Raw genomic sequence first — 71718 nt, forward strand, 5'->3', positions numbered from 1 at the left:
TAACCCATGACACACACGGAAACGTTGCTGCCATTGGGATGAAGTCCCCTCTGCTGGGGGAATCCCAAAGGGCTCTGTGACCCACTGACAAAGCTGCACCACCTCCTTTGTGGTGGCTTGTCTTCTGGAAGAAATGACACACTGATTTTAGCTCTAGCAGTGCAGAATTGTATCGAGGCCTGAGCAGCCTCAGCTTGCATCCTGCTGCAGAGGTGTGGGGCTACAGGGGGACTGTCATTGTGGCTCCTAAGAGTTGCAGCTGTCAGCTTGCCTTTCACAGGAATGGTTTACTTCATTGCCATAACAAGAAAGCATCTATTTGGCCCCAGGTGTCAGGTCCGGTGAGGTTCACACCTCTGCATACACAAAGGCAGCCAGCCTGCCTGCTAGTTGCTTAGAAGAGGGACTTTGCCTGGGGCCTGCACGGCTCCTCTTCTATCCCCTCTTCCGTTTAGGCTGGGTAAGCCTCCTGCCTGCTGAATTCCTCCAAGGCCCTATTATTTCTTTCGTCCCTGACAGCCCCCAGCTCACAGCTCCTCTCAGCCTCTCTTGTGCTCTGTACAATTCCCCATCTGCTCACAGTGCTCTGCCCGACCACACGCCTAAGGAACGGCATCCGTGCTCTTTAGGGAAGCTCAGCTTCATCCTAATTAAAAACACCGGTAGCTCGTAGCCATCTTAAGGGCAGCCTCACTTCCACCACAGAGACCATAGGGAAATGGTGGCCAGCCTGCCTGACTTCAGCCCTGTCAGCAGCTATTTTCAATAAAGGCAGGCAAGGGATTGAAAAATCATGTGAAAGTTAAAACAAGCCAACCAAGCATTTTGCAATGCTCACGATAAAATCAGAAGAGTTTTGGCAACACTAATGAAAAAAAAAAAACAGAACAAAAAACTCCTTATTAACTTATTGAGCCTTTGAATACAGGTGTGGAACCAGAGCCTCACTCCCTGCTCCATGCTTCTGTTCATCCCCTTTAGATCAGCCTCAGCAGCCAGTCTGCCTGCCTCCATTGGCCACTTGTCTGCCTCCCCTCGGACACAGAAAAGAGCTGATGGAGTTCCCCTACCACCCCCCTGAGCTTCACTTCATGGACGTTTGTCATGCAAAATCGTGACACCAGATCACATGCTGAGTTCAGCTCCCATTGGAACAGGGGATTGATTTGCTGTTGAATTTGATCAGAATTGGGCCCCAAGCTTGAAAATTGGTCTTTAAGATTGTCACCTCAAAGGTATCTGATCTCTCAGCTGCAAGTAATCTGTAATGAAAAAAATGCCTTCAGACCTTTTATAAAATCTTAAGCCAGTAGGCTTGTTTCCACATTTTTCTTTAAAGTCCAACAGAAACTTTTGTAAACTATACACGCACACGCACACCCACTGACACTGTTTACCATCAACACTACAATTCTGTAACAGGACACGGGTACAGGAAACCTGACAGCCAAACTGCCTGGCAGTGGGGATCCCTCAGGCCAAGGATGATCTCTGCCTCCGCTCACTGATGTGTCTTGAGGTGACTTAAAAGACTCCAGTCCTGGAGCCGCGGATCCCTCTGCAGAAGCTGCAGGTCTTTGCATAAGGGAGAGTAGGCTGCAGGCTGGAATAAAAACTGACTGGAAGCAAACTGATAGGAGAGAAATGCAAGCGACTAAGGCTAAAATTGAACTGGTTTAATCCAGGATTCATTGTCCCGGGTTTTCACTCCCATCAAAACAGATGGGGATAATGGTTTGCTTGGAAGCTTGAATGGCAGTTCCCTCCACTTGGCCTTGATTGTCCAGGGGGCACGGTCTTAATTCTGATACTTCACAGGTAAAGTGACACAATGAGCAGGTACCTCTATCTGACGAAAAACAGAAGACCGGTTTAACCTGGTTTTCCCATTCTGGCCTGAAAGCTCTCAGGAACGGCTCCAAGGTCACCTTAAAGGCAGACCTCAAGAAAGCAAATGCTGACATCAAGAGCGGGAAGGAGTTGGCTGCCAACCCACTCCATTGGTGCTGCAACCTTAACCAAAGTGGCTGCCCATTTCGAGGTCAAATGTCTTGCCCTTGAAGCAGACAAGAGACAGTGGAGGAAGAAAAGGAGAGAAATCCTGGCCTGCAGCCTACTGTCCCCTGTGGAAAGACCTGCAATTCATGCAGCTGGCTCTGTGGCTCAAGAACTGGCCTCTTCAGTCACCTCGAGCCCCACCAGCGTGCCGTGGTAGCGAGCATCCCCACACCAAGGGATTGCGGGCAACCGCTGTAGAGTTAAGAGACAGGTTTAATTTGGCGGTCCCATTTTAGTAACAGCCTGAGGTCTCTCAGTGGCCAGAAGAAATGCTCCAGACCTTGATGGCAAGGTGCTTTGGGTAGATGTAATAATCTCTTTTATTAAACCAACTGAGTAGATGGGGGAAAAAAAAATACTTTGCAAGCTTTTGGCTGCAATCACCCTTCTTTAGACATAGGAAGTCTCCGCTGTTCTCCCTCCCTGTGCCTCACAAAGGGTGATTGCACCCACAAGCTTGCAAAGAACTTTTTTCCAACTGCTCAGTTTGTCTAATAAAAGCTATCCCACCTTTGCACAGGGGAGAGTAGGCTTACCGCTCTATCAGAGGAGTGCATCAAGAGCTCGGGGAACAATTATTCACTAGGGCACCCCTGGGGAAGACCAGGAGCAATAGGTACAAACGCCTGGCAGGCCGCTTCAGGCTTAATGCCAGGAAAAACTCCTTCAGTCAGGGTGCCCCGACTGTGGAATAAACTGCCCCCAGAGGTGGTGCAGTCAGCTACCCTGGAGGCTTTCAAGGAGACTGGGCAGTCGCTGGACCCCAGTTGTCTGCGGGGGAGGTTGGGGGGGCCGGACCCAATGACCCACGAGGTCCCTTCCAATCTATGAATCTACCCCAAACCCTTGCCTGCCTATTTCCTTACACCAACCCAGCTACAACCAAAAGCCCAGCCCACAACACAAAGCGCGAGGGGGAGCGGGCTGCCAGCCGCCTCCAGTAGCCCCGCAGCCTCAACCCAAGGAGCCGCAGCGGCTGCCCCCTCGGAGGCCCAGCGTCTTGAAGCGGCAAAGAGGGAGGAAAAGGAGAGAAGTCGGTCACCTCCAACCCCTCATCTCCCTCCCGGCTGATCTCAAGGCAGCAAGGGATTAAGAAAGAGCAGGCTTGGGGAGGGGCGGTTCGGGCTCGAGACCGGGCTCCAGGGGTGCCCCCCCCGCGGCGCGGCGCGGTGCGGTGCGGCGCGGCGCGCACAGCTGGAGCGGGCGGGGCGGGGCGGGGCGGGGCGGGGGCGGCGCTAGGTGCGGCTTTATGAGCAGGCAGAGCCGGGCGGCGCGGCCAGAGCTGGCGGGAGCCGCAGGAGGAGGCATGAGGACCGCGGGGGCCGTGTGGCTGCTGGCCCTGCTGTGCCGGGCGGTGAGCGGAGCGGAGCGGGGCCGGGGCCGGGGGCGCGCTTCCCGCGGCTCCACGTGCGGCTGCAGCGCGGGCGGGCGGCCGCCAGGGGGCAGCGCTGCCGCGGGCTGGGGAGCGACGCGGGGGGCGCGCGGTAAGCGGAGCGGGTCTGGCTGCGGCGCGGCGCGGGGCGAGGCAGGGCCCCGAGCGGCTGGGACCGCGTGCCTGTGCTGGCGCCGGGCCCGGAAGGGGGTGGCTCCCCGAGCCTGCTCGCGGGCGAGCCCCCTCCGCGCAGCCGGGGCGCGGGTGGAGGAGCGGGGCGCTGGGCGCAGCCGCGGGGTTGGCACGCGGGGCGGCACAGCCCGGGTCCTGGGGCAGAGCTGTAGCGCGAGGCGCTTCTCGAGGGCCGGTGCCGGGTGGCTTGCCAGGCCGCCCGCGGTCTGGGTCCCTGCCTCGCCTGAGGGGGCAGCCGGCGCTCTGCAGCTCTGGCCGGAGCAGAAACCAAGCACGGTAAATCTTCGCGAGAGACGAAGGCGTCCCTGTAGGCCAGGAAGGAGCGAGGAAGAGGGCGCGGGTGCTGTGCGCGTCCGTGTCCGTGTCCGTGGTGTGGTCTTGCGCGCGTCCGGCCGGAGCTGAGCCCACGCGCTCCTCTGTGCTGCGGGTCTCTCGGGGGTCCTGAACACTGTCGACACTGTTTCCTAGAAGCAGGGCCTTGCCTGCTTTACCTGCGGCAGGCTGGGGTTAGGGCTGTGTTGTGTGGTAGTTTTATGTGGTTTGCTGACCGTTTGGATAGGGATGATCCTGCCTCCGGCAGAGGATTGGACCAAATGACCTCCGGAGGTCCCTTCCAGTCCTAATTTTCTGTGCTTGTGTGAAGACGCTCCCTTTTGTTCAGCACAGATGCAAGTTACAGATGATGCTGTTTTGAAATGTCTTCATCTGAACCCTCGTACAAGGAGGGTTATGATCTGTGCCCAGTCGGACGCCCGCGAAGCGGTCTGCCACCACGTGCCTGTTTGGTCACTGCTATAGACTGCTTTCTGTGGCCAGATTGGGCAAAAACTGTCACTTCTGTCTGCGTCCCTGTAGGATTTAAGTCTGCCTTGCTCAGAATTGTCCTACTTGGATGTGCCCAGACCAGGAAACTTAACAGAGCAAGGCAGCGTGCTTGGATCTGAACAGAACTTCGTCTCTTTGTCTTGAGCTGAGTTTCAAGCCTGCTCTTTCCCAAAAAGGGAAAAGTAAATTACAGTGATAAGTGTTGCAAAGCTTTTTTGGGGGGTGGGGAAGGAGAAACCTGTCCCAGGGCAGCAGCTCCCTTATTTGGAGATCAGTGCAGACGTCTAGCACTAAGCCGAGTGCAAAAACACACTAATCCCCAGAAGAGTCAGAGCTGCGTGGCAGTTTTGTCAATACTTGGGGCATCGGTGAGCAAACTGAGGAACAAAAGTCTCAAAGTAGGCAGCACCGTGGTGACTCAGTCCTTAAACAGCCTCCCTTGTACTTGATGCTCACGCATGCTTTTTCACGTTCAAGTGAACGCTGCTGGCAAATGAAGGGGAAAGCCCGCTTTGGTCTACACCTGTCCCTCAACCTGGAGCAAGAACTACCATAGATGATCTTAACTAAGGGGTTGGGAAGGAAGATGATGCTCTGTAGGCCTCTGTCTGCTACAGAGGGGAGCATGTCGGATGCGGTCACGCCCAGCATGCTTGTTCAGGGGGGTCCCAGTTGGGTTCCTTCACCAGCTCCTTGGAAAAGCAGTAGAAAATGTGCTCTGGCTTCAAAGTCAGTGCGACACCACTGTGCTGCCCTGGGCACTGCTGCATAATGCACTGCCTCATCCTTTTCAGCACAAAGCCACAGCAGTGGTTACTCCTGGCCTATCCCATCCCCCTGCTTGTTGTGGTACACTGGAGGCAGAGCTTGGGATGCTGACGGGGTGATCCAAGCGCTGTGTTGCCCTTGGGGGGCAGGTGGTCCATTGTTGATGGTCTGTGGCTGGGGGGAGGCTGCTGACCCCTTCTTCCCCATGTAGAAGTGGTGGGGTGGGCGCTAAAGGCTGAAGCACAGCGGGGATAAGGAGGCTGGTGCTTCCTGGGGCTCGTCAGTTGAACTCTGCTTCTGCAGAGCCCAGGGCTTTGCAGTGGGAGTGAGCGTCTCCCCGCAAAACTAGGAAGATCTGGATGGCCCTTGCCTCCCTTCCAGTCTCCCAAGACAGTGGTTCCTGTTTCTGCCTGTCCCATGCTCTGCCTTGCCCAGCTGCGTAGTCCAAAAGCTTCCCCCAAGGAGGAGCATGTAGTTTCATAGTTGTTAGGGGCTGGAAGGGACCGTACAGATCATCCAACCGGCCCAGCCCCCCTGCATGTGGGCAGGAAAGACTTGCTATGATGTTTCTGATCCCAGCAGTGTGCGTGTTTGGGGTTTTGGGGGGGGGGGAATGCAGGTTAAAGGCAGGACTAGTGCAATCCAACTAGATGGCTGTTGCATCTCTGTATAACTGAGCAGAGCATGTTTGACTGGGTGAGACGGTCCCTGAAGTTCATTATCCTACATAGGATCTCAGCAAGCTTACATTGGGCTTGGCTAGAGGAGAGCAGGAGATGATTACTGCACAACTTGGTGTGATGGGACAGAGGAGCTCATTACACTGATGTCCTTATCACCTAATACAAATGATGTCTTGGTTTCTAAACAGTTGGGTTTTGTCTAGTGTAAGCCGCATACTGAAAGCTAGTACCAGCCTAGTGTGGGCAGAGTCTGGCTTACCCTATATAGTGTGTAGTTGCAGGTAATTATGTTTAAACTAATCTGCATGGTAATTAACTGCCTGCAAGAGACTTGGCTAGACCAGTTTTCCTGTTTAAAACTCTCTGGCCTGTGGAAAATGAAGGAATCCATCCAGAAATGTTAACTTGAACAAGTGAAAAATAACTATTGTAATGGTGCTTGTTACACATGCAAAGCAGCCTAGATGGGACTTGGCTCGCTGCTGAGGGCTACCTTTTGTAAAATACTGAATCTAGTGTGGTTAGTCTCCGTCATAATTGTTGCCCAGCTTGCCAAGGAAAAACCCTGAATGGAGATACCAACCATAATACTCACATCAGCCAAAAATGGAAGCAACTTGACTAGTGCTAGCAAATGATTTAACATATTTTTTCTAATGGCAATGCTCTGAAACGTCTGGAAATGAAGCAATCCTTTCTGACGACCTGAGGCAGGTTACAGCAAGCACGGCAAACCTGTAAAACTTCTCTTTTTTTAAATATAGATGTGGAGAGGCTATCCCACCAACTGCACTAACTTGAATTGTTGCTGGGGCAGCAGTGAACATCAGTAATTTAATGTCCCACAGCTGACAGGACGTGTGGTTATTGTAGCAGGTGCTTTTCAGACCTTTAAGTGCAGTGTAGACCCCTCCATCCTGATCTTGCCTGATTAAACCAAAGTAATTGGACCCCTGGGAGTGTTTTACTGGAGTTTATAACACTAAAATTTTTCATTTGACAGTAGGGGTGGGGTGGTCTTCTCGGCTATCCTTTCCTACGAAAGGAGGCGGTCGTGGTTTGGCTGTGATGTGAAAGCACTGGAGCATCTTTGGGAACATAGGTCACATTTTTCACTTCATTAAGAGCCATTAATTTGTTACTGTTAAACTAGAATCTTCTAGAAAAATGCTGAAAATGTCATGAAGCAAAGGAGAAATCATTGCTAAGATCTATGTAGCAAAGGGTTATGTAAACTGTGTCAAACAGCAGTTTTCCAGGCAAAACTAAAATCGTGTCCTACCTTAGACTAGATAACGGGGACTAACCTTATTGTGCCATGAAGTAAGCCCTGCATCTTTTCCCAAGCGTCACGCTGATCCTCTGCTTTCTGCTCCCTGCCTAACGTGTTGCCCTGTTCGCTGCTCCTTGCGCTCTTTATCCCTGTGTTCCTTGCCTGTTCCCTGATCTGCCGAATGCCACGCACAAAGGTTGCCCCTTGCACGTTTGCCATTTGTGTGTGCTGTGGGTTGGCCACCCTTAACTAGAGCAGGTAGTCCAGTCTTGCTCTATTGGCATGGCTAGATCGGCTGGAAAGGTCACACCCCTATTGGCACTGCTGTGTTGGCAAAACCCTGCTGTGGATGTAGCTCTTCCACTGGAAGGCTTTTTACTAATTTAGCTTGTGGTGTTCAAAGAATAAGTGTAAGCTGGCAGGAACAATACCCTTCTGCCAGCATTTGTCACATTTGCCCCAAGTGACTGTGCTGGCATAACTGTAGCGACAGGGCTCTTGTAATATAATCAGACTTCAAAGGCATCTGTAAATAAACCATGCTGCATCCGTGCTTTGTTCAGGGCTGTAGTAGGACTTCGGGAACATGGCTGGTTCTGTAACTTCCCTGACATGGAGCTACATGCAGGCAAGACAAACGGTACGTATCCCACCCCTTTGTTCAGGTGCTGCACAAACCAGGGCCCAACACTTCTGCATTTTTGAACAAGCCTCTTGCAGATATCGGGGGGGGGGGGGGGGAAACCAAAAAACTAAAGAAGGCACAAACTAGACAGGCCTTTTCAGCCAAGACCTGGAAAGTAGAAAACGCAGAACTTTGTCAACACTTGGGATTTGATCATCCAGGGTTCTCTTCTGACGTTGTTGTTCTGGAAAACAAACAATGCCAGTTTGGGTGGAAAAATGAAATCTTGCCCTCTGAGTCCCTCCCCCAAAACAAGCAGCTGACTCTCCCAGGTTCCAGAGGTTGGGCAGTGAGCTTTGTGAGCTGCCTTCTCCCGGGCAGAGGCTGGAAGTCCCCAGGCGAGCTGGCTGGCAGCCACCCTTGTTCCATCAGAGATCTGCCAGTGTAATGGGAAATGCATGGGAGCAGCACTTCAGCCAAAATGATTTTGAACTGGTGCTTTCTGGTGGGTGGAGAAAACACCCAGCTCCGCTTCGCTGTAACATCAAACTGCTTCAGTAGTGCATACTAAACTAGGCTTTTTTAGTAAAGCTTTCTGTTGCACGTTCTTTCAAGTTAACGAATCTTGATGGGATTTGCGGAAAACTGCCTACTGTACAGTATGCCTGACCGGTTCACTCTTCATGCACTAGAGCAGTGATTTCCACCCCCCTCCTCACACTCCATTTGTGAATGCATGAGTCGCAAGCGAAACCCAGAGACTTCACATAGAAAGGTACGGACAGGTCAGAATGAATTCCTGAGTTCTTTGCACAGAAGAATTGTTTTTTCTGACTATGGAAAAATAATAGAACAAGTGAAAGCTAGCATTTTCCAGGGGGTGTCTTGAGTCTAACAAGGGGTACTTTTTGCCTAACAATATTGAGAACACTCCTCTAGACTTTCAAATGTAGGAGCATTAAGGTATCGCTCTCAGTGAACGACCTAATATTCAAAGGTGTTGCGCTGTCACCACCTCCTGAAGCGGGGTTGTGAATATTATGTGTGACACCTCTTGAATACTGGACCACCCGATTTAGCTATTTGGCATGATCCTTTTTTTTTTTTTTCCAGGTACGCACACTTGGCCAGTATGTATTATGCAAACCTGCTCGAAATAAATCTGCTAATCCTGAATAGCTTTCTGGTTTGGAAAGCTGGTCAGAGGTATAGGAAAGTTAACTTTGCAATGAGGAAGAGCTATAGTGGTGTAGCTGTGGAAGACGTAAGATCTTTTTAAGGTACCTCAGTCTTAAACAAGCTGAGGTGTGGCTTCCCCATGAAGTAGTAATATGGCCCCAGTTCTCTAGTTTGCGAGGACAGACTCTCGTTAAACCCTGATTGGAGTGAATACTGAAGTTGGATGTTCGGGTCTGCGAAGACTTATGCAAGCTGTCTGGGGAGTGACACATCTGCTTTGCTGGGTCATTGTCTAGTTGTTAACTTCCTGTTGAGTCACTGAAGCTGTAGTTTCAACCAAATCCTCCAACATGTGGCAATCTGACTTCTCATGCTGTAGCCATAGCAAGGAACCCCTCTGGGGCATTTTGTGATTAAATGAAGCAATCCATGTGGTTTGCCTGACTGTGCTGCTCCTTTGAGAAAATGCCATTGCCCTCTGCGCTTATCCTGACAAGTAGGTCACTGAAATCAAATGGGTGGGGGTGTACCCATGGCATTTTAATTTTTTTAGTGGGGTGCTCACTGGGTGCCACTGAGTGCTGAAAAATAGTAATGCTCATCTTGAGTATTTTCCTTATGGGGAGGGGGAAATGAATAACAGTCTGTCTGCCTTGCTCTGTCATAGGAACTTGTTAGTCCCCCTGTAATGTTTGAGCCAAGATCTTGGTGCCTGCATCTGGTATGGTGCACTGCTTTGATGGCTTTCTGCAAAATACCAAGCTAGCTACAGATCTGAGCAGTAGCTTCTTAGTGATAAGCTAGTCTGACAGTGGGGCACGTGCACAGCAGTTCGAACCGGGACTTCTTGCACACCTAGGAGCCTGTGTCCTACATTGGAGGGAGGGGCATGAATAGCACTTGTTCAAATCCAGATTTGTCTTACTCCAGGAAAGAGCAGGGGTTTTAGACAGTGGCAGAATCTCCTGAACTGTGTTTTGTGAGGCACTGGAGGACATCAAGTTTTGAGCTAAATTTGAGAGTGAATATAAGGCTTTTGGCACAGCCAGCAGCACATGTGCCAACTGGAGCCAGACAACAGCACTCGCCCAAGGAGCATCCAGGGATTACTAGAAGAACAAACTGCATAGCAAGCCCAGGGGTGGGTAGGGAAGAGGAATGGAGCCAGTCTGCCATCTGGAGAGCGAGCGACTGTTAACATAACCGTTTCCAGATGAGAGGTCTCTCGAAAGTCGGAGCTGCAAGGCCATTACTTTGAAACTGCAGGGGCTGGTAAGGGCCTGAATCGACTCCCTTGGGATCAGGCCTGGCTGCTGCAGCAGTACAGGAGCGAAAAGCTAGCTGATTGCTGCATCCCAAAGTAAAATCCTCATCTCTCCTCAAATGTCTTGTTCCTAACTGAAGTGGAGGCTCAGATTGTTTTATGATCTAAGGAGGGAGTTTGGAAGACAGCAGGGAAGCAGTAAAGCTAAGTTGCAAGCCCTGTTTTTACTTGAAATAAACATGCAGCTTTCTGAACCAATGCGGGAAGTGTTATTTGTCAGGGTTTTGTGGTTCCTTGAATTAAAGAAATCGCGTAGGCGCTGTGGCTCTTAAATCTAGGTGCTACATGCCAGAAGCAGGCATTTCTCAGTTTGCATTGCATTGTTCTGCTTTTCCATGCCAGTAGAAGAAAAAAATTTTTGCTCATACCTGGCTTCACACTGACCAGTTCTCAATGGCACTTGAAAGAGATGCTCCAATTGTGAAGCTCTGGTGAGGGAGTTGGACATGCTTGTTTCCTTCCCTAGATGAATAGACTCTGAATACCCTCCTCCTCCTGCTTTTATTTCTGCAGCTAGGGCGTGCTGTCTCGGTTATACCAGAAACAGGGTGCTGCAGTCTGGCTTGTGGTGCACAGTTGTCTGCAAGACTCTTCAGGGCAGAAGCAATTCTGTTCTCCGTTAGGGATTAACCTGCGTTACCAACCACTGTTGAATTAACATGCCAGTAAAATCTTATCTTGAATAGAACTAAACTATGCCCTTCAAAGCCTTTTATGGGGACTGTTGCTATACATGGATGATGTTGAGGAAATTGGCCAGCTACTGCGTAGCACCCATACACCAAAGGGTGTGCTCATACACCGAGGAGCATTGGCCATATCCCATCTCTGGGCTCGTTCCTAGCCGTGATCAATTGGGCAGAGAACGAGGGAATGTGTCGGCAAGATGATTTATTTCTGTGCAGAAGGGTTACTCGGGGCCTAGTAGACCAAGAGTTCCCTTGATCTGAGTTTGGTAGCACCTTTTATATTAACAGGTCATACATATGCAAATATAGGTATACATAGGCATGAGGCATATATGCATGTGCATTTTGGGGGGGAATTTCCACTAGCTTTGGGGTTTTGTTTTTTTGCTTGCTGTTACAGAGTTACAAAATACACAAAACAAGTTTGCTTACTGTCAGCAAAAGGCTATCTTTAAGTTCAGCATTAGATTGTCTGTTCAGCAAGGGGTTTTCGCGGGTTATATTTTTTCTGACAGTGAGCACTATTGCAGGAGTACTTCACCTGGGAAAAAAAACAGTAATGTTAGAGTGTCTGATGGAGATGTTTGGGAACTGTATGGTGGCTCTGAAAAAACACCACCCCTTTGAGTCCCAGTTTAGGTGTGAAAAATTGAGTACTAGCCAGACAATTGATGATCTAATGAAACTCTTCCGCCAAACTGGTTTTAACATGCCCATTTACCCAACTGGCACCTTAAGAAAATTGCTTCAGTGGCATGTGGAGATGCCCAGGATGTTAAGCTGCTGTTGGTAACATGAAGCAGGCAAGTGCAGGCCACGTGGGAACACAAAACTAGAACCCTTGGTTCCAAAGTGATACCTTTTTGTTCGACCAACACGGAAATCTCAAGAAAATTGTCCTTTTCTGCAAGCTTTCGGAACAAAGTCCCTTCGTCAGGCTCTGGAAAAAGTGTAGATTGTAAAAAGTTCCCACAGGTAGGGAATAAACTTAATTTTCGCACAGAGGGAGCTGAAGATGGAAGGCTGTCCCTCTGGGTCCATGAGAGTGTCTTTGTCTTTGAGCTGTGCTGAGCAGCTGTTTGAGGCTGCATGGAGGAAAACCTGTGCTCAAAGGTGCTAACAAAAAGAGGCTGACTCCCAGCATGTCTGGGCAGGAGCAAAGCGCTTCCACCTCTCCCTTGCATAGGCTGGCTTACAGCCCTAACAGAATAACTGTTGGCTTTGCAACTTAACCTCAGTTTTATTCTTCTTACTTAAAATCCAGCTGTGCCAGTCATGCCGTTTGGGGGACCTTTTACAGAAGCCCGGTGGCGTTTAGCACATGGCTCAGGTTCAGTCCCTGGCTGAATGCTGGCTCAGTCTCTTGGATCTGTAGCAAAGTGTATAACCTGGGCTTGTTTGGGTTGTGCACTTTATGGGGCTATTGCAATGACCCTCTGTGCTCTAAAGTTCTTGGGAGCAAAGACTCTTAATAGTAAATTTGCATTAAACTGTTAAATTACTGTACCATGAAACGCCCCCCTCCAACTTCTTGCTTCCTTTTCATGTGGCAGGACACTCGCACAGGAGTTGGGATAGTGAATTATGTACTTACACTTGGGCTGCAGAAGAAAGGATTGTAGAAACATAAGGGTCACACCACTTGGTAGGAATGTACTTCTGGTAAGGAGGTACCAGGATGCTCTTTGCTCCTTTACTTAAGGATGCACCATTGTAGTGATGGGCACACACTCCTTGTTAACAATGCTGATTTAGTTCAAAGCATGTTCTATGTCTCTTTGGGCACACCTCGCAGCACAGATTTGGCCTCTTAAATCATGGGCTCTGTCTGTGCGCTGCTTGTAGACCTTACTGAAATGCTGTTTTCTGTCTTGCACTGAACCATAACGCGTCTAATTGAGTAACTGAAATCTAGTGCACAGGGCTGCATTGGGATTTCTCAGAAAGATTAGCAAACGCTTGCCAAAAGCACGGAGGCTGACCTCAGAGCCACAGACAAAGCTGTGAACTGTTTTTTCTCCCTTGGTCTAAACTAATTTAGCTCTTGCTTATCAGCTGACCTATTTCAACTCTCTGCAAGGTGCAGCAGGTCCAGTCCTGTCCAGGAGCAGTGGAACTGGCTGCGGAGAACAGCCTCGCTGTAGCTGGCTGCAAATTGTTGCATGTTGTCACGGCCAAGGAGCTTGGCATGAGCCAGCCTTCCCGCACGTTGAAAGAAACTGGATGCCCGGGCATCTAGATGTCCATGAGAATAGATGTGGTCAGAGCTGGCCTTACTGTTGCAGGCTAGCAACTAATCGCACCTATGGGTTGCTGGCTACCAGCTGCCAAGTCGGTGTATCCCTACTTCCATGCTTGCAATATCGTGCCTGCAAGTGGAGGCCAGGTCAAAGTCTGTGGCCTGCGTGATCAAATATTAATGAAAAATCTGCTATTCAGAGGCCTGGGGAAGCAAGTGATGCCAGAACTCCTGTGTGGTGGGACTTGAATAGATGAATATGGATTTACAGCGAAACACAAAAAGGAAAGGCCTCTGACTTCTGGCTTGTATGTACAGAGGCAGTAGAGCAGTGGATGCCAAAACGCGTGTAACAAGCACTGAAGAGCAGTATCTTGGACTTCTTGTTAGTGCTGCTGAGGGGGGGGAACAGTTTAAAACAGCCTAAATATTTGAGTAATAAGAACTGGAAGGAATTCCTGGGTTGACAAGTTGGATCCCTTCTATCTTACCACTTCCTAGTCCCAATTATCATTTTTAATTACTTCATAAGAGTATGGGGATGGGGGCCAAAAAATCTGGCAGGCTGTTTCAGAACAACCGCCCTCATCTGATAGACTAGAAAATAAGTCTGCTAAATAAAATAAATTGGACATGCTGGTTGTAATTTTGTTTTTTTTCTTGTGCTAACACTATCCTTTATCTTAACCCCCTCCCTCCCTTCTTCCCACACCATGTTTATAAAATAGACAGTAATCCTTTTAAGCCTTCATGTTGGAGGCTAAATAACCCAATTTCTCTTTAGTCCTGTCTCATGACAGGCTCTCCATTCTCTAGATCATTTTGGTAGCCTTTCTTGCACTGGAAAATAATGCAGGTTCTTTTTTTTCCCCCCAGCAACATGAATGGTATGATTTGTATGTATATTCAACAGTGCTTTGTAATTGTAGTTGCCTAGTAATTATGAAGTTCAAGGGAAGAGGGTGGGTTTTTTTTTTTAAATGGTTTGTCCACTTTGCAACTCTTTCCCCCATGTAAAGTAGTACAGGTCGCTGTGTGGACATGCCTAGCGCATAATACAGTAACTTCCAAGTGGCTGTGGATCTGTTGCAGGCTGATTTCTGGCAGGCAACTCCACCACAAAAGTAGAGGCTTGTATTGAAACCACCAAAAGCAGAAGCTGCAGCTTGCTGCCTCCTGGTTCCCTCTCTGCAAGGCTTTGACAATTCCCCTTCTCCTCCCCTTCCATGTTTCCCAAGTCTATGCCAACTTAGCTAGGTTTCAAGTTAGCAGAAGAAAGGATTCCTCATTCTCCTGTAGCGGTAGCAGTTCTTTCCTGGGAGGTGGCTGGCTTCTACTGTGACCAGCAGACCAAGTCTGCAGGAACTTGATTCATCTCAATCTGATCTATTGAATCTCTTTTGCCTGTTCTAGAGGCGAACAGGACTGATCTTGTGGCTCATATAAATGGTATAATGGGCCAAGGCTGAACTTGACTTCTCCCTCAAGAAGAAAGGATAAATTCCTGTTCAGTGCCTTCAATTGTAATGTTGCTCTGCAAGTTTTTTGGGTTTTGTAGGTTTGTCTGAGGGGTATGGGTACCTTGGAGTCGCAAGGCACACTCTAAGCTATAGATTGCTATCAGTGCTGATCAGGGGGCGTCTGTGCCCAAACTACTGAAGGGACAAGTTGAATCTGGATTAACTTTTTTCCTTTGCGTTGTAAGCATCGTCCTGCCCCTTCAAGCACCAAGCCTTACTTGCTTGTGGCAATTTAGTCTCATACCAGATGACTGCTACTTCTCATCCAGAAGAGCCAGGTGCTCTGCTCCCATTGTAGACAGCAGGTGAGAAATTCACTCTGCTAAGATCTGAGCCCAGGTCCAGGGAGCACAGATACTTAAGCCATTTTCTCCTATTGTAGACCTATCCAATGTCAGACTGAAGGCGAGTAGTGGGGTACCACTTAGTAGGTGCATTGTAAATGTGACTATTGAAATAAGCATCCTTACATTTAAAGTAGTCAAGAATGGTTCTAAACGAGCAGAAAAACTAGCTTCCACTCTGAAAATGGTCAACCTTAGCTATTTTAATAACTAAAGGCAGTGGGGACCAGTCTTTCTGGCAGGCATGTCACATTAAGTCCCACACCCTCCTTGAGTGTTGCTCTGATCTCCTTCCCCTGCCTGATCTGCTGCTCTGATTTCTGTTCTCTGCCTTGTGCTGCCTGCTTCTTCCCTAATCGGCCCGTGGCCTCCTGCAGCATGTGCCCCATAGTTTTGTCACGCTCCCTGGCTAAAGGTATGGATTTAATTTACTACAACCAGACTGCATAAAACAAGAGTAACAATGGTTTGCTTCTCTTAATGGACTTCACCTGAGTTGTTCTAGGAGTGGCTTGTTTCACACTGACTCTGAAGGCTGTGAACATGCTGAATGGCATCTATTGAAACATACACTCAAGCCATATTGGCATGGGGCATGCATCCTATCGGAAGAGCTACTAATATTGGTCCTAGTTCCAAGCTGGCTTGGGTGCCTCTGTACAATACTATATTATGCCTATAGGCCTAAAGTGAGAGAGTATGTCCTTGATATAGAGTTAAGGAGCCAAGTTGTCCAAAACTTGATGCGCCCCTCACCGGAACACAGGGCTCTTCACGCAGGGTAGCTAGCACGGCTGGCCAAGCTGACCAGCTCCAGCGAAAGCCGCTTGTAATTTGCCCATTTTTGAGGGTTGGAGAATCTCAATCTGCAGATTTGTTCTCCCTCAGCCTGAAGTAGGGACTAAATTCTCAGTCTTCTGGGTAAAAAACCAGAGAAGCTGTGCTGGGAATGTCCTGCAGGCCCCCAGCATGGATGAATATGGTATCGGTGAGAAGCTGTAGCAACACCAATAAATACGGTATCGGTGATGACTCGGGGCCTCAAGGATTGCTCTGGAAAGCAAAGCGTATGCTGGCAGGGCTGACCTGACATGGGCATTGACCACTGCAGAGTTAACTAGGGTGTAGACCTTGTTGGAAAGGCCTCGGATGTACGGTCCTTTGTGCAACAGGGAAGAAAGATCAGAAGACTTCCTTGCTGACAATGACACAGCTGCATCCAGATTGAACCTGGCTGGCTGGAAAACTATTCAGGGCTCACAAGCAGTGCCTGGATTGCTTAATCCCCATGTTAGATTGAGGATTTGTCGTTCTTTTCTTTAAAAGCAGAAGTTTGGCCTACAAAATTGCTCTCTGTAAAAGTACAGTAGAACAGTCTACTACTGATCTGCATACAGCATCTTCAGACTACACCTTCTCAGGCTGCGAGCCTCTTGCCATGTCACAAGTTACTCAGTCTTGAGGGCCAGGCAGGAGGACACCCAGGGCAGCAGCGGTGCAGCTGCTTGCTGTCGTGATGGTTGCTTTTCTTGTATTCCCCTCCAGCAAAGGTGTGGCCCATCCTGGTGGTGTTTCGCTGGCATAAATGCAGACTATTGCATCCTAGGAAGACGATGGGCTGAGTTAGCTTGCTGGGATGCTTACAGCAGGCTAGATCCTGCAAACTTGCTCTGTTTCTTGATTACATGCTTGCTAGGTTTAAGCATTTGTCACTGACAGTAGTTGAGTACCGGGAGGTGACTGTCACGAATGCATGGTAACCAGCCTGGATATACAGCCAAATGTCTCTGCTCTAGTGGGGATGACACTGCCCCCTGAGGCTTTCTTCTCTTGCTAAAATGTCACTCGAGTAAAGGTGAGGACATGTCTAAACTACTGTCTCTTCCTAGAAGATGGAAAACTGGCCCCCTCTGCTGAGACCTGTTGTTCTCCGGTTTGCTTTAGGGATCAGCCGGCTCCAGTTTTTTGTTCTTGCATTACTGTACTACATATGGGCCAGTATGATCTCAAAGAGCAGGGCCTATTCTGAAAATATTCGAGGCAAACCTCTTGCTCCTAGCTTGCCTTCATCATTAATTCTCCCCTACTTTGCGGATTCTGCAGCCCAGCAAGCTTGTGTGCATAGGGCTAGGGCCCAAAGTGCAATTTCTGTGCTTCGCTTTCTCCTGCCAGCTATCCACCATGGCAGTTCTCTGGTGCTAGTGGTGCAGATGCTAATATAGAAAAAGCACTTCATCTGAATGCAGATGCAGTGCTGGACCACTTTGGGGTGGGATGGGAGAAGGGAGGGAACCTCCTTCAAACTCGGAGACCCCAGGAGCCCAGCTGGGAGCCAGTGCTGCTGTATCTTTTGGTGCATTTCCCTAGCACAGGTCTAGATCTGTGACCCTTTCTTCCCAGAAAGGTGGTCTCCACTCAAAGCCCCAAACCCGTCCAAAACAGTTTGGGATGACTGTATTGCTAACATAGCTTATGTTAGTCTCTGGCTGGCCTAGGTGTAAGTGGCTAGTTTGGGTATTTGGCTGCTCTTCTAGAAATCTAGCTAATGTGTTCATCTGTTTAATGCCCTTTTAAAAGGGGCTCAAGCAATGGTAGAGCACCAATTTGAGCAATCTGGCTGCTGCTCCTCTGTTTTGTGGTTACCATAAAACCATACAGCGGTCAAGACTGCATGATTCAGAAATACAACTGCTTCCTTCCTATAGGCCTTACTTAACCTTTCTCTCTCTTTTTTTTTTGGGTGAGAGGGGGAGGAAACTTTACTGGTTTTTAGGCATCCAAATACTAAATTGGCTCATGGCTTTAAGTGGATGGCAGGTGCTGTCAGTTTAATGCTTCCAGTTCTTTTTGTGCCCTTTTGGGAGGAGTCTGGATGGTGGACACTGCTGGGTAGTAACAAAAATAACTAATCTAAAGCCTCTGGCAATGCCACTTTTGGCCTCCTGCAGGTTGGAGCAGCTGGAACCGGAGTTAATCACATAAACACTAATTGAAGCCTCTCAAGGTTTAACAGAAGCTAAAATTTCTCTCTGTCGGAGACTCTCCTCCCACTCATGGGTATCAATGCCAAAGTAAAAAGCTCTTCAAGCTGTTACCCTGTCTTAAACCCAGGCCCTCCAACTGAGCTGTTGCCTGCAGCATGTTAGAGGGGATAAAGGACGCATTAAAACTCACTAAAGTAGTTGAAGTCCATAGAGTATCTAGAAAAAACAGGGTGGATAAAAATCAATTGGTTTTTTTTTTTTAATTTAATCGTTTTTATTTTTATTTTTTGTTAAGATGCTATAAAAAAAATAAAATCCATCTTTATATAAGTTTATTAAGATGTATTAAAACTCAAATATATCATAATGGGCTAGGGATTAGAAGTTATAATTGTATACAATTTGAGACTATATATTCATGTAACCTTTTTAGAAGTTTTATAAATAGGTCACAACAGGCCATGGATATATTAGGGGCCCAGTCTTTTGGGGTTCCTGGAGGCTCCTCTATAGATTCTTGAAAGATTAAAGAAAACTACTCTACCCAGTGGGACATAGTGCTCTGTCTAGAAGATCCCATGAAGCATCTCTGTGATGCTTAGTTTCAGTTCTCAGACTGTGGATTTGTGTCTCCCAGAGATCATAGGCAGACTAGGTAGGTTTTTTGGGCAGATGTGATTTATGTTTTATTACACCAGCTAAATAGTTGGAAAAATTGTTCTTTGCAAACTTTTGGGCACAAACACCCTTCTTCAGGACTAACCATCCTTGTTAACAGCAGTATATGGAGATGAGAGAGAACAGACGTGCTTACCCACCCATCAGCCCTACTGTCTCTGCAGGCTTGTGTACACGCCTTCAAGCCCTTGCCTTTCTCTAGAAGTGCAAAGTTTCAAGAAGTTAAATGAATAACAGATATTAAACAAAACTGCACTTTTACACAATGATAAAAATTGAGGCTCCCTGACAGTGAATCAAATTGTGATTTTTAAAACATGATTGAAATCTATTTGATTTCAGTCAAATCCTCCCTGGAGACTTAAAGCGTGGTGGGCAAACTGGGGAAGGTCAGTTGCACATTCTCTGCTACTTTGAGGACAAGGAGTATCGGGAGGAACAATATTGGCTCCCTTTGGTAACGAGAGAGGTTTTGTAGCACGTTGGGCGTAGGATCACGATGTGACGATCACACAAATAAAAAAAGGGAAGCTGCAGTTGGCAGGCTTATTACTTGGGACAAACGAACACGCAAGTGCATAGCAGCATTTGCAACAGATAATGGAGGATCTTGAGGTCTTGCTCTGAAGAGTGCAGCAATCTGTCAAAATTAATAGACTGATCACTAACCAGGGATTAATACAAATGGGATACAAATCATCCTTAATTTAGTTGAAGGAGATTTCTTTTCAAACTTTGGCTCTGCTCCATCTTTGCAATAGCTAATCAAACAAGCTGCTTCCATTTGTCTCTCCTGGCAGAAAATAAAGTCGCTTCCAAGCTTGGGTGGGGTTTGAACACAAGCAAGCATCAACTGGAGGCAATACTTTGTCGTGCTGAACACTAGCAGGGAGGGGCTAGAAATGTCTCTGGGTGAAAGGAACCAAAAAGTGCTATGCATGACATCGGTTCAGGCCAAACAGTACAACAAAAACTGAGTATGTATGGGTAGAGCAGCTTTTTACTTTTTTTAAGTACTTGGGTGTCCACACGCTTTTTACGCCCCTCCCCCAAAAGTCATATTTCTCTTCTCTTCCCCCTTCCCCCAGTCAAAACCAGTAGCAAATGGACCAAAGGGACTGGCTTATTAGGTTGTGTGGAGTCTGGCACCAGATGCTGCTGAATAGCAAGCAGTGCCTAGGAACTACTCCTTCAGAAAGAGACTTTCAGGTATATCTGGTATGTGACTACTCTTGCCATGGCTGCCAGGAAGCACTATGTTGCACTAGAAAGGTGGCCCTGTGTTGTTTTAGCTAATTATTAATCTTCAGCCTTCACATACAGCAGCACAGCTCAGTAACACTACCCATGTCCTGTAACTTTAATCCTTCTGACTAATCAAAAGCTTCCTGGTGGATATAAACTGTAACTCCAGTAAAAGGTCATGGAAAAGCCTTGACCACAAGGTGTGTTCACTGTCTGAACATCATAATCCATCTCATTGATCAAAATCTGGGTTAGTTTGATATTAGCAGACATTATCTTAATCCCATAAACAGTTCTACCTTGCTCGTTGAAAAGGGCAGGTAACTTCTCAAGGAGTGTGTCAATGCAGATATCCCATCTATTAGCACTCCTTGTCCTGTTGTTGAACAAAATGTCTCTTTCCCAGACCCAGATCCTATGGCAGGGGAAGGGGAGGGGGTGTAATAACTAAAATCTGACCTTCTGCTGTAGCTCATCAAACTTCTTCTGGACTAAAACACGAAAACTTTCATCTCGACTGTGGGATATTGTAGAAGTAGAGTACTAAAGTCTACTTACAGTTGCTTAATTGTGTGCATGCAGGTTATGCTTCTGTAGTTTTCCCTCCCACCTTATTGGGAAGGTGGGCCCTTGTCCTGAAACCCACTCTCATTTAATTAATCAAATTGCCAGCAAGGCACTAGTGTGCTGTCATCTGAGGGACCAAGAACAGTGGTACCTGCCTGCAAATAGGTACTTGGCTTGTGGGAGGGAGGGGACAGGGTTTACCAGGGGGATGGTTGTTTTTCTCAAGTGACTGTTCACGGCTAACCCAACCAGGATTCATAGCACGTACCATGTATTTGGGTTGTTGTGAAATAAGTCCACATCTCAGCATTTTGGCTGTCTTTACTGGGAAACCACTGTTTATGAGCGGGGCAACTTCTGTGCAGCAGATTCCCTTCACCTGTCTCTAGGCAGGGCAGGAAAACATCTTCTTTGGGATACTTGAGTGTTTATTCTAGTGCATCTCCATCACAAGGGCAACTAGAGTTGGGTAAAACACCGTGAAGAGGGAGGTTCATCATCCAGCTGCATGTAGTGAATGGATCCATTGGAAACAGGACCTCTGCTTCACTTGATAGGAGGAGGCAGAACTTGCATTATTGCAACAACCCTTCCTTTTCTCTATGGATATCTTTATGGCTTTGACCGAGGACCTGATCTTCAAAATTATGGGGTGGCAATAAGCTGAGAGCAGTGGTGAAAGGAGTGTATTTCAATCCTGGTAGTATAAAGGTTGCTGAAACGATGGCGAAGGCAGGCAGCCCATCATCCTCCCCCACTGAAAGCAGAGGGAGACTTCTCCCTTTCTGGTTCAGGGGATTCAAGCTGGCTTGTTCTGCTCTGATACTGCCATTCACGGGCAGCCTCTAGAAGGAGTTTTGTTTGAAGTGAGACAGTAGGGAGAGGGGAGGAAAACAGTAGTGGCTTTTCTTGGGGGATAACTAGAGATCAGGATAAGACAGATAGTAACAGCAGGGGAATTGGAATTTCTCTGTTAATGGATCTTGGGTAAATACTGTGAAATGGCAACCTTAAAATGTGGACAACTCCTCCTTCTGGAAGGCTGAGGAAGCAAGGGAGGGGGATAACTACCCTAAGTTTAGTTGGGCTGAATTTTGAAAGTCTGTGATATATATTTATTTTATCTGTTTAATGAGAAGATTCATGACCCTAAGGAGAAGTAGTCCTGAAAATAGTAAAAAAACCAACCAAACAAAAAAATTGGGTTCCCCCTCTTCTCTCACAGTCCATTCGGAATTGGGTTGCAGGGACAGAGGAATTCAGACTCCAAGAGCCCTGGAAAGACCTTGTACTGGACGGTCGAGTATTTCAATGCAGAAGAAAGATGAGAGGAATTGCATGAGAAGGATGTGGGTAAACAGGAGCTCTTTGGCTATCTGAAAATCAGGAGACAGCCTGCTGTCATTCCCTTTGTCACCCGGGGAAGTGTACAGGACAATAACACAAACATGTAGGCAAAGGTAGAAAAACAAGTTATACCTAGCAAGCTGTTTTTAACTGGAGGCTTGGAAAATGGTAGATGGAAAGAGACACTGAGGCCTAGTTTTCTCCCTTCAGTGGGGAAGGTGAGATGTAAAGAAGGTAGAGTTGCTTAATGCCCAATTTATTTTCTCCACTGCAAAACGTTGACCCAGATGACTAGCAGTACTGACAAACAAGGGGGAAGGCCACAGTTCAGGATAAGTGAAGACTGACCCAGAATGTTTGACAACTTTTCAAAACTAATTCAAGTCTTTGGGGAGAGGGGGGTGTTGATTGACTGCATCCCAACACACTGACGGTATTAGAAGAGCTATCTTGGAGTCATTGGCAGCGATCGGCAAAGTCATGGAGGAGGGGTGGTGTACTGGAAAAAAGTGAAGGTCATGCTCATGTTTAAAGTGAATACATAGAAGAACAGGCCTGGTGAATTGTAGACCAGTCTGGGCTTCTATGCCCAAGAACTTACTAGAGCAAATTGATTATAGTCGTTAGGTGGAGGATAAAGGGTCTGAGAAGTCACTAACAGCTAATAAGACATTTGGTCCTGAGAAGCGAACTGGCTTTGTGGATGAGGCGAATGTACTGGACATCAATGTAGGCTAGGACTGCAGTAAAGTATGTGGCCGGAGAAGCGTAGACTAATAACTATGTTTTCAGGTGGATGCATAATGGGATATCAAGAGACAAGAGGGAGCATATTGATGGATCAGTGCCTGGCTGAGACCTAGGGAAGAGAACTCGACCCAAATGCACAAATATTGGCACAATAAGGGATGTGGATGTGGGGCTTGGCGGGGGGTAGGTATCATGGATCATGGACTTGTTATCTCGTTGTTGGTGGAGTGCCCCAAAACTGCACTGACTCTGGGTTGCATTAACAGAAGTGTTTTGCTGCAGACACAGGATGCAACAGCACCACTCTACCTTAACGGTAATTAAGACTCTTGTAGAGTCCTGTGTCTAATTTCATCTAGTCCCTACACGCTGAAGAGAACGTAGAGAAACTGGAGGATCCGGGAGTAAGCTGCAGTGGGACTGCAAGCCATGTGAGGAAAGGTTGAAGGAATAAACTTTCTTCTGCAGATTGAGAGCATGTGATGGCAGTTTTTAATGTAGTTGGCAACTTCTCTGACAAGTTGATGGAGAAAGAACTCTCTCCCTTGCCACAGGAGGCAGGATAGGAGGGCAGTAGGTTTCAAAAGTATAGCAAAAGCAATTTAATCTGAAATCTGGGGGGGGACAACTCCGTGTGACAGCCGTGGGACTGTGGAACTGCTCTTGTTGGCGAGTGTGAGGGGAGGCTGGCGTGGATCTGGGATGGTTTCGAAATGGTGAATCTTGCACATCTGTCGACCACAGGTTCTTAAACTCGTTTTTTATTGCATACATCCTTTCAGATTTACTAGCTGCCCGCATACTCCTACCACTCCTACCAGCTTTAAATTTTAACCCCTTAAATACCAATTATTATAATTAAAATTAAATCTGCCACTACACAATTTCTTGTGTACCCCCCCCCCCCCGAGGTGTCTTGCATACCCCCAGGGGTACACGTACCACAGTTTGGGAGCCTCTGCTGTAGACCATTGGACTAGACCCTCATCCTTTCCTCTTCAGATAACAGTTGTTCAGCCTGTCACTTCTGGACATGGTTATGCTAGGTCTTGGTGTGTTTACAATACTTCTTGCAAAATGCTCTTTAAGGCCCTGGATTTTCATCTCTAATAGGCTTTTTAGTTCACCTCTCCTACATTTTCTTCTTGCACTTGAAGTACATGTAGACCATAGCAAAACCTGGGCTGCACACTGGTCTGTATCTGAGGTGTAAAAGGGATGGCCCGCAGGCTGGACCTGGCCTGATGAAGTATGTCATCTGACCCTTGGAGCTATTCATGGGCTGGGAGTCTGGTGGGATGAGTGGCAGCTACTGTGGCTCTGGGACCTGCAGCAATTAGGCAGCTGTCACTTGCCCCACCACCACATTTCTGGCCCTGCAAGCAACCCCACAAGGCAGATGACAGCCTCTTGCTCTGGATCCATGGGGTTGAATGAATTTAACCCCCAATCTAAAGAGATAAGAGTCTGAATACTCTGATACTTAGAAAGATCTACACTGAAAAGATATGGACTTTAACCAGGAGGTGCCAGTGGTGTGGGAAAACTCTTAAAAAGAAGGATATCCTCTTCACTAGCTGACATAATTACAAAATGACCTTTTATTTTACTACCTTGCTTTGCATGCTTGAACTGACTATCAGCCAATTTTCTCCTCCTGACTTGCTTAAGAGCTCCAACCGTTCCCAGACCTGTTGCCAAAAAATTGCCAAACTGATCTCCTACCATCCTTCAGATACTGTCCCAATAACTAAGCAGCATTAAGGAGAACAATCCAGGGCTGTTTCCTTGCGGCGGTGGTGGTGGTGGTGGTGGTGGTGGTGGTGGTGGTTTCCATGGCCGTTGGGCTACAAAACTCACTGCTTCATCACAGTAGAGACTGGCTGATTTGACTCCATTTTTTGTTTGTTTTCTATAACCGGAGACGATCAAGCTTTTGGGTCATGAACTAAACATCTGGTCTTGCCAGGTCAAATTCTGGTCAGCCAGGTGTGCTTCCAAAAAAAGGGGGAGGGAGCTAGACCAGCTCCTATCTAACATGCCTCTTGACCACTTCAGTTTGGGCCAACTGTCTTCATGCAGTAAACACACTTCCAGTCTTTTTTTCACTCTTCCTGATCTTGCGGGTGTTTTTTAAAGTAAAGTTGGATCCTAGGCTTTTTGGACCATGAATAGCTTGGTACGCAGCTAAATTTTATTGGAGCATCACTGGAACTTGATTACAAGTTATTTCCCAGCAGTAGTGGAAGCACAAACTTACAGGACTTTTGCAGATGTATAAACTTACTCGGTGTGTGTTGAGGCAGTCCTCGGATCCCGTGATTACTGGGGAAGAGCTGCTCTGAGCTCTGCCTGCCTGGCTCCCTTGCTTGAAGGAAGCTTTCCTTGTAAATAGGTAATACTATCTGGTAAACTCACTAATTCAGCTATTGCCAAAGCCAAGTTCCTGGGCCCCAACAGACTGCTCCCGTTCTGGGAGTGCAGCTATGTAAGGGGGAACACTTTGTTCTTTCCAAGAGCATGCCTTTTCCCTCGCAGTAGGCCCAGCAAGCTGTACAGCCCTGTAAAAACTTAACCTACGTTGCCTTTTCCTATTTGGGACAGTTTATTAAGGAAAGTTTTAAAGGTGATGAAAATGCTGCCGCATAGGCACTGGTAGTTCCCTATACACTGTTATAGGCTCTCTGCTGTCTTTTAGGCTGGGGCTGAGTGACACCCAGCTCGTAAACATCCTTTCTTTGTTAGCATGGGATAGCAGCCTATACAAGATGGTCTAATATGGTCCACAAGCTTTTTTTTTTTTAAACTGCTGTACTAGGTCTTGCAGCCTAACTGAACCTGAGGTTGGGTTTTCCACTCCTCCCGCCCCCCAAAAAAAATCACAACAAACAAACAAAAAAAACCCCCTTCCTTGAAATGTGCAGAGTTGCTGCCTGAGCGAACTTAATTCTTTTAATTTGGAGGATATGTTCCTCCTGAATAAGGAAGAGTCTGACTTATTGTATCTTGTGCTTCAAAGACCCACAGCAAAATGTGAGAGAACCATAAAATAAATACTAGACTTCTAGTGTTAACCATCTCCATCTGCCCCAAGCGGAGGAGACTTAAGACTCAAACCTAAACTGGCTTGTGATTCCAGAAGAAGATGTTCAGACTGCCATCAGGAAACGACTGCTATACCTCAAGACTTCTTCTGGGATAGGCTTCGGTCCTTAAAATGCATGAAATGGTCTTGCTAGAACAAGCTGCACATGCCCATCTTCTAAAGATACAGACCACCTAATGACATGGAGGCTTACCTTTTGATTTTGGAAGACTTTGTTTTAGGACTTCAAGAGGGTTTAATACAGGGGTGGGCAATTATTTCAGGTGGAGGGCCACTTACTGAGTTTGGGAAGCCATCGAGGGCTGCATGATAGGCAGCCAGCAGCAGATAAACTATTAATTTTCTGAATCTGGGGGGGGGCCCATGGGCTGGACTGAATGGCCTGGTGGGCCGCATCCAGCCTGTGGGCTGCATTTTTTTGCCTACCCCTGGTTTAATAGGACAAAGCCAGAAGTTTCCTGCTGTTTGGTCACCTGTCTATTTCAACTGTGTTTTAAATGACCAATTTTTTTCCCTAGCAGCATTAAAGCTTCAGATAGCAGTTGTTGGGTTTTCCCTTTTTAATTGTCTGCCATTGTCTGTGATGCCCTAAAGGCCGGGGTCTAAGCAAGAATGCTGTGTTTCCATTCTTGGGCTTCTCTGCAGCCATGAGGCCTGGCCTTTGAGTACTAATCTTAAATGCATGCAAACTTTAAATCTTTAACTTGGTGATGCTTGAGGCTGGTAACAAGGAAGGGATGTGGGCTTCGCAAACATCAGAATACCAGTTTTTGTTTTTGTTTTTGTTTTTTAAAGAAAAGAAAAGGGCAGAGTAGAGCTGGAGCTTTATCCCACTAGGTAAAATGGTCTAAAGAAGCAAGCACATCCTATGGGAGGATGCAGCACAGGGTTGCCGTAGAGAAGCTATCTGTTGTTGTCCAAATAGTGAGGAGAAGCGGGATTTCTATATTTGCTAATCTTGGGCAGAGTTAATAATAGACTTGGATTCCCTGCATAGAGTCTGTTTGGCTGGGAGTCTTAAAAGCAGTGCACTAAGCAGAAAGTCTTCAGGAAGACTTACACGGTCTGTCTTTCTCTCTAAAGCAAACTACAAATCTGAACCTTCCTCCTGAAGACTTGGACTCATCTGGAGATGATGACGCTTTCTCTGGCTCAGGTGCTGGTAAGTGCATTTCTTACTGCTGAGTTGTCCTATATTCCAAGACCTCGCTTTCTCTGTAGATCTTTGAGACTTGTTCCTTGCCCTCTGCTTACTATAAGGACATCTGCAAGGGGTTTGTTTCTTTCCATCCTCCCCTCCCTTTCCCCCACCCCCGTACTCTTAATTGTCATGGCTCATGCTATTTCATGAGGAAAAGCAGAAAGGTGAGAGCTAAAGTGAGCTTCCCACCAAGCAGTACTGCAGAAACTCTAATGCCAGAGCTGCGTGTCTTGGATGTGCAGTAACTAAGCACCTGTGCGTGATTCACGTAAATAAGGTAGCTGAGCTGGGTTAGGGGAGGTAGGTGATCTGGAGCGGATCTCTGTCTGCCAACTAGTATTAAAGCTGCTGCATAGAACTACACAGTGGGGTAGGAGTAGAGGACCACTCTTGATGCTCCAACGAAGAGTAAATTGAATACTTGTGAACTTGCGTTTCAGCAGGTGGGTTTTTCTTTACAAAGTCCCCTTGTTCTCTGAGTATAGCGCTTTGTGAGTGCTGCCATATTCTGAGTGACTTCAGATTGGGTGGGGTAGGGATGAAGGTGAGAAGCTAACTGCTTTTAGGTTTAATTCAATCCTTACAGTAACACTTTTTTTTTTTTTTTTCCCTTTTAAAAGAAATGTGTAGGCTAGTAGCTTACTGAAGCAAATGGTCTCTACCTCCATTAAACAAAAATTCTAATGTTTGCTTAGGTCCATTGCCTCCACAGAGCGAGACGACAGTTATTTCAGTAGGATCTACAAATTCATCCATAGATGATGACAAACTTCACACAACTGTTCACTATCTCCATGAGACGGGAAGCCCAGCTGACGAGGAAGTAGTAGCTCCATCCTCCAGCAGTGATGTGGTGACAGATGAGCCAGAAGTAGATGTTCAGGATGAAATAACACATGAACTGGTCACCTTCAGTGCAGGTGCATGGGAGGAAGTGATAACTACAAATCCTGCTACTCCTAGTCCCACTGTCAAAGTAACTACCTCGCAAGTCTCAAGTACAGCTGATGCCGTGGAACCTGCCATCCATAGTCTTGATGTGGTTGATTTTGCTACAGAAGAGCACGATCCCAACTTTAACCCTGCTAGCAAGGAAGATGTCACTACAGCTGCTCTCCACACAGCCACTACCCTTGGGACTAGCGGTCCAGCACATGAAGATGGAGAGATTGTGACTTCTGAGGATGGCTCTGGAGACGTGGTAAGAATGTATATTGAAATGTATATCTTCCCTGTAACTTCTAATGCCAAAGTGATCAGGTTCCACTAACTTCTCAGTTTCTCTCCAAAGAAAGTGAATTGCACATTGTATGTGTAGTGATGGGGAAAACAATTGTGTATGAATTTTTAAATTGCATTTAAAAGTACAATTTTAGCACAACTAGGTAAAGCAATGACCCTTCAGTAGCTGTTAAAGATCTGAAGCATTACTAACCTGGGTTGCATTTTTCAACAGGGAGACTTCTTCATCTCTAGGAATGATGAAAAACCAGTAGACTCTGACAGGAATACCGATGTTGACTCTGAAATGAATAATAAAGCTGCAGGAGCCTTGGGAATAATGGACCGGAAAGAAGTCCTAGGAGGTATTTAAAAATACTCTAGACTAGAGGGCTTCAGTTCGCCTGGTTTAGTAGCAGCGTGATCGATTTGGATTCTGAGCTTCTGCTTCAAAGTGTAAAACATGCTTGAACTCTGCCTGCCGCTGCTCTAGAGTTATTCGGGCGGAGGGCCGCTTACCAAGTTGTGGCAAGCGGTTAAGGGCTGCATGGGTTGCCCTGCCCCTTGACAGGTGCCCCGCCTCCTCGTCACCATCTTGGGACCAATGTCCCAGGGCCAGCACCAGTGGGGCCCAGAGGGGGTGAAGGCTGGCAGGGGTCTGTGGGGTTGGGCTGGGCTGCACCAGCAGGGAGAGGGGGGAGCTGGCCCAGCTCTTAGCTCTGTACTCCTGCCACCTCTTCACTCCCAGTGTCCCCCCAGCCCTATGGTACAGGCAGGGGGCAGCACACAGCCCCAACCCCCTGCTCAGCAGTAAGTAACAAGTTGGTATGGAGCACGGGGAAAAACGGTCTCTAACCCACCTCATGGCCCACGCTGCAGCCACTCGCATCGTGCGCAGGGCTGTTCTGAGCAGGCACAGGCAGCCTCATAGCTGGCTGCGAGTGGCTGTAGCACAGGGCACTGGCCACAGGGCAGGCGAGGCGCTACTTCCCTTCCCCTTCGCCCCACACTCAGCACCAGCTTGTAAGCCACCTCTGCAGCCAGCCTGGGCCCCATGCTGGCTCTAGGCCTTGCTGGTCAGGGCTGTGCATGGTGATTTTTAGCAGCTGCAGCCCCCCGCTTGGTGCACTGGGTAGTGTTTGCTGCTGCTACCTGCCCAGACCTCACCCGCGGGGCAGCCCAGAGGCGGCAGTGGCAGCCTACTGCGGCGCAAGCTCCGGGCAGGCAGCAGCAACAAATGCTGCCCAGTGTGGCAAGCGGGGCGGGGGGGCCCAACAGGCGAGCCCAGAGCCAGCACAGGGCCCAGACTCGCTTACAAGCTGCTGATCAGTGTGGCGGAGGTGGGGGGCGCAACCCCTCCCCTGCCCCGTGGCCACCAGCCTGTGTGGGGCTGCCTGTGCCTGCTTGGGACAGCCCTGTGCAGCCTGCAAGCGACTGCCATGTGGGGTGCTAGCCATAGGGCAGGGAAGGGGCTGCTTTTCCCCACACTCAGCACCAGCTGGTCCCCTGCCCCCCTGCTCCTCTTACCTGCAGTTCCAGCTCAAGGCAGCCACACAACCCCAGGCCAGAAAGGAAAGGACAGAAATTTTTAATTTTTCTAAATTTTTTTTTTTTAGGGGCACCGTGGGCCAGATAGAATGGCCTTGTGGGCTGTATTTTGCCCACCTGTGCTCTAGAGCACTGCTGTGACTTCACAGCCAGGTGTTAAAGGTCAAAATTCTCTGCCAAACACTTTCAAACAGCTTTTGCAACTCTGGGTGTGGCTCACCTAGACAAGTAGGCCATACATGAGTCACCAATGGTGATTTTCCCCCCCCCCCATCAATCTTCAAACCTGAGAACTGCGATCTTCAAACTCTTGGAACTGCAGCAATTAATGCAGCTGTCACTTGCCCCACCACTTCAGGAAAAGTGTCATTCTTTGGGGAGGAGGGGGGGGGCAGGGGAGAACGAGACAAGCTCTAGAAAGAAGGCATTTTACTTTGTGCACTGCATGAACTGGTCTGATCTGTGCCTAAAGTATACTGGGGGGTGAGGCGCATCTAACCGTGACTGCTTTATGCAATACTAGTTTTTAACCCTGAAATTTTGGCATAGCAGATGGGATGTCAGTATTGAGCATGGCATTAAATACAGTTTTTGTGTTTTTGGTTTGTTTGTTTTTTTTCTCTCTCCTTCCCTGCAGGTGTCATTGCTGGAGGATTAGTAGGCCTGCTATTTGCAGTATTCCTAGTTGGGTTTATGCTGTACAGAATGAAAAAGAAAGACGAAGGAAGCTATTCCTTGGATGAACCAAAGCAGTCAAATGGAGGATACCAAAAACCACACAAACAAGAAGAATTCTATGCGTAAACACTGATATTCAGGACATTTAATTTGCCTTTTTTTTTTTTTTTCCCTTGGGCTCTTCTGTCCCTGCACATGGACCTCCTCCTGGTTTTCTGCATTAAACTCAAGCCATATGACCATTGGGTGCAACTCCTGCTACCTTGCCATTGGAAATTCAAACTACAAAATAGATCTGGATTCGCTGATCTCATCCTGCTTTCTTGCACAAAGATCTTTTTAAAGTAGGACTGCAAAGCTCCTAAACTTGCTTTGGTTTAGCTAAAGACTGCTGGGTGAAAAGAGATGAGGGAGAACTGCATGTATATAAACTGTTTGACGGTTAAAAAAATGGCAGGACTAAACAGCTAACGAAGCTTGATTTCTGGTACAGAGAGTTTCTTTCCATGTTTTAACTGACAAAACTCTGTATCTAGTATGATTGCCTGCATTTGGCAGGAAAGGTTGGTACCTTCCAGTTTTTTGACTCCTTTCTAGCTGCCAAAATGTATAGCACTTAATGGCCATAAGACACCAAACAGAAGATGACTACTGGTTAAGAGGAGGAGTGAAAGGACAGGGCAGGCTTATTTGACTGCCACTGAATTAAGGAGTCTAATTTATACTTTTCTGAAAAGACCGTTTTAACAGTTTCCCCAAGTTCCTTAAGTCGGTACACGTACTGGTACTTTTTATTGAGGGTTTAACTAGACAAAACTGCATGCTCTACACTGAAACAGAGCTTCCTTATCCTACTTAATCCTTCCGGGCTGATTTTTAAAACCAAGAAATGACTCCTTGGGATTAGATGGTCTAATCCCACCATTCTTTAGATGCCAAACTTCCCTTCTAGTCTTGGGGTTGATCCTGTTGTATCCCGCACCACTATGTGATACTCTGATCCCATATTCTAGCCTCTACCTCTGTGTGCTGTTAGAACATAAGTGACCACTGCAACTAAATCTGCCACGAGTATACCTGATACCTACTGCATTTGTTCATAGCATGAATGGTACGAAAACCAGGGCAGACCAAGTGTCTTGGGACACTATCCCCAAGGACCAGGGAACATGGAAGCATATTATGTATTTAAGCTGGCACAAGCTCAATGAACACAGCCGGTTTGTAGACATGTCAGCTGTTGCAGCTTAAGGAAATTTGTCTTCAGGTCAATATCCTTATGTACAAGGATGTTACTGGATAAGCGCGTGCCTTCATCTTTACAGTATCACCTGGCTAATCTTCCAAGCCGAGCAGCTCTTGTTGCTTTGAGTAGAAAAGATGTAAAGGGAAGTAGCTTGTTTCAAAGTTTTGCCTGAAATCAGTGGGTTTTAATATACAATAGAACTTCACACTGAAGTGTCATGACAATCTAAATAGATGGATGCATTTAACTACACTTGTCCATGAAATGGAATTGAGTGATCTTGGTTTAAACCATAAATGCTGAAGAAATGTTTGACTTCCTAAAATACTGCATAATCTTTGCCTTTTGCTTTGCCATCTGGACTTTGTATTATGTTCCAAGCTGATAAGGTTCTTTCCTGCTCTCAGTGAAGGTAGAGGGAAGAGATGAATGTTTACAATTAGGATGTAAATATTTATAGTGCCGGGGAAGTGATTGGAGAATATTGGCAACAGTTGGCACATGCAAGGGGGGGAAAAGAATTATTTTAACTTAAATGAAGTAGAAAATATTCCTGAGTTACTACTTGCCTAAAACTGGTGCCTTTTTTCAATTTTTCTCAACCAAACCAAGAAAGTACTTGTTTGATTCCAAACTTATTTATGCACTAATTAATTGCCTGTTTAGCAGTTTGCTCTTAATTGTCTAAGAAAATAAAATTTGGAATATTAATTACTGCCTTTGTTTTTTTTTTACACTGACTTTTTTTATAAGTGAATGCAACAACTGGATGGTGTTAATTGCAGCTGTAACTCTTTGCTTTGTATAGGAATGCAGAAATTCTGTTTTGATAGCAGGCTTTCTTGGTTTTTTTGTTTTTGTGTTTTGTTTGTTTTTGTTTTTTGGGTTTTTGTTTTTCTCTTTATGAGAGAGATGCTTGCAAGCCACAGGAATCTAAAAACTTCAGTTGTACATCACCACTTTGTAGGGGGAATAAAAAAAACTTTGTATATTTTGGTAGCTTTAAATTGCCATGCTTGGTTTCCCTAATTCTAGCTATTCTTCGTTATTTAAGTGGTGCAAATGAATTTTAATAGAAGATACTTCAGTTGGTTATCTGTACACTGTGTAAAAATACACATGCAATAAATGGCATTTTGAAAAGTAACTTGTTGTTGTTCCCTTTGTCACCTACATGGGCACTGGTGGACCTTGCAGGAGGGAGCCAAGAATGACCTCCTATGCATTTTTTTTTTTTTTTTTTTTTTTTTTTGACAAGTGGACTTGGCCTGCTGATGGTATTTGCAGGAGGCTGCCCAGCTGAACTGGGGGATCATGATAGGGTATAAAGGCAGTCCCTTGGGTATTTAGGGCCTTGGAGGTCAAAACCAGCATCTTGAATTGAGCCCAGAAAGTTATTGGAAGCCACTGCAGTTAACCTTTTGTCAGAACATGGGCTGCTGCACCAGCTGTAGCTTCTGGATGGGTTTTAAGGGCAGTACTGGGTAAGAACTTAGCCTTGGTCCCCACCTCAAGGCTATCTGCACCCCTGTTGCCTGAGGCCCTGGTATCATAGCTGCTTAAGTTGCTGAAGTGCCATCCCGGGGGGGAGTGCTTGCTTTCTCTCGGACAGATTCCCAAATGCGCAGAAGGGGGCCTACAGGTGAGTGAGACTCTAACACAAGGGTATTTCACAGGTAAGGCTTGGGGGGGAGTGCATAGTGTCTCAAGTGGAGGTGAGGGCTGTGTTTTCTAAATCTTCTAGAAGGCAGGGTAGATCTGTACCTTTTGACTAAGCAATCTACCACCAACGCTTTTCCTTTCACAAAGGTGCTCATTCAGTTTCAAGCACTGAGGAATGAAGGAAGGAAGCGGCTAGACTAGACACATGCCAAGAAAGGATTTTTGGACTACAGGCATGCCCTACTGTAGGACGTGGAGGCTCCTGTGCCCAAGAATGGATATTGGACTAAATGGAAAAACCAACCACATGCAACTGGCACATAGGCAGAACGTGCAAGGACCTGTTCTGAGAAGCTGCTTTTCTTGTGCAACCTGGTAAAAGGAACCGCCTCCAAGAGGAAAGCACACATCTTTAATTCTCTTTTGCCTGAAATAGAGCTATGCATAAGCTAACCTTTGAGTACAGCACTGCTTTTATGGCAAGTCTACAGGATGAATTAATTATCTTTTACTCTCTAGGTTCTCTTCAGCTCTTGGCCTGCATTCAAGTTTAAGAAAGTTGCTCGAAAAGACTTGTAGGGCCAAGTAAAGGTGTTTGATAACTCTTTCAGGAAGGGGAGTAGAATTTGCCCTTAGTATCTAGCAACATAGTGTAAACTCTGGGCATGGCTCAACTGGGGGAAAAGTTAGAGGAGCCTTGGTTAGAAAGGACCCTATATAACTGTCTTTCTAGTTCTGGGACTGATGTTTGGCTGGTCTTCATGGGTCTAGAGAGCATGGAAATCTGATCTTGTTCTTTGGCGGAAGATGGACAGATTTCGAGAGGGTACAAAATGGAGTCGCATGTCAGCAGGATCAGTTCAAAGTGCTCTCAAAACTCAGGCCAGATTAGGTAGCTTAGCTCAACAAATTGTATAGTTCCTCCTTTTTGGAGGAAGAATTAATGAGAGACAATTATCCATATAGAAGAGGTGTACTTCAGCCTCTTGTGTGAGGGTGCTAAGATTACCATTTAATGCTGAGAAGGCCAAATTGGAAAATGTTACCCCTACAAATATAAAGAATACAGTATGCTCACTATCACCTATTACACTAACTTTGCTTGGCTCCTGAATAACTTGAGTCTGCCTGTCTGTCTTAAACCAGACTTGACTAGAAGATTTGGGAGAGGGGCTAATCGCACCCTGGGTCGAAATCCATTTTGAGAGAAATGTCCCACTTCTCCTGTCCTGTCTGCCACCCACAAAATATCTCATTTAAAGGAAGAGGGAAGGTCTCAAAAAGCTTACACTGAGAGCTGAAGGCAGTTTTGGCCCACTATCCCTTATCAGACTAGACCTCAGAGAGATATCCAGGGGGTTGAGAAACGCAACTTCTGAGGAGAGGCTGAGAGTACTGGGTTTATTTAGTCCAGAGAAGAGAAGACTGAGTGTATTTAATAGCAGCCTTCAGTTACCAGAAGGGTGCTTTGAAAGAGGATGGAGCTGGACTGGTCTCAGAGGTGGCAGATGACAGAATAAGGAGCAATGGGCTCAAGTTGCGGCAAGAGAAGTTTGGGTTAGATATTAGGAAAAACTTTCTCACTAGGAGGGTTGTAAAACACTGGAATAGGTTACCCAGAAAGGTTGTGGACTCTCCATCCTTGGAGGTTTTCAAGACCTGGCTAGACAAAGCCTTGATTGGGATGATCTAGCTGGGGGTGGTCCTGCTTTGATCAGGGGGCTGGACTAGATGTGACCTCCTGAGGTCCCTTCCAACCCTCATTTTCTATGATTCTAATTGTTCTCATTTTTGTTTGTTCTGCCCTCTTTAATGGTTCCATTTCTCCTCTTTTTTGCTTTAACATGAGAACAGCAGTGACCTCTTGTTGGAAGACATTCTCAAAAAGTCAGTAAGCTAGTACATTAAGTGAGCAGATGCATGAACCATGATAACACATGCAGGCCACAACCTGAATTTGGGCATACCCACATATGCATTTACATATGTTAAGACAAACCAGAACCGTAAATAAGTAAGAGGAATCATTTTCTTTAACCAAAAAGTAGGTTGTTCATTATATCCGTTTTACTTCAAAAGCATGCTGTAAAGTTTAAGTAATTAGTGTGTTAGAGGTACAGTGATGTCAAGTAGCAATCAACTAAATATTTGAAGTATAAACACAAAACCAGAGATGACTTGGTACTTAAAGACATATACACCACCCTATAGCATGTGCATGTGAATTCTGTATAATACACACATTAGCTTACTGAAGGCTTTGCTCAGTGTGCAGGTGTGGTGTATACCTACATCAATTACTTTGCACAATAGCCCAGGTGCATATAGCCATGGTAGGGAAACATTATACTGAGAACAATGGGCTACAGGTAGATTTTTCATCTTTGAAGGAATGGAAAGAAAGTTACATGCGAGATGTGGGGTGCATCTACACGAGATATTTACTACAGTTGTCTACTTAGCTCTGCAGTAAATGTCTTGGTGTCTACACATGCAGGATTATCAGGCTGAAGTAAAGTAATAAACTTGGCAGTAGGGCATGAGGGTGCTTTGGCGAGAGGGCCAGTCCAGTTAGCCCCTCATGTCCCAGCCACCCCCCCTTGCAGCACATTGCACTGGGTTGGAGCAGCCTTGGGGACACCCTGACCCACTGCTGGCCAGGGCTGCTCCAACCTACCTCAACATGCTGTGCTCATAGGCACATGTTTATATGTGTGCCTGGGAGCAAAAAAGTCCAGTGCATATTGCACCACATGATTATGCATATGTAGATGCAGTGGTGACATGTAGGAGGTGCATGGGGTGCATGTGCACCCCCTGACCCACCATGCTTGCTGCTTAGGTGATGGGCAGGGGGGTCAGGCAGAAGCACTGGTGCACCCTTGCAAGCACCAGCCAGGGAGTGGCGTGCCATTGAGCTCCCGGAAGTGGCCTCAGCCACTTCTGGAAGCAGCTGCAGTGACTGGCTGCAGTGATCAGCCATCTCATATTTGCCCTCAGCAATCGTCTGTTTTGCAATTGGCCACAGGGGGACCTTTCCCCGGTCGGTAAGAACAGCTGTGGGGGGACCCCACCCCTGGTTGGCGAGATTGGCCGCAGGAGAACCCCCCCAATTCCTGAGTGGTTGCTGGGGGGATCATGTGCCCGCCCTGACTAAGGTGGAACCAGTCACCCAAGTGTAGATGCGTCCCAGGAGCTTGATACAGAGAATAGGAAAGATTAAGTCACCTGCGGAAGTCATTCTGGAAAGATGAGGTCCAACCCGCTTACCCAGTACTAGTGCTTGCAGCATTACAAGTCTTGCAGGGATTCCTGCCACTGAGCAGTTCGCACAACATTTGGAAAGCTATAAAAACACGCGCAAAACAATGACTTGAACTTGGAATTCAGGCTGAAGGAATTTCAGTCAAGAAACATCTTGTGACAATGTTGTGATTTCCTGAAAACAGCTATCAACTTTGCAAAGCCTAGAAATTCCAATCTGAGGTCGTACATTACAAATACGTGTATTTATTTATATTATAATATACATATTAATACAGTTTGCAAAAGCACAGCTAAAGTCACACCCGATCTAACCGTTTATGACCTCGTCACCACAGGATTTGAGCACAGGAAAAGCCGCCTTGGTGGCAGTAAGAAAGTCTGAGCTAATCTTATCTGGTTGCCATAAACATTCACTTCATGAGTGGCCAAAGAGGACGGTACATGAATGTTAATCTCCTAATGGTGTAGAAGAGATGATTAAGGTTTCTTTGGAATTTGCAATTGTTCACAAGAGTGATACCAGAGGGGCGAGCGAGCGAGAGATAAGATCACTTGTGTGACCTTAATTATTCTTTTCTGGACTTCTGAATGTGTAAGGGATTTTTATTATCATTATTACTGCACTGGAGAAAACATCAATTTGCGTACAGCTGGTGGAGACTTTAGTCAAGCCTGCTCTTACTTTTGAAATCTTGCTGTTAATATTTGATGGCAGCTGCTTATAAAAAGGAGCCTTTGGACTGTTTACCGTTCATGTCAGGTGACTGGTCTTACAGTTATTTTAAAGCAGGAGCTGAAAGCTAGTTGCACTGGTTTATTCCTACAATCTGGGGCAGTGCACACACTAACACGGAGTTTGTGTAAAGTGTAGTTGGTTTCAATTTGATTTTTTTATGACACCCTTTCTACGTTTAAACAAGCCTCCCGCTAACAAAGTACAGCTGTATTCAGCTCTAAGGAGTGGTTGTGTGGTTACTCCACAGTAAGCATTAGTCACACATTAACCACAGCTGTAAAAACACATGGATGGGGAAAATCTCATCTCAGCCTTGAGTGCTTTTGATTCTACTACTTGCTACCTGAAGAGGCGGCTCTCTGCTTCATTTTTCCATAGCATTGTGCAATGGATTTGTCTGACCTGTTTCCCTTGTTAGCTTTCCTCATTTATTTATTTTTTCCCCGCTGGTAATCATCTATTTCCCAATGGGAGGATCACCCATACCAAGGTTTTATAGAGGGCGAACGCAGCCAATGTTTCCAAATGCAGAGATCACAGAGGCTTCCAACAGTACGGTGACAGCATTTAGCGGGCTAGGCTCATTGCCACCTGAGGTCAGATGGAGTGACTTAGAGCCCTGTGACATCCTCCCACTTCAAGTAATGTTCTGGCCTCCACACACAGCATGTTCTCCCATGCCTTAGTTAATAAGGAACCTCTACCCATTATCTCCCTATTTCGCTCCATAAATGCCCACATCAGGTGTTCCATATTATCCTCCATGTAGGTAAAGATTTTTTTTGCCTATAGTTTAGTCTTATTCCCTGCTAAAACTGCAAACGCAGGCATAGCTCAAAGGTTTATGGCAGGCAGGGAACTAGGGCAGCACAATGGACCTTGAAGCCTGAGAACCCCAAGTCAAGGGCCTGGCAGGAAAGTTTTGGCCTGAATCAACCCCATTGACCATTATACTTCTCAATACTGTTAAATGTGCTGGGAGAGGATCAAAGTACTTTTAAAGTAGATAATGTTGTTGTCGGGGGCAGGAGCCATGTAAGTGAGAAAATGCAAATACCAATGGAAACTTTTCTGCAAAGTTTCTTTAGATGAAGGAAGAAAACAAGCAAAACTAATTAGAAGTTGTGTGCAATTAATATACGCTGTGTCCCACCCTTGCCTTCTTAAGAAAAGACAAGATTATTATAGCTTGATTTCTTAGTTCACTGATTTGCTTTAGGTCATTGCCCCATGACCTCTTGCAACATGCAGTCAACAAAGCTTCTTTCATATAAATAAGAGCAAGGTTTTTAAAAACACATTTTTTGTACTGGCAGGGGGTGGGGAAGCGTGGCATAATTGAGCCTGGGTAATAAAGCAATGCATCTCCCATTAACACCATGTCCAGGTCTAAGTGTAGATTTATAACTGACCTTTTCCAGTGATCAGATTCAGAAATTCAGTTTCACCCAAAAGAGGAGCCATCATTGATATCCAGGTCTAGATCTGTCCAAGCTCCCAATTTACAAGGGATATTGGGATCTAACTTTTTGTGTCACATGAAACACAAAACTCCTATAAGAGGTCAATCTCTAAATACCTTAGAGGAATTGGCTTAAGCCCTGTTAGCACAGGGTTTCTCAATATCGGATCATGGGTGCAACAAGGAGTCAGACGGTCGTAACTGCTCTGACTTTCCCATATTCCTAAGTAGGGGAAAACCCTAGCTAGATGAACCAAGGAGTCCTCTAGCATCCCCAGCGAGGAAAAGGCTGAGTACCACTCTTAGCATAGTGGGAAAGTCTGGAGCAAGGTCCTGCTGGTTGTAAAGACTGGGGCTGGACTATGGTCTGTCACACACTTTCTTTCTTCTGACACCACTGCCTGTACAACCTTCTCCAATCTGCCAAGACAGATTAATGAGATCTGCGGTTTCTACAATTGAGAATTCGAGGGACAATTCCTGAACATCAGCATCTTCTGAAAACCCTGCCACTGTAATTACTAGAGCATTTAGCCCCTTTCTCCAGCTACTAAAAGTTAGTTCTGTTTCCCAAATGACAAATATTTTCTGCTGTTGCTCCCATTTCTCCGCCACCCCCTCAGCTGGAGCGGGTTGGTCATGGAATCTTGCTTCAGGCTCCTCCTGTTTTGCTTTGCACCAAGCAACATAAACCCCAAATCTGGGCCTAAACAAGGAACCATTGTTGCTTATCTGGAGATCCATCTCTGGGAACAGAGGGGGTAATCATCTGATTCTCCAGAACATGTGAATGCAATTACTATGAAGTCACAACTCAGAGACATTTGAGGCCACAATCGGAGCTCTGCTATGCCTCTGCTGTAGGGCTGGCTTTGCTTTGTACTATTAGGACCTTAAGCTGTTTGTGCAAATGTGAGTTTAATGGCAAAACTACAATAAAAGTCCGGATCATTTGTTCACAGCACGGAAGAGTTTTTTTCTTTCCACAGATGTTGACATGGCACTCAAATAAGAAAGTGACTGGTGGGATCCAGCTGCTGAGGCACAACACTATTGTAACTGCAGCTTTGCTATGTTCCTTGGGCTTGTGTGAAAGAGTCTGCCAAATCTCTCTTGAAGAACATCAGGGAAATCCATCAAAGTTTTCCCCCATGCAGATGTTTCTCATACCTAGGGAGATATCCCATCTTACTCAGCAACCCATGGGTCTGTGTTTCCTACTGGTATCCTCCTTGTAAATTCTTCAGATGTCCTCTCTACCCCCATCTCCTACCTGTGTCTTCAGCAGGCTGCTCGTCTTTGGAAAGATCACTAAATTTCCTTTCTGCAACACACTATTGAAAAATGCAGAGCATATCCATCAGCAGGAGAAGGACATAATTCCTTTCTAATTGCATCCAGTTTCCAATGAGCTGAGCTCTTTGGAAACTTAGCCGAGTAGTTAAGGAGCTCTGGGCGCATCTACAGGTTGCCGTACAGCGAGGTTCCTGCTGGAAGTACTAAAGCATGGTGCAGCGACTGCCTGTACTGCACTGTGTGCAAGGTGCACAGTTAGATTTTGCTGCGACGTTGCCATAGTGTCGTGCTGAAACAGGGGAGCGTGCCAGTATGGTGATGTAGCTGCTGATCGTGCGTAGACCCACATGATCGCTATGTCACTGCAGCGCACTGTATGGTGTTGCAGTGTGTCACTACTATGACATAGAGTGACGTGTAGATGTGCCTTTTCTCTAGTAAGTATATCCTGGATATTTCCTAGTACAAAGTATCAGACACTACTAAGGGCCCTAAGCATTAAAAATCACAGGTGACTCCCTTTCTCCACATAATGAAATCAGCAAAGGAAAAAGTGACATTTTACAACGTATATTTGGGGTTCTTTTTTACTCGTCTTCTGTTTTTTGACCCCTCAGAGAGGTCATAGTTTCCTCTCAGTGCAATCCTGTCTGTGTTATCAGGTGTAACTATTAAAGAGGTGGAAAAAAGTAATCAATGCTATTCTGAGTCATAGATATGGACACCACTATAAAAGCACATGGGCTTTGTATCACTTAGCAGATGCTTTAGAAAGAAGACTCTCATTAGTGAAAATCTGGTGTCAGGATGAACTGAAAATCCGAAGAGAAAACATTACCTGAAACCACAGTGCTATACGACATTACCTGAAACATACAGTGCTATACGACCCACAATGATCTAAGTTTTATCATGATTTAAATTACCTAAACATCATATCTGTTTCTTTTCCAAGTGTCTTCAAACAAATCGACATTTCAGCCTGAAAGGCATTATGCAGATTCGACCATTTCTAAATCTTGGGAAGTCTGCACTCTGACAGCTAGCATTTTTAGTGACCTTCCCCCAGATATTTTCCCATTGGAGCATAATTCAATTTATATGAATTAGGATTCAGAGAGACTTCATCAGTTCAGTCAGATTTCATGCCGTGATGGATTAAAGGTGGTTTGCTGGGAGACTGCTGTGGAAAGTGGTGCTTCGTTTTGTACTTACCTGTATTTCTTTTTTATATCTGACAGTGTTTATTAGCATTCAGCCTCTTTGTCATAAACAGGCAGGAACTTGCTTTTCATTTGCCAAGTATTTTTTTTCTTTGATACTTGTTTCAAAAGGAAGTAGAAACATGTCTCAGCTAGATCCCTCCATTGGTATGAAAAGAGCACATTGTTTCATGTGGCGAGTTATTACTAGCTGTTTTTCTCTTCTTTTCTTTTCTTTTACAAATGAATGTTGCAGCCACCCAGCTGATTTAGGGTCAAAGAAGAAATGTTTGCATGTTTCTGATAAAGAAACAAAATCAATAAACCCAACATTACTATTTCAGTCATCTTCATTATGGTTGTTTGCAGACAACTGTGAAGACATACTTGTGCCATTTGTTCTTAGTTATTTGTATCCTTTTAAAGTTTGTGAAGCAGGAAGGTGCACAGGGCCGTGAAAGATATGATGCACTCTTATCAGGTGCTGATCTCAACGGTTAGCGGCTCATTACCATGGCAGCGGTGTGGTCTAGGGCAATACATTTGGAGTTAGGAAGTTCAGCTTCTGGTTCTGCCAAAGATTCGCTTGTCGCATAGTCATGAACAAGGAACTACGGCCAAAAAACATTTTCAAATGTCAGTTGCCTCAACAAGATTTCAAGCTCTGATTTTCAGAGGTGCTGAGAGTATTCCCACTGATATCAGAGGAAATCAGCACTGGCACTAACCGCTGTACTGAGCAGAGGTAGAAGAACCTATCACTATTCAGTGCAAACAGATTGCGAGAAAGGTAGGCACAGGAGGGGAAAGAAAAGAAGGTATTAATATCTGTGGTCCAAAAAATGCTCTCACAGTCCCTTGGGTAGAAGGTTTTTGCTTCGTTTCTCTGTTAATTTTTTATTTTATTGAAAGTTTTAATGTTTGCATCTGTGGACTAATTACACTGAGACAAAATCCAACCACCAACATACAGTTATTTCCCAGGACAGACCAAAGAACCTCTTAGACTTTATAGCCATGAGGAAACAGGTTTTATCTGCCAGATACTGAGGGTCATCAATGTCTATTAACTTGCAGAGGTTATTGAGAGCACTTGGCACCACTCAGGGGAAAAGCAAATGTCCATGTACTTGTCTGGGTGTCTACACGTGCGGTTTTATTATGAAACTGACTATAAAATGAATTGTGATAGCCCATGTGTATGGTCTTTCAGGGATTTCCATATCAAGTACAATCAATTTAACAGTAAAAGGTCATTTTTGCTAACAGTTTGAACACAAACAGGTTCTGACAGTGAATACGGGTTATTTCCTTCTCTCACAATACAGCCAGTAACAAAGATGCCGCCCTCATTTGTACTTTCGTCAGCCCCCTTGTTTTCAAAAGCTGTTCCTATATCTGTGCCAGCCCCTTGTTTTCCAACCATTCCTTGATTAGCCCTGTACTAACCCCTTGCACAGACATAACTGACTGACCCTGTAATTGGAATGAAACAGATCATCTGAAGGTGAACACGAAAAAGCAAAGCCTAGATTGGGGCAGGTAAAATGCGGCCTGTGGGCTGCATCTGGCAATTCATCTGGCCTGTGGGTGGGTGCCTCCCAATTCACTGCATCCAGCCCAGCCCTGGACTGCCTCTGCTGTGCTTGCATGGGGCTAAGCTCTGCTTACTCCTGCAGGGGCAGTGTGTACTCCCCTCACCTGCAGTAGGGCCCTGACCCCACAGGTAGGGAAGCTGTGGCAGGGAAGTTAAGGGCAGCAGTGGCGGGCAGGGGAAGTAGTGTCAGTGGTGGTGGCAGGTGGTGGGGGAGAAGTGGCAGTGGTGACAGGTGGGTGGGCAGGCAAAGGGAGGAGAGGGGAGAGCGGTGAGCAGGTGGGAAGGTAGGGAAGCATCAGGGGAAGGTGGCAGTGGCGGTGAGTGGTGGTGGTGGTGGTGGTGGTAGGGGATGGGAGTGGTGGTGGCAGCAGTGGCAGTGGGGCAGGTGAGGGGTAGTGGCAGTGGTGGTGGTGGGTGTGAGTGAAGTGGCAGCTGAGTGGGAGTGCAGGGCCCATGCTGGTGTCCTGGGGCAGGGGCTGGCAGAAATCTAGGGTGTAGTGGCAGAAGTATGGAGCCTGGGCCATCGGGGGTGGTGGGTCCATCTAGTTGCATCATACAGGGCTCGCACGCAGTTCCTGGGTTCTCCACCTGAGCTGCACGCTTCTGGGAGAAGCCCTGTGTGATGGAGCCAGAAGCCCAGCCCTGCTCACTGCTACGCCCAGATCATGGGGAACCATGCAGAGCTCCATGCTGTGCAGCTGGGCCAGCGCCGCCCTTCCCCCTGCCACCCCAGCCGAGTCCTGTGAAATGCTCCACTGCCTTCATTACATGGGGCTCCCCCGGGTGGCCTGGGGCTCAGGCATGTGAGCCCCCTGTGATGGAGCCAGAGCCGCGGCCACAGTTCTGGATTTTGCTGGGACCATGAGCCACTGGGGGTCTCCACATTCTGTTTCTGCTGGTGGCAGGGGCTGTGTGCAATGTGGGACATGTTTATAGGGAGGCCCCACACACCCCTCCCACCATACAGACTTTTCCCCCCATGCAGACCCCACATACACCCCATAGCTACCTTCCCCACCACACACCCCACACCCCACACACTGACATCCCCCACAAACCCCATGCCCACCCACAGATCCCCAAAACACCCCCCAAAATCCCCTTACCTACCCACCCCCCACATCCACACATACCCCCAACCTTCCCCCACACCCTACATACACACACCCACTTCCCCCCACTAACCCCATACCCACCCATATGCACCCCCACACTTAACTCCTCTACAATACCCACATACCCACACCCTCCCCCACACCCCACATACACACACACATACACACACAGTCCCCCACAAACCCCATATCCATCCACCCATACCCCACTTCATACCCCTCCCCCCGACAATATACAAGAGTAAGACTTCATTTTGAACTCTTATGCAATTACACAATGCAAACACGCATAAATCAGGACAAAATATTTTTTGAAATAAAATTAAAATATGTTATTGTAGATATTTACTTTCTGGTATACAGTTTTTGTTTTTTCCAGTTCCAAGATGGCAAACCTCCTCCCTAAAAGGAGTACTTCCAGGGGCAAGAGGAGGGACTTCTGGTGTCAAAGGTCAGGGGTCAAGGGTGGGACTTCTGGTTCCAAGATGGCATCCAGGGGTGGAGCGCCTGTCAAGGTGTGGGGCTACTCTTGCAGTCCTCAACAGTTCACCAAAACTCGTTAAGTGGCCCTTCAGCTGAAATAACTGCCCACCCCGGTTTAGATTATTTTTTCTTTGCTGTGTTGGCTCTAAGTACCAACAGGATTAAAAAAGAAGTAAAAATATTTTGCTCCCAGCTCTGAATGCTCTTATTAAATAATAGGTCTATGGAGTAAGAAGGTGCCATTGTTACATAATCACTGGTCCAAGTAGAGTCATGCTAAAGCAATATTATTCAACATGTTTTTCAACATGGTAGTTAACAAGATAAGTCTCTATCTTATACTGGCCATAAGAAGAACATGATAAGAAGATAAAATATAATTCAACATCAATGTAAGATACAGTAAGCTACTTATAGATATTTAAAGTTTCTTCTGGGTATCTTCTGGTCAGCAAAGTACTGAAATAATCATTTCTCCTGTTCATTTATTTCTAATGACCATTTGCTTATATCCATCAACTCCTTCAAATTGTCTTGTCCCATACTTCATAGAACATTTTTAATAAGCTTTACTTTGAGAATGAATGTTTAGCATTTTGTACATGACAGTTGGACCATTACACAGATCAAAGAGGCTGTGCAAACATCTGGAAAACTTGGTGATAAAGTACTGTTTTGAATAGCCATCCAGTTGGCCAACTCCTTGGCTGTGGATTGTCTGAGGAACGTGTGTCTTTGAAGACTGCTGCAAAACTAAGATTTGTTTCAGGAAAGTGGGAGAAATGTCATTTTTAAACTAGTGCTTCTATTGTGGTTTTCCTGCTTTTCCTTTTTGATGATGTCTCCTGTATTCCTAGATGCAGGGCCCATTTTGTCACTGTGCTAGTCCAGTTTTACATCTACAAATCAATGGGATTCTATGGTAAGGACCTAGAGTAACATAGTGGTGAACCAGACTCAAAACATTCAGTTTGGCTGCCTCCATGTCTGAAAGGATATCAACATATAGGAAGACATTTAAAGAAGAGAAATGGATGGCCACAGTTCAAGAGAATGGAGACACTGATTCAGAATGAAAGCTTAAGAAGCCAGTACCTGTATTCTTCAACTTCAGTAGTTTCTTGAATGGTCCTGTCAGGTTTAATGCAATAAATCACAAGAATTTCAGGGAATCTTTGGTAATTGTGAGAGAGAAAGTGAAGAGCCATAATGCTGATGGCTAGAGAATATCACTGCCCTGAAGTATCACACAGGTTCCTTTTTGGGGTGTATAATTAATAATACAGCTGTGGGAGGCAAGGCATTTTCAAGGTAGAGACATATTTTTGTGGACATTGGGGATTAATAGTAAATCTCCTGAATTTAATTTAATTTTCTGTCAGCTTTTTGAATGATGTTGCTTGGCACATCGATTGCCACCTGGGAATCAGTACAAGATCAGATACTCCCCCTCACCCCTGAGAGCAATAATGTGGTTAGAGATTTTGCCCCTGCTGGAAAATTGAAGCCTTTCTATCTCAGTATCCACCCTTTTCTTTTCCTGCAGTTAAAAAGTAACTCCTTCCTCACCCTCTCTGATGAAGCCAACTGTATTCATTTGGTGTCAGACATAGAACTTGGTTGAACTAAAAGATCACTAGGATTGGGCAGAAATGAAGACACCTATGTGCTATTATGGGAATGGAATAGATGGCAAGGAGGATGAAAAATAGTTTGGGCTTACATGCTACAGAAATGATGGGCAGGAACAAACAGAAAGACAGGTGAAATTGGAGAAAGAAAAATCTAGGCTGAATAACTGGAAAGCTTCTGAGATCCTGGAAGACCTATCTGAGCAGTAGGGGTCTACCTCTTTGGCAGGTGTGCCACAAATTAGCCCTGCACCCTCTCTGAGCGCCACTCTGTTCCCCTCCCTCTGCCCAATCTCTTGCTCTGCTTTCTGTTCTCTCCTTTGTGCTCTTTGCCCAATCTCCTGCTTTGTCTTCTGCTCCCTGAACTGTCTGCTGCTGTGCTCCCTTACCTGTTGCATGCCACAAACAGAGGCTACCCATGGCACTTGAGGCATTTGTACCAAAGGGTGGCCACCACCATGTTAGAGATGCCCCACCATTAAATTATTTAATCTAAATGACCCAAAGTACCAGAGGATATTTAAGAATTCTTCATCATAGGGGCAATTGCCAGATGGTATAGTGGGAGGTTCCTGTCTCCTTCTTTGACAATACACCAGGCATGATCTGCAAACTCAGGCAATGATGCCAGCTGCAGGGCAAGGAACTTCCTGTTTGAACAGTCCAGTTAATGACTTCCCAGAGCTGTAGCTCCAACAGCCTGCACTGTGCCCACAAATAAACCTCTCTATGATGTTTTCAACACCTCTAGGTCAGTCTCTTTCATTCCCCCTGCCCCTCCCCATGTGTTAGCCTCTTTAACTTTGCTGTATAAAGTCTCTGCATTTGGAAGAGGAACCCCACCCCACCCTTCTGCCCTGGGTCACTGCACTAACTAGAAAAAGGCTGCTTTTACATTGCGTCCTAGGCAGCTGTTTCAAACAATTACTGTACTTCAGAAGCTGGTGAAATATTAACCAGTAACTGACTGCCTTTTCACAAAGAACTGTCAGACAGCAGACTGCCCCTTGCCCACCTTGGCTGCTTTTCTAACCTTTGGTCTCAAGCTAAATCCTTGAGGCCAAACCTGATTTGGTTCTACTGGAGACTGCAGGACTTTCAGCCTCAGAGATCACTCCTCACATCACTGTTGCTGACAGTCTCCCACAGAGAGAGCAGCAGAAGTGTCAGTCAACTGCCTACTTGAGCTGGCCAAATGCCTACCTGAACCTGAGAGCTCATCAGGTTTGCATGGTTAAAGCACACCAGTTATGGTAGCCAAGAGCATACAGAGAAGTGCTGTGGCTAGTTTAATCTACCCCACTTTGCTTTCCCAGCCCAAATAACCAGGTAGCCAGGGTGACCAGAGGTAGCCTTTGGCATTAGTATAGTTTGCAGTCTGGCAAGTTAGCAAGAAGTCTTAACCACCCCCACCACCATGTCCTTGGAGGCATGACCCAGGATCCAGAATTCCCCTTTTCCTATGCACAGCACTTCCACATCTTCAGACCTTTTGGAGCCTAAAAACATGGGGATCAATGTCTACCTGGTGTACTTTCAGCTGAGTTACAGTTGGATCAAAAGACTGAAAATAAGGATTCCCAAAAAAAGAATAATTAATAGGCGAGACAGTTCCCTTATAAACTGCAGAAGAACTTGTTTCCTAGACGGCTATGGAGACATTAAAAAGTAACAGATTGTAGATAATATAGGTCTTAATAGAGCAGGCCCTTCATTTATGGCTCTCTGTTCAGAAAGAGCCAATCGTCTTTTAAATCATAAGATCTTAAGTTAAGCATACAAGGTGCCTGTACACAAGTGAGGAGGCTGCTCTGACATGCTGCAATTACAGCGCATCAGAGTTGACTCAATTAATTGAGTCTGTTGGAGTGTGGCAATTACGGCACTTCAGTAGCCTCCTGCGTCTCGTGTATCAGTGTTCCCATGCTTCCAAAGGGTGGCCAGGGTGCTTGAACTAAAGCTCATCAAACAAGCTTAAGTTCAAGCGCTCCTGCCACCATTTGGAAGCATGGGGACACTGATACACGAGATGGCGCAGCGCTTCAATTAGAACGTCTCTCAGAGCACATGTAAAAGTGCCCAAAATATTAGTGACACCAGAGCTGTATGCAGCATCTGTCAAGAATGTCATCTGAACACAAATGGTAATTCTTTGGCCAATGTATGGCTTAGACTATGGTAGGTACCACTGGGTTCAAAACTCTTTTTGACACCTGGTTTTCAATATGGCTGTATCCATCCTGGTGGTAACATGGTTTCCCTGCTCAAAGTAGATGGATGATTATTTATTTATATATATTCAGAAGCTGCATTAGGCAAAGTCCCCTTATGGCCTTTATGCAATTAAAACATTGTTCTGAAAGTTGTGCCAGAGCTTGCATAACGGTTTGGTTCAAAGGTGAATACAGTCAGATCATGTAATACCTAGGTATTTAAAAAAATGTTGGGCAATCTTAGTAGAAGCAGGAGCAGAGTTCAGTAATTTGGCTAAACCGCATACCATAGGCAAGGCTACTGCAGGTTAGACTACAGTTGTGGAACAATCATTTTATAATACGACACTCCATCAAAGTCATCTTACCCCTAGCAATTAGGCCTAAGCCGAACTCCCTCCCCCCTGACAGCTCGTTTTTCTTCTCTCTCCAGGAAAATTCAGTGTCTATCTAATGGTAAACAACATCATTAGTCTAAGAAGTAGTGTCAGTAGGGCTAAAGTGTTTTTACCACCATAGTGAATGAAAGCTGCAATTAACTGCAAGTAGAGGACACAGGGTCAAAAGCACTTTGTCAACCCTGTTGTTTCCACTTTTTTATGGCACTAGTAAGGAAATACAGATCAGAAATTGTCCTTGGACCTAGTTATCCCCTGATACTGTTAATAAACATCCCATGTCCTTAGTACCCATGTATTCCCCCAGACAGGGTCAGTGGATGTTAAATCACTTCCATCCAATGTCCAATACAGAGAGGAAAGGAGTCTGTTACAGTGCTGAACTAAAGAGTTTGTCTGTAGACACTTGCATTGTCAATTTTTGAGGTCTTTGGAGCAATCTGTGGGGTTGAGCAAGATGGTGGCCATCTCCTTCAAATTACAATGAAAAGGGTAGAGCATGTACCTCCAGGGCTACCTGTTTGTAACTTCTGGTAAATGTTTTTTGCTTAAAGGCTGAGCACAGACTTATGGAAGGTCTTATCGAACTTAATAGCTCACTTGGCTATTTTGAGTAAGGAACATGAATTTTTTAGCCAATGGCACACAGGGGACTTGTAGCTAGCATCACATCCAGCCACTACTGACTTTCTAGTAGGGGTGTGCAAAACGTACCATATTCAATTTGGATTCGGCCTGAATTGGGGACAGTGATTTGATTTGCTGATTCGGATCACTCTTCCCTGATTCGATTTGGACAACTGAAGATTAGATGCTGATTTGGAGAATCAGCAATTCGGCCATAGACAGCTTTAAATGTTTTTTCTAGATACCTCGAGGTACCAGGCGCAGATCGTGAACGCTGAGATGAACAGGAGCATGGGGGACCCCCTGTGTGCTTGGTGGTGAACCTGGAAGTTGGGGCCCCCTGTGCCCCCCCCAGCTTGACAATCAGCCATGGGGGGACCCTGGGTGTCCCCCCAGACCCAGGAGACACACTTGCTTGGTGCTCACCATCCCAAAGAAACACGACATCAAATCTCTTCCTCATACACCCCATTGTTCCCTGCACATTTGCCAGTGGTTTTTTGGCTAGAGAGCTGTAACATGACATGCTTTCACAATAACCTGCTAGAGGACAAGATGTACTTGATAAAAAGGACCAAAGAGATAAAAAGTATCTTCATGAATTCCTGATCCACTGACAGAGGCTAAACAGGGCCACTCAACAGGATTGGAGGTACAGCTGTGAGTGCTTGAAAGCACTGCATCAAAAACAAATCCAGCAATGAGAGCATCATGACAGCAGCATTACACATGGGTAGCATCAGCGGTCACTTCACTTAGTGGGATTTTCTGTCTAGCCCTCTAGTGTGGTCAGTGTATCATTAATAGCTTTTAAAGTCCAAAGAGTTCAGGTCCAAGCTGTCTGCACTGTGAGAGTCTTCACATGCACATTATTCACTGCATAGCTCTGTTTATACACCCGGGGCAGGAAAGCTGAAATACTGCCCAGCTTCCTTCAAGACTATGAGTCATGGTGAAATACAATTTGAAAACTGGACGTCTGAACCACCAAAATGTTTCCATATGCCTTAAAAAGGCTTGCTCCCTGTTTTGCCTGTCTTGTCTACATGACCTGGCTGACATGGATTCCTTGCCTAACTTCCTCTTCACATTGAACAGAACTGCATGGGACACATCCAGGTTAGAACAAGTCCATTAACAGGGTGATAATTAACTTGATTCTGAACATAGGTTGTTTTTTTCCTGCCGCAATATGTCAACTGCATTGGCCTGCAACCAAACTGCAATTCTAACGGAGCATTCTGGTGAAATCTGAATAACTAGTTCACTTACCCCTAGATAATAGTGTCGGAGAGGGCTGTAAGCGTATTTCACATGACACAGTTTACTGGAACTGGCTAATCTGGCTAAGCAGACACAGTAGGACGTCTCTCCAACAGAGGACTACTGAACACTGACTGTCCTTAACTTTCTGGCAGATCTCAGGTTTGGGAACTGTGTCTCAGGGCCCCTGAAGAGTTTTTGAAAAGAGATTTTTGTCCAGATTTAGAAAAATTGCTCCCCCTTCACCATCCCCATTCCCCAGCCCCCCATGCCCCATGCTAGCCTGCATCATGCTGCATCTCCTGGGCTGATTTGCTTGTCCTGTCAGGAGAGATAATTAGCCATCACATAGCACTGCCCTAAAGTGGCAAGGCTACCTGGAACCAGGAGTACATAGCCCAGTTCCAGTTCCCCAGGTCTGGGACCGTGTCCTAGGATGTGTTCCCTGACAGTTGGTATTATCTGGTCAAACGCTGCAGGCACAGACACAAACACCGATGCAGTTGCAGACACAGGCCCAACCACAGATACAGACAGACAGACACCCACACACACATGTGATTAGGCATGGTATCACAATGCATTCAACTTCCCCATTTTTCTTGTGTTGACTTTCACAAATTCTCTTCTGCACAGACAGGGAATTGCTTGCAGTGACTGAAAAAAATCACAGCCAAGCTACATCCCAGGAGTATCAGGACTATCCTGTCTTTGAGCTTGATTGTGGGCCCTGTCATGAGCCCTAAGGAAGTGGCCACATACTCCCAGAACACCACGTGGGACTAGCTTCTGACTCCAAAGACTTTTACTCCGTAGGAAAAATCTGACAGGCTTTTGCCTGGCACAGATGACCTCTTTCTCTGCCAACCTGCATGGGAAGGAGAACAGTAGCTCCAGGGGCTCACACAGTAATGTATAGGGTGAAGTGGCAGAGTGGTGAAAGTGTCTTGAAATAGCTGCAGAGATGTTTGTCTGAGCCTTTCCCTCAGGACTCATGCTGAGTCTGCCCTAGTCCCTTCTATACTGTTGGCTACAGAATCTAAGGCTATGTGTAGATGAAACAAGAGGCATGTGTGCACAACATTTTAAAGTGGGCTAAATGCTTTTGCACTGCTTTAATGGTGTTGGTGTTTGCGCGCCTCGACAGTGTATTGTGCATTAATTCCAGCGGCTGTAGGAAATTTGGCAGTATAATGCGCCTTAAATGACTTGGGGTGCAGCAAACTGCCCCTACAGCTGAGGAGCAAAGCACTGGGCTCTGTGCAGCTCCACAGCTCTGCAGGAAGCCCTGCAGGCAGCCTGGCAGTAGCCCGGGAAGGCAGGCTCTGCCCAAGAAAAGCAGCAAGCCTGATCTTCCCCCACCCCGCACAGTGGAGCCTGCCTGCCTGAGCTGGGTGCCCCCTGGGACTGCCTGAGCCGGGTGCCTGTGGGCAGGTGCCTGTGGGAGGGGTGCCACTACTGCCATGGAGGAAAGCACCAGCCCTCCCCCACCCCTTGCAGCCCAGGAACTGCTCTGCCCACTGGCAGCTCACCCTCCCCTCCCCACCAGAGAGGCAGGTAAGGTGCGTGCATGACACAGGGGTTTAATCAGCCCTAAATTGAAGCAGTGTTTTTTTAAAACCCACCACTTCAATTTAGGGCCCCCCGTTTCAACTACACATGCCCTAATGTGCCATAGTTATGGCAGCTCATTAGGCTGCTAGGCTCAGATAAACCCTTGACTTCGGTACAGGAGACCTAAAGGCACCATATGTCTCCTTATTCTTCTGGTGCATGGAAAGGCCACTATGTTGGGTGACATACCGGGCGTTAACCTGGGGACCTCCAAAAAAAAAAGCATGAGCTTTTACAACCGAAGCTAAAAGAATTGAAGTTAGGGATGTAACCACCTTCAGACACCATTGCACAGCCTCTCAGCCATATGGGGTGTGGAGTTAGCCATTTTATATTTAGTTACAAACTCAACGAGGTCTTTAGTGAAAATGAGCCGTGTACAACGAGAGGGCAGACAATGAACTGTTGGACCAAGGGGCCCCCCAGTCCCATGTCCCTACAATGATTATGGAGGAAGATAAGAGAATACTTAGAACAGAGATGCAATCAACACCTTGAGTGCCTATTAACTGCTTCATAAGCTATGCCGCTTATTAATTGCTTGCAAGGCTTGAAGTGAACAAATCCCACTAGAAAGCTTTTGAGTAGAGCAGCATGTAATTCCAGCTTTGTAAAGTAAAGAGACTTGCAAAAAGCTGTAGGCCACTCAGTTACTATGGAGACCCAGCAGCCTGCTTCTACTGCACTTGGGTGCCTAGAAAAGTGGGGAAAATGTCAACAGCCCTATGCCCCATCCATACTGTGCATGAAATAGCACTAGCCACAATTGTAAAATATATGGCTAAACAATGACGCTGTGCCATTATGGCTTTTTTACAATGTATAAAGTTGATCTCACAATGTTAAAAAACCTGCTTTTATATGAAATATCAAAGAAACAGACTACCCTTTGGTACGGACTTTGACACGGTCACTGAAGGGTACCACAGCGCCATGAAAATCGAGCTACAGTTCTGTTGACTAAAGGAACCCACGACTCAGTGGGCGCATCTACACGGGATGCTTTACTTGAGATTAGAGCAAATTACTGTGCAGTAAGCATCATTATCTATACATGCAGACACTTACTGCACAGTAATTTGCTCTAATCCCAAGTAAATTTGCTACCTGTAAATCCAAGTAGCAAATTTACTCAGGAATAATTACTGCACAGTATGGCACATGAAGATGACTGACTGGGAGCAAACCTGCTCTCGGTTAGCCAGGCAGCAGGGGTTGGGAGATGGCTCCCTGCTCCCAGGAGCTGCCTGCAGCCAGGGCAGGCTCTACCACCAGAGCATGGGCAGGGACAATGTCCCCCTGCCCTGGCACCAGGCAGTTCCTGCTTTAGAGTAAACCTAGCCCAGGCAGGTGTCTACATGTGTGGGGAAGTAGGAGCAAATTTGCTGCTCCTGGCAGCAGTCAACTCCTGCCCCTGTGGGCCCTGAACCAGCCCCCTGCAGTAGTCAGGGGGAGCTCTAGACCCCCCTGGCTGCTGTCTCCTGGCGCGGCTGGTAGGAAGCACAGGGCCAGGAGACTGCTGTCTCCTGGCGGGGCCTAGGACGTTGCTCCTTACCCCCAGGAGCTGCCTGCTGCTGGGGTGGCCTCTGCCACCAGAACCCAGGAGGGGACAATGCCCCCTATCCTGGCAGCAAGAAGCTCCCAGCCCCCACTCTGTGATCACAATCACTGAGCAGAGACTGGGAAAGTCTTATCTCCCAGCCTCAACTACAGAGCCAAGGCTCAAGATATGAATCTCCCAGCTCCCACTTCACCATTACAGAGCTGTTTGCTACAGCTCAGTAGCGTTGGCTTCACAGTTCATGCCCACTGACACTACGTCATCATAGCAATGAGCTACATCGACACAGCTCTTTGCTACAGCGATGCAGTGTCTCATGTAGACACACCCAGTGAGAGCATCAACATGTCCACTAATACACCCTTGCTACTGCACTTTAGGCATCCGGACACAAGCTTGCGCCTCAGTGTTAGGTGTGTGCATTTGTATGAACAGCGAAATGCATGTCAGCACGGAGAAATGGTGGCAGCCCGCTTTTGAACTAAAACACATTGAAGGCTGTTTAGTTCAAAAGTGCACTGCCACCATTTTCTCAGTGCTGATGCGCATTTCACCGTTTATACAAATGCACACAATGCAGTGTCGGGTGTGTCAGCTCATGTGTGGAGTAGACTCAGTTAATCAAGTCTGCTTTGAGGCACTGGATCTCCGGTGTGTCAGAGCAGACAAATGTATGTGTATAAATGCCTATTAAGCTTAGTTCTTCTAACATGAGGTACTAAATAAAGGTGCAGTAGCTGCCCTAATGCACAGTAGCAAAGGCAAATGTTTTTCTTGTGATGCTTAATGCACAGTGCACTAATTAAACCACACATTAGTGGGTTAGCACTGTTTTTGCCAAGATGCACTAATGTGCAGTAGAACAGTCCACTGTGTGTTAAGGGGTCTCATGTAGATGTGCCCACTGAGATCTAAAAAACAAGTCAAATTTGAATAAAAGTTATTTGGTTGTTCTAAAGACAGGGTACAATAATTATACACAGAGGAAGACCACAATAAAAATAAGAAAATAAAAATATCTAATGTTCAGTGTTATAGTTACAGTCCAAAGCTGAGTTTGTAAATTGAACAAGGAGGAATGCAATGAGTGTTTTATACAAATAAAGATTCCCATGTTTCTGGTCTTCTGCTGACTTTTGTGGTATCTGCTTTTTCATATTTTAGTATGGGAACCAGACTGTAAGAAACATGGTCTGACCCCTTTTCAGCACTTATATAAACCCATCAAACACAGCAACATCGCCTGGAGAACCTTTAACACCATTCAGCTAATTCATCTTTCAATTCCTTCACCTTTTCCAATTCTTCTACCCACAACAAAAAATTAATATTGAATATGCCAATACAGCATGTATAGCAAATAGCTGGAATGTTGTAAGAGCATCAGAAAAGTAGTGAGAATCAGTCTAATGAGTGAAGTCCTAAATTATTTACCCATGCATTTGTAGCATGGGAAATGTTTCCCTGAATACTGAAAATACTTTTTCACTTCTTTCACCCCAAAACCTCAGATCTCTCTCTGCTAATTCTAAGAGAGGGGGCAGTGTATTAATAAGCATATAGAAAAAGAAGCAACTGTCTGCCATATTACACACCCACCCACCCACCCATAGCTCCTCTTACTTTCCCACCGTATTTATTGTTCATGTCAATAAGCTCTTAGCCTACTTAAGCTCAGTGTGAGTTTTCAGTCCTAGTATTTCCTAGTATGTCCATAATGCACTTGGAGGTGGGTGACCCCAGTCCGGTGCCAATTCACATACCTGGCCCGACCAGCCCCGGCATTCAAACCACACTCTGAGCGACATCTCTGTGCTGCCCAGGGGACAGGCCTGAGTGTGATTCCCCAGCTGAGAAGGGGAGAAGGTAGGCATTTGGATGCGGAAGATTGTAGTCCGGTGCCGGTTCTCCCACCTGGCCCCACCATTCAAACCGTTTAAGCTCACAGTGTGACTTTTCAGTCCTAGGGTATGTCCATAATGCAGTTACTCTTACAGCTGCAGCTTGTGTAGAAGGCTGCAAATTAGGTTTAAACTAGCAAGTTTGGGTTTCTTTCAGCAAGGTAGCAAAAGCAGTACAAAGCTTATGATTCCTTGCAAAACCTGCCCAAGAGGCGGGTATATATTTTAGCAATAGACATGGCCTTTGTTTCCTTAAAAAGGCCTTTGGAAATGATCCCTATCTGGGGTATTTTGGCCTAACTGGCTTCCTTTAAATTGGAAGTTTTAAGTGAGGGTATGGAAATACTTAAAATGAATCACACTAGGCTCTTTATCTAAAACCTCATGGCCAATTAGCTATTATCTCTCAAGCACTGCCCCATCATTGGTGACCCAGCCTTTTCCCACAGCTTGAAAATAGTTTCACAATTTCCCACAGGGCCATTTCTAATTGGTGTCAGAACGGAAGAGAGAGAACTGGTTCTCGCTCTTATTGTCTTGTATGCTGAGCCCAGCACATGGCTGAATGATTTGCAAAAGTGGCATCAGCTGCCAGAGTGGTAAATGTAGCTCACTCAACTAAGGGAACTACATGTTTGTCATGCATGGTGTTAACCTACTGCTCATCCTGGCTGTTTTAGGACTACAGCTGCTAAGAAAAGTAACTGGGTTGGCCAATAATTTTATACCAGCACATGTTGACATGAAACTGTCTCATTAACCTTAGATCCATTGTCTAACTTCTTAGCAGAACTACACAGACAGCTCAGACACAACACAAGACGTAACATCCTAATCTGCCACAGGTAAAGCAGCGGGACCACAGCAGCCAATGTTCTGCTATAGGAAAGGTTGTTAAAAATACATTCAAGAGATCCCAGGAAGCAGACCATGCCCCCTACTACAGAGAAAGGCAATAGTACTTGCTGTACAATCAGTTCCTATGTCTGTTATTTCAGGCTATGAAGGAAATTATATCTTATGATATATACAAAAGAGGTGCAATTACAGTTGAACTTCCAAATTTTATGTTGCATTTCTAGATATGCAAGTCCATTACTTTCCAACATGCATGTTGCCTTAGCCCTAGATATCTGTATGGAAAAATATAGCAGCAATCATTTTCCCATTGTTGAAACCAGATATATCTGGGGTAGAATAGCAGCTCTTTAATAGTGTGTAACCAGACACCCCAAAGATTTAGGTAAGAGAGTAACAAATACTCTTTATAGAATCAGAATGCAATTACCTGAATTAGTATTTGGCCAGAACCCTAGGATTATCCTTACTTTTTGCAAAAAAGGATCAGGAGTTATCTCCTGAAAACAAATGCCTAGAATTGACAGTTCATTCAAAACACTGTTCCTCTGTTTAAAAAAGATGCTTACATATTGGTTTATTGGTGACTCAAAGAAGAGCATGTCACCTTTTGGATCTCCTGCAAGGCTCTGAGCCAGGTGCCTATGGGATTTAATAAGATTATCAACACCTGACGTGCTAATGCGCAGTAGACTTAGTCTGCTGCGCTTTTAGCATCCATGTAGACGTGCCCACTGAATTCAATGAGCTCCACTTACTCAGCATGTCTCAGCATGTCTCAGCATGAATCTAGCCCTGTCTGCCCTTTATTTTACTACTTCACTCAAACAGTATTAGCCTGCTTCCCAATTCCTATTACCTTCAGTAGGAACAGGATTGGCATCATCTTTGTAAAGACGTGTCAGACTTTGGAATGACTAATTTATGTCAATAAAAATGACATCGTTCCCAGGATCCCTTTTTTTTACTTGTAACTGAGAACTGAGTAATGTTTATATAGTTGAAAAGTAGCAAAGTATGACTCAAAGAGGGAAGTCAAATACATCACAATGATCGATAATGCACCCTGAAGTGGCTGAGCAAATGTGACCCACACAAAGTGAAATTCCCTATTTGTTTCCAAGAAGCAGGAGCTGAACTTCCTGTCCAGCAGTCCTGAACTTGGCAAGTTCTGGCAGATTCTTGTAACTTGGGAACTTTTCACCCTGCAATTTTGATGATGTATTTCTATGTTTCCTAGGGTGTTTCACTTAAAGTATGCCTTCATTTTGGGAGGGTGCCATGGTTTTTATTGAAAGAGACACACGGTGCTTTTCTTTTAGTGAGACGTGGAAGATCGGTTCCACTGAGAAGTCACATAAGCGAAGCGCTCCCCCTTAAAGTGCTACTCCTCAAGGCACATTACACCGCAGTGCACATCTGCCTGACTAGTATAACTGATCTCTCAGCATAGGGTGGCATTAAAAACGGGGCTGTCCTGGAAACACTTAACCAGGCAAGAAAAGGAAACATCGCAACAGCAATGAAGCGACTGTCTCATTCAGTTCCCCTCTCCACCTCCCCAAGGCTTAATTTCTTTCCTTAGTTTTTCAGTTTTATCTAATGAAGCCCATCAATAGTCGATATATCCAACAAGAGTTCACACGTTCTGAAGGGCAAAACACACCTCTTATGTTACCATTTACAAAACGGCATCTCAGAACAAATAGCTGTCTGTGTTATATGGGCACTTTTCTTTCACAGTTGATACATTTAGCCGAATGCAGGTCCATATTTATTTTTCTGGAAACTTTGCATTCTTGCCTGTGCAGATTCAGGTAGTGACAAGTCACCACAGAGCAGCAACCCATCCTGCTGAAAGGAGACTTTCCATCACTGTCAGAGGGAAATGATGATTGGATTATTTATGAGGTCCTATGAAAGTTCTGCTGGGTTTTTTCCTCCTTTATGTTGCAATCAGCATTGTGAAAAATCAAGTCTAGCTTGTACCTCCTCTGGAAAGCAGTGTGAAGTTTCTTAACCCCACAAGATCTCTGAAGTTGGCTGGCTTGCTGGAAATATTTAAATGCTGCCAGACATTGTATACAAGGTGACTTACATAGCTTGTCAAATAATGACACCTGCCTCGGTTATGGAAACCTTAGCTGATTATTAGTGTTGGGAAGACTGTAACTTAGAAGGTGCTCGTTTGAACTTCCTCATACAGTATGTGAAACCTGACATGAAAAGAGTTGTACTAGCTACACTTTAGTTGCCAACAGGCTTTTCTCCCACAAAGGGAAGTAATCCAAGTAAATATACTCTAGGGGACATGATGATATAATTGAGGCACAATGTATTTAGTGACACGCAGGGCCTTAATGCTGCAACTAATTCTGACAGCACACAGGCACTGAATTGTGGCAGAAAATGAAGAAAACCCTGAGGCAAAAATCAAGGAAGCTTTAAAAATGGAAGATTTGAATGCATTAACTAGTCCATGTGCAAGATGCAATAGCCCGATCAGGCTGACTTTTGTATTTAATTATACGTATTTTATGCTGTCTTTTCAGAAACTTCTTTAATGTGTGGTATATCTTTCTACTGGCACCATGTAATTGTACTGGAGATGACATAAGGGAAAGTAAGGGGGTTTTGACAGATGGCCAGGGCCAGTTGTACGAAAATGGACCTGATATTTCTTCAGAGCAAAGTGAGGATGTATCTTCTCTTTCCCTTCCCTTTGTGGGCAAGGGTGGAGTTACTTGGACCCAGATTAAATTGGATGAATAGTTAAAAGATGAAACACCTGACTATGGATATGGTCAGTTTGTGTTGTAGTTATATCAGGGTGGTTTATTCTCTTCCAAGACAGGGATCAAACTCTTCTGACATAAGACATGTTTATAGTGCTGTAACTGTATCTGCACAAAATATCTACCAGTATATTGTTAAAAAACCCTACCTACCACCCTGAAGTGACAGATGGAAACTCTGTGTTCGTTGATTTTACTATTTTTGTGAGTCTAGCATTGCTAGCTCCTCACTCCAGAAACCTGCCTGCTGACCTATATCTTTCTCAATGCACGCCATTGCATTGTCCAGCGAGAGACTAGGACACTAGATAAATGTCTCCAGCAGACAAATTACCAGTTAAATAATTAAGAATGTTTACATACACGCTAGAATCACGAGGTTTCTGAATGAACCATACATGAATTGATCAGGGAATTCAACACAACATTAACAATTTTTAGGGTACTTTTCACTATCCTGAAGCTTGCCTGGGTATTGATACCTCTACAAAATGAGTGGCAAGTGGCTGTAAAATCCTACTAAATTATGATCTAGGTTGTATGTAGATGAAATGAGGGTCATGTGGCACGATACTTTAAAGTGGGCTAAATGCTTTTGCACTGCTTTAATGGTGTCGGTGTTTGCATGCCTCAGCAGCATATTGTACTTTAATTCCAGCTGCTGTAGGAAATTCAGTGGCATAATGGGCCTTAAATGACTTGGGGCGCAGCAGACTGCTGCCCCTACAGCCACGGAGCGAAGCACCGGGCTCTGTGCAGCTCCACAGCTCTGCAGGAAGCCCTGCAGGCAGCCTGGCAGCAGCCCTGGAAGACAGGCTCTGCCCAAGAAAAGCAGCAAGCCTGATCTATTTTCCCCCCTGGGCCCAGAGCCTGCCTGAGCTGTGCAGGGGCCTGGTACTTCCCTCCGTGGCTGCAGTGCCCCCTGGCAGCACCCGAGCTGGGTGTCTGTGGGCAGGTGCCGCCTGGGCTGGGGCTGCTGCTGCCACAGAGGGAAGCGCCAACCGTCCCCGCAGCCCAGGGACCGCTCCACCCGCTGGCAGCTCACCCTCCCCTCCCTGCTGCCGGAAGGGCAGGTAAGTCTGGCGTGTACAGGACATGGGGGTTTAATCAGCCCTAATTGAAGCAGTGTCTTAAAAAACCCACCACTTCAATTTAGGGCCCCTATTTTATTTACACATACCCCTAAACATCAATCCCCAGCTGCAAATTCAGAAGGTGGCTCCCTCATCTCCTGCCAAGGATAAGGACTGGGGATGTAAAGCCCAATTTCTTTTATAAAGTAAGTCCACACCAATCCACTTCTGTAACAGAGCCTCAAGATGGTTACAGATGTCATTTATTTCTATCCTAAAGGCCTTTTCCATTCTCCCATTAGTGTAAAGCAGACTTAATGTAGGATAACATGTTTTTAAACCTGACATCTTAGGTGATGATAATGAAGTGAGTGTTGCCACACTCATGTCAGAGGCATAAGGGCCAGAAAGCCAGCAACAGGTTGAATGGTCAATGTCAATAGGACCTTGGGCTCCCGAAGGAGGGCCATGAGGGCATTCGCAGATGATGTGATTGGCTGTCTGAGCTTGAGCACCACAGCTTCAACCAGAGTCATTGGTGAGGCATTGGGGCTTTCTGAGACAGTTAAGAGCAGTCCAGGCCCTGTGGGGCAGCTGCCAGCCCGAGGGGTGGAAGCTGGGGTTGGGGATGAAATTCTTTAGCCACGGTTATTGTGCAGCCTATTGCCCGCTCCACTAATGGGAGGTCCGTGCTGTGGGTGACATGCCATCTGCAGATCTGATGAGCTTATTGGCCTGAGTGGAGAACGGGCTCCAAGACTCCAGGTGACAGCTGGTTTTCTGGCTTTCGGCTTAAGTACAGCGGCACGATTCACTGGCAGCGAGTTGATTCTGCAGCCAGTTCTACAGCCGTGGTGTTTCAGAAACCTCAAGCTCTGAGGTTTCCAACTGCAAGTGAGCAAAACGGAAACTTGTTCCTGAACATGCCTCACTGAGCAAACAAACTTTACCTGAACTGTGAGGGGCAATTGTTCTTAGACATCTGGAGAGCTGGTCTGGAGCAAGGGCGAACCACACACATATCTACTGTCTTTGATTTAACAGTTTCAAACCAAGTGGAACAGCTTCAGCAGGAGGGAGGGGGAATACCTCCCTAATGCCAGGATACCTAATAACCCAAATGTCAGTGCGTGCCACAAGAAAATAAAGGATTCAGGTTCAAATCCTTTTGAGTTGGAAACAGAATTGTACTTGAGCTTCTAAAACCTGGGTAAATAAGGCAAGAGGGGTAACTAGAGGTTTTGGTGCCCTGGGTAGAGATGCCAGAGTGGAAAGCGGAGAGGCTCAGTGCCGGAGAGTGGGGAGAAGGGGAAAGGGGTGCTGAGTTGCTGCTCCCATTACCATGGCATAGACTCCCTGCACCCTGGTTGCTGCTGCCATTGTGCAGGTTCCCTACTGGAAGCCATTGTGGAAACCAGGGCTTGTGCCCCTCCTGCCCTGCCCTCATTGCAGTACTGACTGTGCCATTGCATAGAAGCGGGAGCATGACACTATTAACTGTGTTTGTCAGCAAGGGCTGGCACAGGGATCCAAGTCCAGGTGAGAGGGCAAGGCTGTGAATCCCAGGCTCCTTGCAGACATTCATTAAAGTGCGCCATGGGACCTGATTGCCCATCCCAACAATTGCGCCTCCTGCATGGCAGGAGCTGCAATTTTGGAATCGTGTCCCACTTGGTACTGTAGGAGGAGCTGGGCTGTCCTCTGCACCAGCAGATTGAAAGCTGGGTGGGCACAGGGCCAGGGCCAGGGCCAGGGCCAACAATGAACTGATAGTCAACTTGGGACAGGGACCACACCAGGGTCAGGAACCAGCTCCAGTGCAGTTCCTGTCAGACCAACAATCAGCTGATTGTCAGCCCAGCTGGGACTACACTGGAGCCCATTCCAGGCCCTGGTGTGGTCCTTGACCTGAGCTAACAATTGGTTGACAATGTTCAATATGCAGCACCATACAAATTAGCCATAAAATTATTCAACATTATATGTGCAACAATTTTATGGCTTGCTTGCCATTTTAAATGGCCTTAAATTGGATACACATGTAGCACTCTTGTCATTTATGCTGCGATTGGCACATAAATCACAACATAATTATAATGTGCAGCAGGGATCCTGACACATAGGTGACTAATTCCTAGAGGGGTTTAAGACATAACCTGTTCCTTAGCTGTCTCTGTTTGTGAGCTTAGCTCTGTTTGTTAGCTTTGTGGGTTAGGCATCTAACCCACCTACTCAATTGTGTTTATATGAAGCCTGTGTATCTGCATCAGGGTTATAGAGAATAAATTATTCAGTTTGGGTCCTAACATTTCACTTCAGCTTTTGAAATGCTTTGTTTCAAGTGTGAACATTTTTTGTTTTAATTAGCTAGAAAAGAAAAGAACAGAAAAAAAAAAGAAATACAATTTCATACAAAGCAGAATTTTTCATTGGTAAAATGTCACAAGTGTCCCAATGAAATAATTTAGACCTTTTCCCCAAAATTTTTTGAGTCAAGAAACGTGTGGCAGCCGTTCTTTGGCTTCGATCAATTTGTTGAAATGAATGAAAGACATTTTCATTCAAAGCATGCTTGGCCAGTTCCACTCAGTTCACTCATCATGCTGTAAGCACTAGGGTTTATAAGATTTGTGGAGTTTGGGGGAAAAATATAAAAAAGAACAGTATTCCCATAAAGAGCTCTTTGCAGCCATATATATTCTCTAATTAGACCTCCCAGCCAAAATAGGCCAAGAAGTTCTATTAAAAAAAATTGTAATATCCTCCATGATAAGGAAATGTTTCCTGTGTTTAATGCTTCATCTACTGAAAACACTTAATGTATTTAAAACCCTTTTAGCAATACAAAAACACCAGTCACATACAAACATCACACACAAAGGTTTATATTAAAAGAAACACAATTTTTGCTTCTTTTCTTTTCATATCTTGTGTTGGTCACTAAGTTCTTGCACAGGTATTGATGCTACTAATAGAAAGTCAGCACTACTATTGTGAACCTACAGCCAGAAAACCTGGGCTAAATGTTGCTTTGGCCCATGAAGGAGACCCGTATATTGGCCTGCACAAGAGTCAAAAAATGAAGCCCAGCCAACCTGGCACAGCTGACAAGTACGGCCACGGCCCACCAGGATATCTGTGGTATTATCCAATGTTCTTCACAAAATGGGCTTCAACTTCAAGGGACAGCTCTTTTTAATCCAGTAATAAAAGGGTAAATATAATGTTTACTAATGGGTGTTTACTAACGTTGTTGCTAGGCTGCTTCCTGTTACTGAGATAATGGTGTGACTCAACCCAAGACAGACAAAGAACTCTACTGTTACTACAAAAGACCAAACCTCGTGCAAAATCGTAGGTATTACCCCACGGTGAAAAAGTGCTGAAACTTTTCTCTTTCACGGCTGTCACAGACCTGATCGCTCACACCCCTTCCCGCATCCCTAGCGTTCACTGTCTGCTCTTTCAAATTCATCCCCAAACTCTCTTCTTCCACAAAGCCTAGAAACTCTGATGCACCCAAGTTGAACTGCTTCCATCCACTATAAACAATGAGGTTTAATATTAAAGTATTACTATTAAGGAGCAGGATCAAGGTCAGAAGCTTCCTTTGGTTCTCTTAGTGCCTGTATAGTCTCTAAACTCCTAACAAAACAGGTTTAGTCATGTTTAACAATAAGCAACCAACAAACAGCTCATCAGACAGCCTATTTATGGAGACATGCATAAGAGAAATAATAGCATTTCCCACTCATGTTTTTCATCTAAAGCATAGAAAGCATTTTACTCAGGGGTGGATTAACGAGCAGCCGCACATAGCCCATGCCCAATGTAGTGATTACCAGGTTCAATAAACACAGGCATATGTGAATGAGAAGAGCTAAATAATGCAGAGTATTTCTGGAGTAGTAGGCCACCTCTGTAGACCTTCTATATGTCTCTAACTAACTAACTAACTAACTGAGGAACCATCTCACAATTCTCAGATTCCTCAGTCTCCTGTTAGAGAACCTTTCTAAATTATTATTTCTATCACTATTCTCAGGATGCCCTGAAACAGAGGACCCCACCACCAACTTGGAAGGCACCATGGCTCTAGGTTTTCTGCAGGCATAGCCCAGTCAGAGCAGGCAGCATCTGCAGCACTGTGTTGGATACTGGAGGACCTGTACCAATACCATCACTGGCACAGACAGGAGGGACAATGCCAGTCCAATCCTACAAGGGGCCTTGGTGCCTGACCAGCCCCCTAAAGCTCAAAAGAAGCCTGTCATTTGAAATATAATAGCTGCAGTGTGTGTGTTTTTATTAGTTGGTTAATACTGGAATTTTTCTACTGGTGGCAATCAGGGCAATCATCTTTGATTGACTCAGAACCCCGAGAATTCTTAATCCACCATTGATTTTAGCAAGCTGGGAAATGATAATAATAAAAAGGAAAAAAAATAGAAGAAGAAAAAGAAAGAAGTATTCTTCTAGCTGCTCTGTTAAAAAAGGAGAATGCAACATGCGTGCAGTCTGATTTGCATAATGGCAGTAATGTACATAGAACTTGGAATATATTGAAGACAGATACTTTTATTTTGTATTGTTATGTAACTTCCTATTTCAAAGTCATTACTCTACTTTCCTACAAATGCTAATGACAGTTTATGGGCCTTAATGGCTGACTGTGCACTTCAAAGTATAAAGTTTGAGCCAAATTTTGCTTCCAGCTGCACCACAGCAAATCTGAAGTAACCCCATCAAAAGCTAGTGGAGCTACTTCAGGTCTGGCCTCATTCATATTCAATAGCAATAGTAATTTTAGGGAAAATTCTTCAACTGCATAAAGAGTGTCCAATTTTGCAAAAAGAATGAAATTCCATCTTGAAAAGACTGTGTCTTTATTAGAAAAACTTTATATCTTATTACCTGTATCAGAAAAATCTCAACATTTTCTCAACACAAATGTCTTTATAATCTAAAAGAACCCCCTGGAATCAACCAAAATATTTAAGCAGCAGTCTTTTTGTAGTCCGCTCATACTACATAGCATTGCATCTAGTTGTGTCTGGAGACACACACATTGCCAGCAGGAACTAGGAAACTTAAGTTAACTTTGGTGAGTTACCTGGCCCTTCCATTGGATTCCTCAAATTAATGTTTTACTTGTAACTCTCAACATTTCTGCTGGGGGAAGATATCAGTTCAATAGTGACTTCACTATGTGCTAAACTCCCAAATATGGTAATGACAAATCTTAGCTGAGTGCCTAAGGTGTTTCTGCTTTTAATGGTCATGAATGTAAATTATGTTAAGTATGCATTTGATGTTGGGACATAACTCCAGATATGCAAGCTTTATTAATGAACCTTTGCAACACAACCCATTTGCAAAATGAGACAGACTGGGGGGAAAAAACCCAACAACCATGGATGGGCCAATGTGCAAAGGAAACTTTCCCAGTGAATCTTGATTACTGGAAATACATAACAGAATGAAGCAGACAATTCCACTCTAAACTTAATTTGGAAAGTTCATGCAAGTGATGGCACTATCACCAGATGATTCCCAACCACCTCTTCCTTGTTTAATTTCTTCTGTTAAAGCAGAGAAGAGTTTTGTTTGAGATTTTGGGATGAGAAAGGAGCTGAATGAAAGAAGAAACACTGGGTGCAGACAGAAGTGCAGCTCCCCGCTGTAACCCCCCAGACCAAACACAAGTTCAGTGGTACGCGGAGGGGAGGAGAATCTAGCTGCTGGCTGGGACCCTGCATCTGGTTTCCCCTAGCAATGGTCCCTCCTCCCTGCCAGCCCACACTGTTTTTGGAAAGGGAGGGAGGGAACGGGAGCAGGCGAAGTTCATTGCAGGGGTTCCCCAGCCCTCAAGGTAGGGTAGGGGAGCTCCAATTCACCTACCCCACCATCCCGTGGGGGCTGAAAAAACCCCAGACTTAATTTCTCCTGCTCCTTTTCCCCACTCCCATTCTGAAAATAGTGACAGGCTGGCAGGCAGGCAGGCACAAGTTACAGAAGATACGATGTTTTGAAACATCTTCATCTGCACCTACATTGAACACCTTCAAGAGTAAATTGGATGCTTATCTTGCTGGGATCCTATGACCCCAGCTGACTTCCTGCCCTTTGGGCAGGGGGCTGGACTCGATGATCTCCCGAGGTCCCTTCCAGCCCTGATGTCTATGAAATCTATGAAATCTATGAAATCTATGAAATCTGAACCCTCAGGCAATGAGGGTTCAGATCTTCACCTGACCGGACATGAAGTGGTCTGCAGTGATGTACCTGTGTTTGGTCACAGCTGTAAGTTGCTTTCTGCGGCCAGATCAGGCACAAGTTGCCACTTCTGGCTACACCCATAAAGGACATTTCATTCAAAGGAATAGTGACGTTGGCAGCAGACCCAAGATACAAGACTCTGATACAGATATGACAATCTCCCGGGTTCAAAAGCAGTCATATCTACTGCTTGCTTCCTATCTTCAAGGGCAGACACTCTGATTAGCTCTGCCTCTGGCTGGATTCTCCCCTCAGGGCAGCAGGACTGTCTGCCCCTATCCCACTACCATTTTTTTCATGCAACAGGGCTTCATCCTAATTGCAAACCTAAAGAAATCCGATTGTCTTTGAGAAAGGAAGCGAAAACGTCTCCATGAAAATATCCTCTAATCAGTCTCAATTCTGGTCCTGCCAGAGAGGCAGTAACAGCTTCTTGAAAGTCCATTAGTCATGATTATGGATGGATGGCAGAACTGGAAGATGCTGCTTTCTTCCTCTGCCCCTTGTTATACCCTTCTGCCAGGACAAACAGAACCTCACCTGTTTGATTTTGATTTTGTATCAGACCATTTTACAGGCCAAACCATAAAGAGGTTAATACTTATCTTTAAAAATGACCAAGAGGGGCCTATCTTAGCCAAAGCAGATGTGAGCACGCACCACTCATCCATGCCTACAGGCACGGACCAAATGGAGAACTACAGCTGTGAGGTTGCTCCTGGTTCAGCTCCAGAAGCTGCTCTCAATTCTGCTGGAGACCGAGAAGTTGACAGAAGCCGCAGGGGGACATCCTGAGTGACTCCCGTGACCTTTGAGGCTTGAAATATATGTGGGTGTGTGGGACACAGGAGACCTTCCTGGCTGGGACAGACCCACCACCGCCTTGAAGCAAACAAGCCCTCAACAGCCTCTTGACACTAGTTTCTCAGTAGGGCAGGTCAAATATTTTCCAGTGAAGCTTCTAAAAAAAACAAACTTCTGTTTTAGACTAATGAAATTCTTCACGGAAAGGTCCTGCTTCTCTCAACATTTTGAATTTTTCCATCAAAATTGTCATAACCCAAACATTTTTGGTGAAATGCAGAATTCCCTTCAGTTTTCAGCCAGTGGCTAAAATATCCTTTTTTTCCTTTTTAGTTATACCTTTCTTATAAAAAAAAAAATCTCTATATTTTTAGACCAGACCTGCATATTCACTATATAGTTTTAGACCAGATCTCCATATCAGCATTATATCAAAGGGCTGGCTTTTTGTTGAATCTGATTTGATAGTAAAGTAAGTGCTGGCATTTTCATTCAGTCCAACTGAAGAAAAGCCAACATTTTCCATAAAAAGAATATTTTCTGGTCAGTTCTGCCTATCAGCAGCAACATATTATGGGAATGTTCACTGAATCTGACTTTTACAGAATACCGAATACTTGGATCCTCATCCTGTGCAACCCAGTAAAACCATAGATACAGGCTGAAAAGTGCCAAGATATTAACTCAAGTAGACGCACCAATTCCTTTCATTCCTTGATCATTACCGCTTCCTTAGACATTCCTAAGCAGAACTGAAACGTGACTGCAAACCCTCAGATCCCTTCAGCTCATTATTGTTTTTTGGAGGCGCAAAGCAGTCTGCTTATAAATGGTAGATGCTTTAATGTCATCAGACTGAGCAAGCAAGTCTGATGCTGGATTGTGCTTCAGTATTACTAGGGCCTGGAATATCCCTTCCTACAGCAGTTTCAGATTGCCCCCATAAAGCTTCAAAAGCCCCGGACAATGAATGAATTGGATAAAGAACAAGATACAAATGTGCTTTTCTTTTAAACCCATAATCCATTAATTTATTTGTGAAATTCCCAAAGATTTGGGTTTAAGAAAGGGAAGTCGCACACAAAACTAAATAGTATGTCTCAGATATGTTTAGTGAATGATAATACAAACTACAGAAAGACAGACGGCAGAGAAAAAACACATTCCATTTAGAGGCATTAAATCCACGACTCGATCTTCAGAGATTGAATTCCTTGGGATTTTTTCCCCTTGTGTAAGTAAATCAAGTTCATGTTGTATGGGCCTAAATTTAGAAGGCTCAGCTGGCTCCCCAGATTACATATTTGAAAGCTCAGCCCAGAACCCGGTGCTTCAAAACCAGTTTGGGGCCAGATCGTGACTTTAGGCACAGCTCTGAAAAAGCTGCAAGCTCTTTGTTACTATTAAGCCCTTTCTCAGACAAAATTGCCACTGACCTTAAATGGAATTTTGCCTGAGTAGAAACCTCGGTATCTAACCCACTGGAAAAAAAATACTGTTCACATTTTTTTATAGATGCGGTAAATGAACCAGACTCAGATATTACTCATATGTTCATCTGCAGCTGTGTGCACCATTGCTTATAACCTCGTCAAAGATTCCTAGTTCAGCAACTGTATATAATATATAATAAGGCTGCCTATATGCTGTTGTGTGTCACGTGCTAAATGCTCTGATCTTACTTTGTGGTCCAGTACCTTCAAAAAAATCTGCACAAAGCAATTAGCCAATGTGGAGAAAAAATATTCAGACAATTACACTCTGACCTGCAAAGTATCCTTGTGAGCATTCCCTTGGCAACGGAAGCTGCTGCATATTAGGTAAATGAATGTCCTCGCTCCTTATATCCTGACACAAATGAAATTGTCCATTACCTGTAAGAAAGGGTAAACAAACAAATACCCACCGAGGTAACATTTCAGGACCATGCAGAAACATAATTAGCTGGCTTTTGCTTGAAACTCAGACTGCAACATCTAGAAAAGGCATGGTCCAGTCTGCTGGAGCAAGTGCTTCATTGATGTGCCACAAATGGAGTGTGATTTCCTAGGTGCTGAAGTAGTGTGATACAATAAAAGAAATTAATTTAGCTGAATTAGTGCCATTTTTATTTGTAAGAGTACTGTCTGTGATTTCCCATTAAAGAACCCATTTTCACCTTAGATAAATTGCTGAAATAATGAGATGAGATCAGTCACTTGTGACCTTCTGAAGCTTTTTTCCATTTAAAGTGTAAATGGCATATTGGGTATAGCTTGATCCTGTGTCTACTAAAGTGGCAAAGCTCTGTTGACTGCAGTCAGGGCAGATCTAGAGAGGTGGGGAGGAAAAATCCCCACCAAACTTACAGGCTTGGTGGTGTTACGCTAGCTAGCACCACGTCCAAATGGAGCCTGGGGGGTCATAATTGACCATAAAATGAATACAAGCCACCAGTGTGATGGTGGCCACCAGAGCAAACAATATGCTGGCATGCATCAACTGATGCATCTCAAGTAAAACTAAGGAAGTTATTTTCCCACTGTACTCAGCATTGGTGAGGCTGCAGCTGGAGTATTGCATCCAGTTCTGGGCACCGCACCTCAAGAAGGATGTAGAGAAGCTTGAGAGACTGCAGAGAAGAGCCACTCATATGACTAGAGGCCTGAAAAGCAAACCATACAAAGAAAGGCTGACAGATATGGAACTGTTCAGCCTAGAAAAGAGAAGACTTTTGGAGGATTTGGTGGCAGCTTACAAATATATCGGGTGAGCATCAGGGGCTAGGTGAACAACTATACACCGAAGTGCCCCAGGGGAAAACCAGGAGCAATGGTCATAAACTCCTAGAAGAATCATAGAATCAATGAGTCGGAAGGGACCTAGACAGATCATTGAGTCTGACCTACTGCCATGGGCAGGAAGGAGCACCGGGGGTATCAGGGGTCATAAGACCCCAGCCAGGTGCCTATCCATAGAATCATAGAAGTCGGGTCGGAAGCGACCTTGTAGATCTTCAAATCCGACCCCCCGCCTGGGCGGGAGAAAAGACTGGACTCAAATCCAGTCTCCTCTTGAAGATTTCCAGGGAAGGTGAGAGCACCGCTTCTCTGGGAAGCCTATTCCAGGCTCTGGCCACCCTTACTGTGAAGTAGTTCTTCCTAATATCTAACCTAAACCTATCTTCCCTCAGCTTGTGGCCATTGTTCCTGGTGACTCCAAGGGGGGCCCTGGGGAACAGACTTTCCCCGAGTCCCTGCTGCTGGCCCCTGATAAGGTTGTAGGCAGCCACAGGATCCCCCCTTAGTCTCCTCTTGCGGAGACTGAAGAGCTTCAGGTCCCTCAGCCTCTCCTCATAGGGCTGGCCACGGAGGCCCCCAACCATACAAATGGCCTCCTCTGGACCCTCTCCAGGTTCTCCACGTCCCTCTTGAAGTGCCCAGAACTGGACGCAGTACTCCAGCTGTGGCCTGACCAGCACCGCATAGAGGGGGAGCAAGAAGGTTTAAGACTTGATGTAAGGAAAAACTTGTTCACAGTTCATGTGACCAGACTTTGGAATAGACTCCCAGTGGGGTTGGTGCAGGCACCTGCCCTGGTGATCTTCAAGAGGAGACTGGACGCCCACCTTGCTGGGGTTATTTGACCTTAGCAGTCTTTCCTGTCCAGAGCAGGGGGGCTGGACCCAATGATCTCACAAGGTCCCTTCCACCCCTAAACTCCAGTGAATCTGTGGAGCGGTACAGTCACATCTGCTTTGATTCTTGGTCCACCCAAAGTTTAAAACTAATTGTCTGGCAATGGCAGCAGCATTTCTATTCAAGCAGCAGAGAAAGTCAATTGACTTGCTGGCTCATAATAATTTACCTGATTCCTTCTAAAGTCTTCACTCCACAGGTGTTAATGACCTCTCCTTTTTAAAAATCTTAGAATTGTAGAAAATCATAGAAAATTAGGGCTGGAAGGGACCTCAGGAGGTCATCTAGGCCAGCCAAAGGAGAAGGAGCGCATCCCAGAGCTCTCTGGAGAGGCTTGGAGAGACGTCCAGTAGCTGGAGAAGGGGAACTACTGAGGATTCCCGGGGAGGTGGCAGCAACCCCAGAAGAAGGACTGTAGCAGATGGTGGGGGAGCAGAAGCATGAACCCCTGAGAAAATGCTGCCCTCTTTAATCATAATTTCTTGGTGATGGTTATAGTTCATGGACAGGACTGTTCATATTTTCCATTTTTTTTCTTTCTC

At 45.7% G+C, this 71718-nt stretch overlaps 1 protein-coding gene across 2 annotated transcripts; it reads left to right on the top strand.

Annotated features, from left to right (window-relative positions):
• The first annotated feature begins 3291 nt into the window (after window positions 1–3291).
• SDC1 (syndecan 1) lies at window positions 3292–32809 on the top strand. 2 transcript variants are annotated; one of them, XM_090031708.1, is made up of 5 exons: window positions 3292–3412; window positions 26852–26930; window positions 27665–28170; window positions 28426–28555; window positions 30376–32809. In XM_090031708.1, exons 1-5 carry the CDS (start codon window positions 3308–3310, stop codon window positions 30540–30542), a joined length of 987 nt encoding a protein of 328 aa, XP_089887834.1. In that variant the 5' UTR covers window positions 3292–3307; the 3' UTR covers window positions 30543–32809. The 2 variants fall into 2 exon arrangements, with proteins under 2 accessions (XP_089887834.1, XP_089887837.1); XM_090031711.1 differs by lacking the exon at window positions 3292–3412 and adding an exon at window positions 7743–7811.
• Window positions 32810–71718: the final 38909 nt, after the last annotated feature.

The sequence above is a fragment of the Crocodylus siamensis genome, chromosome 1 (assembly GCF_052110815.1).
Source record: "Crocodylus siamensis isolate JL-2025a chromosome 1, ASM5211081v1, whole genome shotgun sequence".
In the NCBI taxonomy this organism is placed as follows: domain Eukaryota; kingdom Metazoa; phylum Chordata; order Crocodylia; family Crocodylidae; genus Crocodylus; species Crocodylus siamensis.

What these genes read in the sequence shown, in the direction of transcription:
- SDC1 (XM_090031708.1), top strand. Translation starts at nt 3,308, where the DNA reads ATGAGCAGGCAGAGCCGGGCGGCGCGGCCAGAGCTGGCGGGAGCCGCA. An exon ending in TGGCCCTGCTGTGCCGGGCG is followed by an intron (nt 3,413 to 26,851) that starts GTGAGCGGAGCG and finishes TTCTCTCTAAAG; the next exon opens with CAAACTACAAATCTGAACCT. An exon ending in CCGGAAAGAAGTCCTAGGAG is followed by an intron (nt 28,556 to 30,375) that starts GTATTTAAAAAT and finishes CCTTCCCTGCAG; the next exon opens with GTGTCATTGCTGGAGGATTA.